Source organism: Camellia sinensis, chromosome 4 (assembly GCF_055761805.1).
Source record: "Camellia sinensis isolate YWXY chromosome 4, ASM5576180v1, whole genome shotgun sequence".
In the NCBI taxonomy this organism is placed as follows: domain Eukaryota; kingdom Viridiplantae; phylum Streptophyta; class Magnoliopsida; order Ericales; family Theaceae; genus Camellia; species Camellia sinensis.
Window position 1 is genome coordinate 38,731,780 of NC_138964.1, and position 72,089 is coordinate 38,803,868.

General features: G+C 33.8%; 2 protein-coding genes across 2 annotated transcripts; both read right to left on the reverse strand.

Annotated features, from left to right (window-relative positions):
• Nucleotides 1–3,760: 3,760 nt before the first annotated feature.
• On the reverse strand, nt 3,761–4,438 carry LOC145823696 (uncharacterized). The gene is made up of 2 exons (XM_082923208.1): nt 4,137–4,438; nt 3,761–3,980 (listed from the first exon to the last, which is right to left on the reverse strand). The coding sequence occupies exons 1-2, from the start codon at nt 4,436–4,438 to the stop codon at nt 3,761–3,763; spliced, it is 522 nt and encodes a 173-aa protein (XP_082779334.1).
• A 5,374-nt stretch (nt 4,439–9,812) lies between these two features.
• Nucleotides 9,813–33,934, reverse strand: LOC145823697 (uncharacterized). The gene is made up of 7 exons (XM_082923210.1): nt 33,902–33,934; nt 12,181–12,204; nt 12,022–12,099; nt 11,843–11,932; nt 10,837–11,015; nt 10,649–10,730; nt 9,813–9,917 (listed from the first exon to the last, which is right to left on the reverse strand). The coding sequence occupies exons 1-7, from the start codon at nt 33,932–33,934 to the stop codon at nt 9,813–9,815; spliced, it is 591 nt and encodes a 196-aa protein (XP_082779336.1).
• Nucleotides 33,935–72,089: the final 38,155 nt, after the last annotated feature.

The following is a 72,089-nucleotide window of genomic DNA, read 5'->3' on the forward strand; positions in this document are numbered from 1 at the left end:
ATTAAATATATAAAATTATGTAAAAAATTTCACCATATAAAAGGTGATTTTGTTTTTGTAAAAAATAAGATACAAAATAGTCATTTTACCTCGTGAATTTAAATACCACCTCTCCCATCACAAGAGAAGGAATGTTTGATGGGCATTGTACAAGCAATTTATAGGTTATTTTAATTTGAGAGTTTTTATATTAGGTTGTTTGTTACAGTTTTTACTTATCAAGCAATAATTTAAATACGTTAAAAAAAAATTCAAAAGTTGAGAGATGAATACTTTTAGTTTCTACTTTATAATTATTAATTTTTAACTTGAAATAATCCCTACCAAACACACATGAGTAATTCTTAAGCTTCGTTTGGCATTGATTGCGGTGGCCAATTTTTTTTGTGTTGGGACTTTTTTAGTTTGGTTTTTTAGCCTCGTTTGGTTTTTTTTTTTTGGGACTTTTTTGACTTTTATGAGAGAAAAAATGTAATGATTATGGTTTAGATGTGATATTTTGTCTTATTAATTTATATAGCTTATTTTGGAGTCTTTTGGGAAGAGGGTAAAAAGCCAGCTCTTAACTTTTTACCCATTTTGGACCACATCACCTTTCACATTTTTTACTCACAAAAAGACAAAATAGATTAAAAAAATAAAAAAGTCAACTTTTTACCAACTTTCTAAAACACTCCTTTATCTTTTTGTACTTTTTTACTCCCAAAATATTTACCAAACGATGACTAATTTGGGGTGTTTTAAATAAGTGCAATTTTTGTCTTTTTAGACTAAAAAGTTGAGAAAAAAAATATAGATGTTTAGGTTAACTTTTTATTTTTTTACGAAAAAATGTGTAATAAAAAACTGTATAAATAAGGTGTATAGGGGAAGAAAGTTGAGTGGGTTGTACGGCTGCCCTGCTAGGGGCAGCGTGTCTTATACAGTAAATTATTGCCTCTTTCGGGGTAAAGTGTTTGGACAGTGATGGTCGATTCGTGGGGGCCACCACGGGTCCCATTTTAATAATCTGAACCGTTTAATATGTACAACTCGTTGAGTATTATATGCCTGTAAAAAATCACGTTGATCAGATATCGATAGGTATATGATCGGATTAGTTTTTTTTTTCAATAGTTAACTATCACACCATCCATTTTGTTTATACAAAACTGATTTGATCATATAGTTGACGATATCCGATCAACGCGATTTTTTACAAGTATATAATACTCAACGAATTATACATATTGACGATTCAGATTATCAAAACGGAACCCTTGGTGAACCCCCAAGGGCCCAACATTACCAACAAATTTTGTAGCTTTACCTATGTAATTTTTTTGTTTGCCCAAAAAGTGTATGACCACAGCTGACAGTGTAATTCAAACATTTTTTTGTCCAAAAATGTATAAAATATATTTTTAATATTTTTTATTTGTGAATAGTAATGACTTTTTTATTTTTTGTGTAACTTTTTAACTTTTTAAATTTTTTAAGACTTATCAAACTTGGTCTTAATCTCACGAGGCTCGCCATTTCTCCAAAGAAGCATGTTTATTGTGGCGTGGCTCACGAAATTGGTAATCCAATCACATGAGTTACGAAGGAAAACCAACTAGGCCACAAAGACTTGATAATCATAATAGGGGCATTTTGATTATTTAGCTACGATGGGTTAAAATATCCTCGAGTTTCTTTATGCACTTTTAAAATTTGTTCCACATCTCACTCCTAAATAATTTGTTCCACAGATGATTCTCCTTGCTTTTTTGGCCCTTCATTTGGAATCAAGCATTCTCGGACACATGGTCGAAACCTAAATTAATTTGTTCCACAGATGATTCTCCTTACTTTTTTGGCCCTTTAGCATTTGGAATGAAGCATTCTTGGACACATGGTGGAAAGGAAAGCCATAGCTGGAATGAAATGTACAACTGATTAGGATGAGCCCACGTGTACGGTGATGGATGTAGGTTACATCATCAACAATGGATATCCTCCATATCATATACATGTACTAGAGTATGTTCGTGCCTAAAGGCACGGTGTAAATAATTTTAAGATTAAAATGTAGTTATAATGTATACGTATTATGTTGAAATTTATAAAGTTTGTGTCATTTTTTGTTAAAGATACTGAAAAAATATATTGAAATATTTTTCTTCTTAAAGAACTTATAGCAATTTTGCTCGTATTACACGCTCTACAAAACTCAAATAAAATAACAACTCTCCCTAATCTTAATACAAATTAAGAAACAAACATATAATATTTAAAGTTATATTGCATATCAAAATATAAAAGGCAGTAAAAAAAAGTGTAAACACTAAATAAAAAACAGAAATAAAGTTATACTATCATACACCAAAATGGTAGGTTAAAATTTTATAAAAAGTGGGTTAAAACTTTACGAAAGATGTATGCTTTACAAAAGATGTGTCACTAAGATGTCATACACCAAAAATTATATTGTCATACACCAAAAATATGTATGCTTTACAAAATATGTGTCAATAGCATATCTTCAAATATGTGTTTGCCCAAACTTCCTCCACATTACTTTCCAAAAAGTCTTTGTATCTACTTTTATGTATCCCCAATGAGGATATGCACAACAATCTGGTAATTTGTGGAAACAAAAAAATATATAAATTAGTACATTTGTTGGAAATATACATGTAAAAATACTTTCAGATTAAAATTACCTTATTACATCCCCATCGAAGCAAGGTAGTCGTATTTCTCCTTTTAAGCTCCATGGATTTTTCGGTCCAATCCTACAAAAGTCCAAATTTCAAATTATTATTAAATTGAAATTTTTTAAAAAGTTATATAATCAACAGAAATAAATCTACGTGGTTATCTTCTAAAAAAACGTCATTTAATCTGCATAGAATACTACAGCAATACTTCAGGATAAACAACATTTGTAGTAGAATCCAAATTATCTTTAGGGAGGAGAATACTTATACGATCAAAGGATGTACATCTAGACAATGCCACATATAATTGCCCATGGCTAAACACTGGTATACGCAAATCAACCCCAACAAATTTCACAGATTGTCCTTGAGATTTATTAATGGTCAAGGCATATGCCAATCGGACTGGAAATTGACGTCTTGTCACTTGGAAAGGCATTTCTGAAGAAGATGGTGTCAAAGATATCCTTGGTATAAATGCCAAATTGCCAAACTTTTCTCCAGTTAAAATTTGAGCTTCAATTATGTGAGTGCCGCACCTAATAACCATCAATCTTGTACCATTACATAGTCCATCTTTCGGTGCAATGTTTCTCAACAATATTATAGGACAACCCACTTTCAACTCTAACTTAAAAGTTGGCAACCCAAGAGGATCCAATGAATTTAAATATTCATTAGGATATCTATTTGTAATGGTAAAATCAATTTCATTATCTTCGGACATTTTATCTGCTGCAAGATAAGTATATAATCTCCCTGGAAAGATATTCAACACAGTAGTATTAATGTCACTAACATCATCGTTACGCGCAGACAGAATTGTGCGTTCAGTTAAAAATGTAGGGTTGACGTCTCTATCATATTCAATTGTGGATAAACTGTAGAGAGTAATTCATTCAAATTTTGACATTTGTGTATTGTTGATGGAAGGTTAACGATTTCTTGAGGATTGGTCCCAATCTAAAAAAAATAAGTGTAAATACAATTTATTAATTTAAAATAATCTATATAATACAGGTTAAAGTAGTGTTACCTCCATCAAGAAATTTGCAAAATTAGCATTTTCATGGCCTTCATGATTCAAGCGCATATTCAAATCCAAAGTCAAGATACATATGCTTCCATAGAACAGAGTGTCTTAATGATGCATTCACAATTTGCTCACGAACTCCTTTGGGTATAACTGGTAAGATTTGTCGAAAGTCTCCTCTAAGAACAACAGTAATACCCCCAAATGGCTTTTCACTATCACAAATATCCCGCAATGTACGATCAACCGCCTCAACACAATGTCTATGTTGCATAGGAACTTCATCCCAAATTATGAGTTTTGTTTCTCAAAATAACTCAGCTTGTAATGATTGTTTGCTAAACCCACAAAGTGAATTTTCCAATACATCTAACGGAATGGAAAATGTTGAATGTGTAGTGCGACCTCCTACCAGTAACAGTGATGCAATTCCAGACGAAGCCACAGTAACAACGATATGCCCAAGGCTACGACATTTTAATGCAATCGTATTGTACAGAAATGTTTTCCCTGTTCCTGCACCCCCATTCAGAAAGAAAACAGTTCCTTTATTTTGGAAAACTGAAGAAGTGATTGTATTATAAGCATTCCACTGTCCATTATTGAGACAATCAATAGTAATTTGTAGATCTTCATGTTGTGCCTTACTCTGCAGCTGTTGATGTTCAACTATCAATCGATTACCAACTACTGCACTCCAATTTGCGGTAGGTTGTGGCATGGGTGGGAAGTCAATTAAACTTTTGCATGATTCATGAAGCAATTGATTCAAAAGATGGAGACCATAATCTTCAATTTGAGCCTCAGTTGGTTTAGAAATGACAAACAATGTACAAATCTTATGTGCAAGATCATCACATATATGCGTTGAAAATTGATTCCATAATGCACATGGATTTAGTGGAGAACACTGGGTGAGAATAATACTAAACAATCTCCTCAATTGATATCCAGTTTTTATGACTGCAGCCTCTTTCAAGTATTGTATCCATTCTTCATCATCTTCTAAAAGCCCCCTTGCAACACATGCTAATTTAAATGTATCATGCACAACATTGTCGACCGTACGTAAAGACTGAAACGACTTTGGTCCTTTGACAACGGTTAGTAACAAACGTAGATAAAATCTTTCGCCACAATTAGGGCTAGCAAAGTACATTCTACCAATTGCATATCCCCTTTCTCTTGATTTCCATCTCTTTTCTGACTTGAGCCAAACAAAATGTTGTGGAAATTCTTGATAAGTGAATGGACATTCATCTTCATTGGCAGCACAATATAGAAAGAAGCCGGTAAGAGTTGACATTTGTTGACCAGCTCTAGATTGAATTGTTTGTAATGATTCTTTTGGGTTAAAAACCACACGATGCATTCCAGGTAAATGAAGTGCCAATCGTACAACTGTTGGCATCTCTGCATGCAAAGGATGACCAAATATTCGCCAAGCAGCTTCTGGAGGTCCAATATACCTTGCATCGAGATATTGTTGAATCTCATTTATCATTCCTAACACCATCGTTGTACGATCATAACCCTTATAAATGTACTTATGTATATACTTGACACATCTCATTCCGGCACAAACTTCCACATTTATATGACAGTTGAAAAGTTTTGAAAGATATGCATTGTATGGTACGACATCCCTGTTATCAACTTCTTGCCCTCTCACAGTATGTACTTGACCATTATTGCGACGACGATAGATAGGGTATCCATCTTGATCCATAGTTGTTGTTTCTGTGAAAGCTCGAGGGTATCTCTTAGTGCATCTACCATTTTCCATACATGGTGCTTGCGGATTTCGAGCACCACATGGTCCATGTACCATACAACATTTGATAGTTTCAAAAAGCATAAGATCATCTTTTGGGTCTGGAAATTCTGCATAGACCAATTGTAATAACCCTCACCACTGATTACCGTTAAACATTGATTACTGATAACTGAACTGATCATGACTGATAATTGGACTGATTAAAAATACTGAATTGACTGACTGAAGTTGGAAACCGAATTGACTGAGTATATGTTAGTTAATTGCATTCTATCTGTTTGACTGTATGGTTATCTGTTCATGCTTATGTGTTTAAACTGCTAATTGAAGGCCTTATCGGCGGCCGAATCAGAAACCGATTAGTGTTCTATGATCGTCTGAATTAATGTGATTTTATAGTATAATTATCTGAAAACTGATTAGGTATGATTAAATTAGATTAAAATAAGCTAATTAAAGAGTTGGACTTATTTACCGAATCGCCACCCTTAGTGGCCCACTCAATACACACACTTGAAACTTGTATACACTCCACGTATTTGATTAAACCAACATTTCTTCTCACATTTTGAGCCTCAACCGACCCTAGAGAGAGAGAGACTTGAGGAGTTGGTTTTCATCTTGAATTGTTTGGAATTGCTTGAGGATTGAAGTGTTGATTGCTACTTTGAGCTCCTAGACCTTGAACACAAGACTAAGGTAGGACATCCATCTCCTTGTTGTTGTCTTAGAATTCATTCTTGCACAATTCATGCTTCAATTGTAGAGCTAAGCCATGTTTTGGTGCATACATGTTGTTACAGAGTGTAATTCATGCATGCATGTTGTTAATGTAGAAGTTTGAGTTGAATTCATGGTGAAATGTTGCATGCATGTTCATGATTTTGTAATGGTTCATGTTTTCAACTTGTTTTTGGATCAATTGGCTCCTTAGAGCATTAAATTGAAGCTTTGGAATGATTTGAATTCATGCATGTTTGCATGTTCTTCATATTCTTGAAAATGGGTTTGAATGTGGTTTTAATTGACTCACCTTTGGGGCTTGAATTCATAAATTGAGCTTTGAAACTTGTTATACATTGAATTTAGTTATGTTTTCCAGAATTTGGGCCCAAGAGGTCGAGTTTGGAGTGGTAGAATGCTTGGTTTGAGCTTGGGAGGCAGATCTAGAAATTCCAGATTTGGCTTCCTCGCTCGAGCGAAGGATTCCCCGCTCGAGCGAGCACCTTTGTCCAGGAATCCGCTCGAGCGACCATCGAGCGACCATCGCGCGTAAAATCACAGCATCCAGTATTTTTACTGTTTCGACAGACCGCTCGAGCGAAGGATTACTCGCTCGAGCGAAGCCTTTGATTTTGGAAGCTCGCTCGAGCGAAGAAAGTCCTGCTCGAGCGAGGCTCCTATTTTCAGCAAGTTTGCAAAATGTTTTCTAAGTGTATTTTTGCATCCTCATCCCATCCTAGGCATTCTTAGGCCTAGTTTAAGGCATCTTAATGAGGATATAGATGTAGAACACACCAAGGAAAATTAGGGATTAAGTTATGAGATTTCCCAACTGTGTAGCTTAGTGTGTTCAACCTGTTAACTGTGTAGGGTTGGCGACTGGGGAGACACGCTCTAGCATACTGTAGCCCGAACTCTGTGAGTAACGATTGTGTAAAGATATGTTCACAAATGATTATCTTCTGAATACTGAACTGAACTGTTTACTGAACTGATATTACTGAATGAATGTATGTCCTTTATTTCTGAACTGTACTGTGGCATCCTTAGTACCTACGGTTTACTGTTACTGTTACTGTTACAGAGATCTCTGTCGGTTCCCTCGTGGAGCCACTACTGTTTACTGACTGATGGCCATCATTACTGTTCGGTCTTTTAAGACCTACTGTTACTGTTATGCTAATGGATGTACCACATATGACTGTTTACTGTACTGAACAACTGAAATACTGATTAAATTGAACTGTTTTCATTTCTGTAAGGACATTCATTCTAAACCCCTTTACGCATTATGTTATTCACTGGGCTTTAGCTCACTGCTCATATATATATGTAGGTGTTCAGGCACCAGACCGCAGCTAGGAGCGTCAGGCTTACTCCAGTTTTGTCAAGCCAGCCTTTGTGCCTCACTGCGAGGTTCCGAGCCTATCTGCTAAGGCTTAGGGGTGTTTTAAGAATTCCCCCTTTCGTACTGTTTCACTGTTTTGTATAGACTGACTGTTCACTGTACTGCTACCTAGGGTTGAGTCCCTAGTTTGAATGAATGTAAATATTGTACATACTGTTCTGTACTGTTTATGTATGAATGCATGAAAAATCTTTTTGGCATACAGACTGTCACAGCTCATTGGACATTGTTTAATTACTGTATTGGCTTCCGCCAGGCCCTGTACTCTGTTTTACTGTATTACTGTTCTGCAGGCCTTCGGTAATCTCAGATTACTGGCCGGTTACGGTGCTAAACATATAGGGCCGGGTTTGGGTCGTGACACCAATTTGTCTACTTGAGCACATGTCCGAATTTTGTCTGGACTCTTGAGAAATAAAAGTGCATGCATATGAGGGAGGCCTCGTTTTTGAAATTCAATTGTAAAAACATGTGCAACTTTATTTCCAAACACTTTATTTGTTTCTATCTCCTTCATCAAACATTTTCTCTTCAACTCAAAAACACGGGCAATTAAATCAGGACGATCAATAGGTTTTTGATATGGTAATAATGCTGAAGTAATTTCTGGCCAATTGGGATTTGCAGTCATGGTAAGAAAAATATCTGGGTGTTGGTTGTATCGTGTGATAGCCATTGAATCTTGAAAGATTTCAAACATATGTCTAGGACTACCAGTAAATGAAGATGGCAAAACAAACCTTTGACCAATTTGTCCAGGTCGCACATAATCTGGATCCATATCTGACAACCCTTGGTAAAGCTCAGCCCGAAGTTTCCCTTGATTAAGCTTGTAGTATGTCAATCGATTTTGCTCAGTTGCAGCCCAAGCATCTACCAAAAACTCTTGAAATAGTTTCCCACCTCGCAAAATTGTTGAATACTCTGTGGGTCGTTCAAACAAACAATAACTACAAAAATTCATTTGAGTAAGTCGATCAGTTGAAGGTCGATCATACTGAACATTCCACAATTTCAACTCAGGTTCCTATCCAAGCTTACCATATGGAAATAATAGAACATAATGTAATGGCAAGTATGCTGGGTGACATTCATTAATTTGCATCAACTCATTATTTCCTCGGAAATGTAAAATAATATCTCTCATTCCATTTACCTCTGTTCCATCACCTGGTATTACAATTGCAATCTCATCTGTAGTTGGTAGGTTATACCGACGTCGATCAGTTGTTGAACTGTAATGAAGATGAGCACGTAGATTGTGTCCTGCCGAGTCTAATTGATGTAAAATGGCATGAGCTTGGCGATATTTATCTACAAATGCATTGACTTGCAACAAACTATCCTAAATAGTTTTGAGAACATCCCTTCTCAAGTTAGGATTTCTACGATTACGAATTTCTAAAGCTGAATAAGGGTCATAGATATACAGCTGAGCATAACTCGTATCCTGCCCTGGTTGTGGTTGTAGTGATCCTGTTCGATGTCGCAATTCCCCATGAATTGTGAAGATGTAGGGCCCCTTCCACTGAGTACTCTAGGATCCAATGTAGCACCAAGACTCGTAAAAACATTGGCTGCATTGTACACTCGAGTATAACTTCGAAAGGATTTTGATTGATCATTATTCCCATCATACGATGCCTGAAGTGGTGGAGGGGGTGTAATAAGTAAAGGTAGCCTAATCTTTCCTTCCAAACAGCAAGTTCCGAATAAGGGACGCTTTATAGATGATTTTGTCAATTTTTTATCCATCCAATGTAAGGCTGAACAATAAGGACATAATACATCCATCTTGCCAAGATAATGGCGGCAAGAATCTTTGTGTGCCCGGGCCTCAATTGATATACTCGTAGGCAAATCTTCTAATTCATCATCAGTACATTGATCTTGTTGAAAAAATCGATTTATTGGAGTAGACCTACGAATATTTGTGTATAAATAAGATTTTGTAAAACAAAACGGTATGAGTAAAAGTATGTATTTCAAAATTAGACATAGTAGTTTACCGATTCCTTTGTGAATTTGAAGATGTGCTTGGCATAGAAAACGAACATGTAGAATGAGGGGTAACCATTGTTCGTTTTTGTGCCGACTGAGAATCTTCAGTTATTATTTCCCACTCCAAGTGAGTGCGATCGCGACGAATTGGTGTTAAAGAATGTTGTCTTAGTTGAACACATTCTTCTAATCCCTCTTGCTCTCGTTGCAAGCATTGAAATTCAATTTTTTCACGCTCTCGCCGTGCCGTTGGGCCAATGTAGCTTTTGATATTGCATTATCATTTTGTGCCTAAAAAGAAAATATTTTATCATTGAAGCAAAAGATGTGAATATTTTGTGCTTAAAATGAAAATATCTTCTTATTTCTTCCCTTTCTCTTAATTTTGTTTTCTATTTTATTTGTTTTATACCTTTAATAGTGTTATCTTTATTTCTTTTTTTCTTATTTCTTCCCTTTCTATTTTCTTATTTCTTCCCTTTCCCTTTCCCTTTCCCTTTCTTTGTTTTCTATTTTATATATTAAATAAGAATTAAAAACCTATCTTATTTAGTTTCTTCGTTCTTTATATATTTTTTCTTTATTTCTTCGTTTCTTTTTTCCTATTTTCTTTATATAAGTAGCAACTTATGGATGGTACATTATAAATGCACATGTATCCATGCAAAATAAGAATAAATAAATTTGAAAAACACATACAAATAATAGCAAGTTACAGGAAAACATATTACAATCATTCTACAAAAACAACATAATACAATAAATTCATTTTATACACTCATATATTTTAACTATTCAAAATTTTGATTAGTTTTGCATCATATTTTTAAAAAAGAATATATACCACATGACATGCATTTGTCATTCTCTTGCCGGAAGGAGCCATCTTTTCTTTTCCTTTAGACATTGGGTTGACATTTTCTTTATCTTTTGCCTAACAAATATAAATAAAATATTAAAAAGATTAAAAAAATCTTATATAAATAAAATACATATAATGTTTGACTTGATTTTGTACATACCGCACGAACACAGATAACATTAAGGTCGTGCTCATCACGGATGACCACACCAACATTTCTACATGGAGTTGTAGGAGGAGGCCTACAGAAATAGATTGTGAACAAATTAAAATCTATATAATAAAGTGGTAATAGTAAGAGTAAAAAATTCAAGATTGTCTTGGGTAAAAAATTTTTTTTATTTTTACCAATTTGGTGTTAAAGAAGGTTGTCTTGGGTTAATACATTCCTTCGATCTTTCTCTTTCTCGTTCTCGTCGCAGGCGTTGTCCCAATTGGTATGCAGAACATGGCTTTTGATTTTTTTCACGTTCTCGCCGTGCACGTTGGGCCAATGCAGCTTTTGATAACACATTATCATTGTGTGCCTAAAATGAGAATATTATATAAGAAGGTGCATAAAATGTGAAGATTAACTAACTTGCTTCCCTTTCATCATATATTTTTTCTTCCTTTTAACTAACTTTTCCTCTTCACTCGGTTAAGTTGTTAGTCATATAAGAACCAATGCATGTATTTATGAAATTTAAAAAGGAAGGGAAAAATAATTTGAAAACACATTAAGCACACAAAACTGTAATCTCACTATGCACGCACTTATTGGTTTTAAGACAATACCCATCTCTTTACAAAATGTACGTTGAAAAGGTAAATATTAGATCATTGGGTACATAAAATGTGAATATTAGCGTGTAATGTCTTGTACTTTCATTTTCTCTCTTTTTGTTATTTCTGTTATATTAAAATACATTTTTGTCTTTTTCTTCTTTCCTTAAGAACTTCTTATAAGAAAAATAAAAATTAAAAAAAATTATATTATGTAGTTTCCTTTTCATCACATATTTGTTCTTTCTTCTTATTTTCCTTTTTCGTTTTCTTCTATTATATTTTTATTATGCTATGTTGTAGATGCAACATATTGTACAAATGCAACATATTTTTATCATACAAATAGACAAACATATTAAAAATTCAAATTAATGTTCATACAAATGCATTAGCATGTTGTACAAATGCTTACTTTAACATGTTTCAGAAAAACATTTCACATTCAATAAAAAGAATTGAATAAATTTTTGAAAAAGAAACTTTTGAAAAATGTACATAAAAAATAGTATACGACACTACGCAATTCCTAAAAAAATCTATATAATATTCGAAAAAGAAACTTTTAAAAATTGTTGAGAAACCATACCATGGGATGTGCATTTTCCTTTCCTTTGCCATAAAGAATAGCTTTTTTTGTTTCCTTTGATATTACTTTGTCTTTTTCCTTTGCCTTTGCCTGTAAAAAATAAGTAGAATATATTTATAAATTATTTTTAAAATGATAAGAAAATACATGTCCAATGTTGAAGTGACTTTTATGCTTACCTCATGAATGCGAATAGTATTAAGGTCACGCTCATCGCGAATAACAACATTAACATTTCTTTCTTGAAGAAATCGAACCTATACATACAAAAACTTTAGAGTAATAAATAAAACTTTATACACATAAATAAGAAAATTAGTAAAGGGAGGAGATATTACGGTTCGGTGTAAGTCCCCATCCACCTATAAAGCATGAGGAAAAAAAATAATTAGAATAGTGATGCTGTCCATAACTGTTGCACTTAAATTTATTAGAGAGGTACTTAAATTTATATGAAGAGAAAAAAGAAGAAAAAAAACTTACTTGATCAAAAATAGTGATATTGTTCATAACTGTTGTACTTCAACCTAAAAATTTTAGACACAAAGAAACAAAAAATTAGCAATAATAAAAGTTAACATGGATTTCATTGGCAATGAAATGTTATTTCCAAATATGTTGCTACCAAATCGAATAATAAAATTCAAAATTTTATTTAAATAAATAACTGCCATGAATAGAAAATACTTAATGGGTTATAATCAAGAGAAAAAAAAAAAATATAAACTTCTAAGAAAAAGTAAAAGGTCAACAGATACCAGAGGCACGTGCCTTCTCTATTTAGAAGGGTACAATTTTTTTTAAATTTTTTTTTATAACAAAATATTAAATACATTTGTTTGGGTTAAGTTAAATACTCGGTGAATTTGATTCAAAACAAAAATCCTTATGTTAAATACTTGCGTTAAGTTAAATACTTGTAAGTTTAATACATTTTTTTTTCATGAAGACAACTAAAATAATACGCACACACATAAGGATTGACCAGAATTATATTCCCTTAAAAAGGTGCAAAAAAAAAAAAAAAACATAGAATGTTAAATGAAAAATAAAATATTACACATAGAATATTCTATGTTGTGTTCATGAAGAATATTATGTTGAGTTTATACCAACATAGAATACTATACTCCCTTAAAACGGTGCAAAAAAAAAAAAAAAAACATAAACTCTCTCGCCATATTACACATAAATGTTAAAATGCCAAGTCTTTCAAATTTTTCTTTTAATTAGGAACTCTAGATATTCACAAAATAATTAAATGAAAAATATTTATCATCTATACATTAGAATCACACAGCAAATAAATATTACATTTGAATGGTACAACTAAATAAATATATTACACAGCAAATAAAATGTTAAATAAAATTTTCTGAGTGTCAGTTTAATTTTTTTGTTGCAGGAAGATCAACTAAATAAATCACCCTTACTTTCTTTTTAAATAGCTCCAAACAAACAGTCCCTTCCCCCTCCTCCTCTCTCTCTCTCTACATTCTTTGCGAAACCGATAATCAAACTCACATTTTCTGAGTCAAACCAGCATTTAGAATATATGTTTTTTAAAAGTCACATTAAAATGATAAATTAAAACTAGAGCACAATAAAATGGTTTAAATTTGAACTTTTCTCTTTGTTAACTGACTTCAATTTTATAAAGATGAAATTAAAATCAAAATCACACAACAAATATATTACATTTGAATGGTACAACTAAATAAATATATTACACAGCAAATAAAATGTTAAATAATTTTTTTTGAGTGTGAGTTTAATTTTTTAGTTGCAGGAAGATCAACTAAATAAATCACCCTTAATTTTTTTTTAAATAGCTCCAAACAAACAGTTCCTTGCCGTAATAACCTATCTCTATATCTATCTCTCTCCCTCTCTATTTCTCTCTCTCTCTCTCTCCCTACATTCTTTGAGAAACCCATAATCAAACTCACATTTTCTGAATCAACCTAGCATTTAGAATAGATGTTTTTTAACAATCACATTAAAATGATAAATTAAAACTCGAGCACAATAATTGTCCGAATTTGAACTTTTCTCTTTCTTAACTGACTTCAATTTTATAGAGATGAAATTAAAACCAAAATTAAAACCCATTATAATCATAAATATTTTGAAGTTCACCATTTATGACTTGGAAACTCCAAACATAAATTTATGCAAAAAAAAAAAAAAAAAAATCACCACATAAGAAAGCCATTTTATAAGCAATAAAGTAATACACACATATGCATTAACCAGAATTTTTGAAATGCAACACATTCAATTATACTCCCTTAAAAAGGTGGAAAAAAAAAAAAGAAAGATAAACTCTCTTGCCATATTACACATAAATGTTAAAATGCCAAGTCTTTTTAGAATGGTACAATTTTTTTCTTTTTACATTTGAATGGTACAATTTTTTTTTTATAACAAAATATTAAATACTTGTAAGTTTAATACATTTTTTTTTCATGAACACAACTAAAATAATACACACATATATACATTGACCAATTTTTTTTGAAATACAACATAGAATACTATACTCCCTTAAAACGGTGCCAAAAAAAAAAAAAAAAAACATAAACTCTCTTGCCATATTACACATAAATATTAAAATGCCAAGTCTTTCAAATTTTTCTTTTAATTAGGAACTTTAGATATTAAAAAAAAAATATATGTAAAAAACAGTCTCTTTCTTTTTATAATCACACAACAAATATACTACATTTGAATGGTACAAATTTCTGATTAATAGTTCAAATAATTGACAGTAATTCTTTGATGAAAAAATAATTTCTGCTTAATGTTTTTTTTTGATTAAAAAAATTGGCAATAATTCTAATTAAAAATTGACAGAAATTTGGTGATGAGAGACATTTCCTCAATGTTTAATAGTTTTGAGAGAAATTTGGTTCACAATAATTCTGCTCAATGTTTAATCAAAATTGTCTTTTTGGACTAAAAAGTTGAGGAAAAAAATATAGATGCTTGGGTTAACATTTTGTTTTTTTACGAAAAATTGTGTAATAAAAACTGTATAAATAAGGTGTATAGGGAAAGAAAGTTGAGTAGGTTGTACGGCAGCGTGTCTTACACAGCAAATTATTGCTTCATTCGGGACAAAGTGTTTGGACAGTGATGGTCGGTTCGTGGGGGCCACTACGGGTCCCATTTTAATAATCTGAACCGTTTAATATGTACAACTCGTTGAGTATTATATGCCTGTAAAAAATCACGTTGATCGGATATCGATATGTATATGATCGGATTAATTTTTTTTTTTCAATAGTTAACTATCACACCATCCATTTTATTTGTACAAAATTGATTTGATCATATAGTTAACGATATCCGATCAACGTGATTTTTTATAGGCATATAATACTCAACGAATTATACATATTGACGGTTCAGATTATCAAAACGGAACCCTTAGTGGGCCCCCAAGAGCCCAACATTACCAACAAATTTTGTAGCTTTACCTATGTAATTTTTTTGTTTGCCCAAAAAGTGTATGACCACAGCTGACACTGTAATTCAAACATTTTTTTTTCCAAAAATGTATAAAATATATTTTTAATATTTTTTATTTATAAATAATAAAGAATTTTTTATTTTTTGTGTAACTTTTTAACTTTTTAAATTTTTTTAGACTTGTCAAACTAGGCTTTAATCTCTCGAGGCTCGCCATTTCTCCAAAGAAGCATGTTTATTGTGGCGTGGCTCACGAAATTGGTAATCCAATCACATGAGTTACGAAGGAAAACCAACTAGGCCACAAAGACTTGATAATCATAATAGGGGCATTTTGATTATTTAGCTGCGATGGGTTAAACTATCCTCGAGTTTCTTTATGCACTTTTAAAATTTGTTCCACATCTCACTCCTAAATAATTTGTTCCACAGATGATTCTCCTTACTTTTTTGGCCCTTCATTTGGAATCAATCATTCTTGGGCACATGGTCGAAACCTAAATTAATTTGTTCCACGGATGATTCTCCTTACTTTTTTGGCCCTTTAACATTTGGAATCAAGCATTCTTGGACACATGGTGGAAAGGAAAGCCATAGCTGGAATGAAATGTACAACTGATTAGGATGAGCCCACGTGTACGGTGATGGATGTAGGTTACATCATCAACAATGGATATCCTCCATATCATATACATGTATATATGGTACTATTTGGAGAACAGCAAGCCACAGAATGTCTGCGGAAAAGTCAGAAATCAGAGAAAGGAGCAATTGCATTTTTTCAGGCAAAATATTGGATAAATTACAATTTGCTCTTTATTTTTATTTTTATTTTTATTTTAATCTTTAAAATTTATTTTTTTACCTTGACTTTTTAATTTTTAATTTTTTTTTCATTTTATTTTTAAAATTAATTTCTGTTCAAAATTAGATAAAAAAATAACACAATAACAGTCACATGAAATAAAAATATTTTATTATATATTACTCACATTTCTAACATAAATTTAAATTTTAATATAATAATATATTATTTGTGTTACATGAAAGTTATTGTAATATTTTCTATCTAATTTTAATATAAGTTAATTTAAGGGGGATGCACCAAATTAATGTTTCGAACATTAGATTTCGAACATCAGATTAATGTTTCAAACATTAGATTGATGTGCAAATGGGACTAAATGGAGCATAAGAAAACTTTTAGGACTAAATGGTTCAACTTTTCAGAAACTAGGACTTATGGGTAAATTTTCCATAATTTAAAGAGTAAAATGAAAAAAATTTAAAATTTGAAGACCAAATAAAAAGAAACAAACTTGAAGAGTCAGAGGGAAAAAATGAACAAATACAAAGGGACAAACGGTAATTTATCCCAAAATATATTTATATGCATGCATTATTCATATACAAATAGAGAGAGAGAGAGAGTATGTGAAGCACAAGAAGGGCATGCACCAAGTTCTACATGGTGAGGGTTTTTTAGGAACAGCAATGGTAGGTATATCAAGGAAATTATTAAATTTTTTATCGAATACACGCATTGGTGGAAGGTCCATATGCATATAAATCTCACATTTATGTAAGTGTTTGATAAAAATTTAATAATTTTCTTAAGGTCTAACATTTTTCTTTTAGAAACCAAATTTTCCATTCTCAAAAATAAAAACTTTGTTATAAAAAATAGATAAATTAAACCGACATTACTTTGGAGTAGGAGAAAATATAAAAAAAATTATATAATTTTGACATAATTATATTAAAATTTTAATTTACATAATATTTAGTTTCATTTTTATTAATAATTAATTAGTTATATAAATTAAAAAATAATAATGTCATAATTTTTTTATTTAAATGTATATATTTTTTATCTTATTTTCTGTTGTGATTTCACATTGCTTACATTATTTTCCATCACTTTTATCTTATTAGAAAGTAAGTTAACGAAGTTATATCAAAATTATAAAATTACTTGCATTTTCACTGTACCTCTATGGAGATCAGTATAATTTATCTTAAAAAATATTGGAAGATTTCTATCCTTGCGATTAATAAATGATTGATACAAAAAATTAAAAAAATGTCGTTAATATATACACTTTTAAGAGTAAAATAATTTTGTATAAAAAAATATTTATTTGAAATAAAAATTTTGATCCCAAAAGAATAATAATTCATCACTAAATATTAATTTCGTCTCTTAAAATACAATATAACTAAAATATTTCGCTGCTAAAACATGATTTCGTCCCTAAATTTTTAGGAGTAATACCCTAGTGGAATTCAGGGGAAAAAGAAAAAAAAAAATTATAATTCTAATTATTAATATGTATAAAATTTCACACTAATTTATAATTATTTTTTCAAAATCTCACTGGTATGATATTTTTTAAAATTTTTATGATAAAACCTTAAGATGTGATTATCATATAGTAGTCCCTCACACATGGGATTGATGCGTGTGATTCTTCACAACTCTAAAAACTTTGCCAAAGAAAGGAGGGTTGAGACAGAGAAAGTCTAAAAGAAGAGTAGAACCCAGCCCAGTAGTATAATAAGAGAAAAAAATGATTCAGGTAGCAGAGCAGAGAGATCTGAACTGAGTGAGTGAACAATAAAAGTGCAAAGATATCAATCCTTTTCATTCCAGATCTCTAAAGAACACTGCTTTGCTTTTGTGGGTTGTGGGCTCTGTATATAAACCCTGCAACTACACATGGCTGTACTACATACTGATCAGTTCTTTTCTTTATAGAGAGAGAGAGAGAGAGAGAGAGAGTGTGAGAAAAAATTAGGGTAAATTACAGATACATTGTTTCCTGTAAATTGAAAATTATAAATATTTTATTATGATAATTTTTTATTTAGCAGAATTAATTAAAAAAATAAAATTTATACCGGTTCTTTTATATAATAATAAAATTATACGAATTATAATTAAAATATATTTTTAACATCATTAAAGTTGTTAATTGATTTGATAATTTATTAAAAAAATAGGCCATTTGTTATGAATGTAATTTGTTATGAAATGAGCCACTCCTATTTTAAACAACTTTAAAGGGTGCATTTATAATTTATTCTAAAATTTTTAATTGGTCACAACTTTTGAAACTTTATTTGTATTTCACTAAGAAGTTAAGGGTTGTGTGGATAGGTATCAATATGGATGATATTAATTAATATTAGACTGTATTAATTAGTATATCAGTGAATATGGGCATTAAATTTTTTAGTACATCTTGATTGGCATTTAAAACTCTAGTGGTCAAACAACTCGCCCTCTTAATCTTATGGTCTTCGACGTAATATATATATATATATATATATAGGTAAAGTGTGTGGAAGAGAGTAAAAAAACCTAGCAAATGATATGTAAAGGTAAATGAGACCTACCTTTCAGTTTTCTTGAAAGAGCAATGAAATTATGCAAAGAAGCCAAAGTCTGCACTTTGTTCACACTCACAGATAGATGGAGTGTTGCTTTTGTGGGAAGAGTTTCTAAGCATTGTTTGTGAGAGAGAGAGAGAGATAGTGCCGATGACTAAGGTGTCGTTTGGGAAGTGGGTTGATTTTTTAGATTTTTGGCTTTTTTAGCCTGAGTTAAAAAGTTTGGTTTGAGAAATGTTTTTTGGCTTTTTGATTTTTTTGACTTTTTTTGTGAGAGAAGAGTGTAATAATTATGAGTTGGATGTGATGTTTGGTTGTGGTTAAAATAGTTTATTTTATCTTTTATGACTAAAATAGCCCCAAACCTATCCAAACCCACTTGCCAAACCATGCCTAATAAGTTTGGAAAGTTGGAAGAGAGTATGAAAAAGGATTAACGAACTGAATCTAAAAAAAGAAAAGGATTAATGAACAATTAATAATGATACTAAAATTTTGGAAAAACAAATGTTTATTCGTAGTGGTTATTTTCTTAATTTTTTTTTTATAATTTTTATAATTAGATATCTGGATTATGAGATTCTGAAATTAATAACCGAACATCTAAACAAATTATTAGTGACTCAACCTCAAAATTTTAGATTTTGTTTTAAAATTTTTACCGCTCGACCAACTCTAAGATTTATTTATGTCTCTTTACAGTCACCATTGGATATTTCCAAAAATAAAAATTTCATTTTAGTATAACAGTGAAACTGTGCAAGATCGTGTATGCACGTATCACCTGTGTTTGATATAAATATTTTTTGTGTATCAAAATTACACAAAATAATTATTTTTTTATTGTCTCACTTAATTGCAATTTTCTCAACGATATCATAGCTTTTGTTTTAGGGTAATGTTAGAAATATCAAATTTTCTACTAAATAAATAATCAAATGCTTCACATGAATGTGTGGTCTGTAATTTTGTGAACCCAACATCTATATAAAATATTTTGTCATTTATTTGATAAAAAATTTAGAATATATAATATTTTCCTTTGTTTTATCTCAGAAAGCTACTAATCTCTCTATCTTTCTCTTTAAAGCTGGTTTGGGAAAAGTATAATGCAAGGTAGGAAGCTTTTAGAGGATGCAGGGTCCACTATAACTTTATGTACAGATTTCAGATTTGTATATTTTTGGCAGTGTAATAAATTAACGTGTTTGATATTAAAAATGAATAAATTGTGGTAAATAGTATAACCTTTTTCGGCCTAATATTACTAAGAGTGCCACTACAATGCAATTAATTTTTCAAGGAATTCAATTATACTGGGTGTAGATTTTAAGTTTAGTTAAAGTATTTGTGATAGCGAAAAAAATAAAAAGGCAAAAGTAGAAAAATATTTTTTTTCCACTCTTTTCTTTTTTCTTTTTCCAATTTTTTTCGTCTACAATTTCAAGATCGAAATAGAGTGTTAAGCATCTCCAAGGGAATAATTAAACAAGACTTGTTAGGCATTTTAGTCAATATAAGTCTAATTTTGAGCTCCAATGAGCTAGTTATTGGGTTAACTACTTTACCATCTTATTTTTTTGGTGGCTACAATTAAAGAGCCCCCGAGGCTCTCCAAACAATTATGTATGTATATATTTTAGATTTTTGTATATTTATGTCTTGAATTTGGGGTTTTATATATTTTATATATATATATATATATATATATATATGTGTGTGCGTGTGTGTAGCAATTTTATTTGTTCTTTTAATTCTGTTTGATGAATTACGGAATAACTTATTTTGTATTTTTTTCTCCTCATTCTACAGGTTTTGTATGTCTGTATAGGCAAATTTATTATTATTGCAAATTTATATTAGTAAAATATCAACAATTAATATTTTTTTATTTTAAAAATTAATTGAGTTAGTTTAAATGATTAGCTAAAAAAAAGAGTGTGGTTGGAGAACACAATAGCTAAAGTAATTAGATAAAATAAAGAGCGTACTTTTTTTTGTACTTCAGCTAGTGAAAAGTAGTGAGTGTGGTTGGAGTTGCTCTCCTAAAACTTCAAATTTAGTCAAGACCATTATTTAACTCCAAATTATGTAGATTACGGCCAACTTTGGACCACTATTGACTATATCATCTATCAGCCTTAATTATTAAATTTTAAATCAAGAATACCATATGAAAAAGTTTATTGTTCTCGAAAAAAGTGTACCCACGAGGCCCATCATAAATAAATTCTAACTTTAGATTGCAATTATTGGGTGATTTTTTTGATTCCATAGATCGGTTAATATCATATTATAGTTCTAACCTAGGTGTAGGGGATATATTGCTAAGCTAAAAATTCAATCAATAACTAAGCATTCGAGAATTCTAACTACTAAACAACCAAACTTCTCCGGTTAGTCCTGATCATAATTCACCCATGCTATTAAGGACTTGCATCTTGGGCTCAACCAAGCTTCTCCGATTAGGCCTAATTTGAGCCATGATTCACCCATGCTATTGTCGACTTACATCTTGGGCTCATTAGACACAATTGGAAAAGGGCAATGTTAGCTAATTAATTCAGCAATAATAATGTTACAGCCGCAATTAAATTTGAGTACCACATTTTAAATATATTTAACGTGTTATTACTGCATTAGTATATAACATAAAAACTTAGATACATTAAACTGATGCATTAATACATTTGTTAACATTTAAAATTTGATAAATATAACAATATTAAGTAATCAACAATTATGCTTACTAACTCAGTGTTCATCGTTATTTAAGAAGCCAAGGCCTCCACATCATATGTAATTCTTTGAAAACCAGTGATAGTTTTTACATATGCAAGAGTTAAAGAACTTAAAATTTTTTAGTAAAAATTTGAAAAATTATTATTAAAGAGTCAATTTTTTTTTTTTATATTTTCACAGGTCTTTTTTAAAAATTTAAAAATTTAATTAAAATAATTAATTTTTAAGATAATCCTAAATAGGCAAAAAAGAAAGGGGATATTAGAATGAGAACTTTATGTATTGGAGGTAGAGAAAGTGTTGTTTTAGATTAGAAAGTAAAAAAAGAAAAGAAAAGAAAAGAAAAAAGATATGGCAAATTGGACCAAAGAGCAATAGGCAGAGGGGCATTTGTTAATTGTGAGAGATGATAGATAACTTTTTCTTGGGCCAACCCCCTTCCCACTCTGCAAATAGTCAATTTTAAAAGCAGCCGTTATTTCTGACGTCTGATATCAGTGTTTTTAGCGATCGGAAAATGAGATGTGGTAGTATATTTTACCCACTGTTGTGTGTTGTGGGTTTTTTTTTTTTTTTTTGGCCTTTTCTACTTCATTAATGGTGGATTAGAGCTACCAAATTAGAGGTCTCTAACATGACTGTTTAGTAATCATTCAACATTGAAACTCTATTAAAAATAAAATAAAATGATACTATATATATATATTAATCGATATATTAATTAATATATTAATAAATGATATGATATAATTTTAGAGATTTTAAATTTTTATTGTTTATATAATAGGTATGGTTATAGTATTGAAGTGCTAATGTCATACTATATGTTGTACATTAATTAGTATATCAATTGGTGCGTGTAGGCACCATTGTAAAAAAAAAACCATGAAACTGAAAAAAATAAATAATAATAATAAAACAATAGTAAATTATTTAGATATAAATTTTTTTAGTAAAATTAAAATGGCTGAAATTAATGTAAATAGTGAGGAACACTCAAATAAATAACTATATATATGTCAAAACTATATGATAATATTATTATTTTTTTTTATTCGTATGATTAACAAATTATTAAAAATGACCAACTTAAGACCATCTCCAACCCTTCACCAAACCTAGCATCAAATTTGAAATTTGGTGAAAAAAGCACTGTTTGGAGCTCTAACGGTTTTACCAAATTGATATTAAATCGAAAATTCACCAAACGTTTCACCAAAAGGAGGACAGGCTCCGCATTTCACCAAAACACTGTGCATGACCGTTGGGGGAGACCAACTAGTCGACCGGCCGGTTGACCAACCGGTCGATCACCAAAAGGTTCAAACAGTTCCAAAAACAGTTCAAATAGTTGAAAAAAAAAAAAATTTTTTTGCCTTACCGGTCGACCACTAAAAGGTTCAAACAGTTCTAAAAAAAAAAAAAATTTTTTTTGGCTTAACCGGTCGGCCACCTGGTCGACCAACCGGTTATCCCGGTACAAATTTGATGAAACTTTGATGAAAATCAACCGTTGGAGCACTCGATATTAGATTGAGAAAAAGTCATTTTTTTACTCAGATTTGATGAAAATTTTGGTTCAGGGTTGGAGATGCTCTAACATATGAATAAAAACTTTAAGGAAGTCAATGTATTTATGTTAAAAATATGAAATTATATATATATATATATATATATATATATATATTTTTCAAATCACAAGAGAAATGATTGTGGTTTATCCTAAGAATAATAATAAGGGAAAATTACAAAAGAAAAAAAAAATAGAGTTTGACTTTTATAAATAAACATTCAGTTTTTGATTTTGTCAGCATAAATCTTAAACTTTTGATTTATTTTTAAACTACATCATTTGTCTATTTTGTAACCAAATAGATTGAAAAGAGGTATTTTAGACATTATTTAATATAGATGTACATAAAATATCTAAAATATCATTTTTTACTAAGTTTAATGACTAAAATACATGCGTTAGTTTTACTTAGCATAAATAGATAAATATATTAAATTGAAAACAAATCAAAAGTTTAGGATTTAAATTGATAAAATTAAAAATTCACGGTTCATTTGTTTAAAGGGTTATATTCTGGTTTTTTTTTTTCCTAATTTTTTCTAATAATAATAAACAACAAATCTACAAACACATTATTGAACAAAGAAAATAATTGGATGAATGAAATTTTTGAGAAGTGAATTTCACCAATAAATTTTATAAAATATTATTTATTTACATATTTTTTGTATTTTGATTTTTATAATAAAGTAAAGAAAAGTGAGTAGGAAAAGATGATTTTGTTATGATGAGACCACATTGTATGGGGAAGGTGGAAGGGGTCCATGACTCCATGTTATTTGTTGCGCCTTTCCTTTTCTTTTCTCTTTTTGTTTGTCACGTGATGTGGTCTTCTTCTTGTTGTGTGAGTGCTAGCCATATGCTTGAATAAAAATGGACCACGTTATGTATGGACTATGTGTATTTGGATGGGTATATATTAATGCACTCAATGATGGATCTAGGGGGTAAAAAATTTAAAAAATATCATATATTATATTAAAAATTTTAAAATAATTTAAAATTGTAAGAGTTTGCACTCTTAAATTTTTTTAGATTATTTCAAAATTATGTAGAGTAGTCCCTTCAATGTTTTAAATTATAGAGTAGTCTCCTAAAGTCTCAATCCTGGATCCGTCCCTGAATACACTAATGCTATCATTCTAAAATATTTAGGGGTTGTTTGGGATATTCTAAATAAGTGTATTTTTTGACTTTTTATAAAATATGAATTGAGTTTGAAGTGATGTGGTAGAGAGGTGATGTGACTTAAATAGGATAATGACTTTTTAACTTTTTGATTTTTTTAGGACATGTCTTAAAAAGAATTTTGGTTTAAGTTTTTTGAATTAAGTTTTTTGAAAATTGAATTTTTTGGTTTTCATGTTTTTTTGTTTTTACTGAATATTTTTAAAATTTTAAACATTTTTTTTTACTTTTTTAGATGTACATTACTTAGATGTATCTAAAAAGTAAAAAATTTGTGAAAAAATATTTTAAAAAATTAATAAATACGTAAAAATACAAAATATGTACGGAATTCTCGTATTTTTTTTTGTATTTTTGGTATTTAGTGAATTTTTAAATGGTTTCTTTCACAATTTTTTTTACTTTTTAGATATATTTATGTTAGGTATGTCTAAAAAGTAAAAAAAATTGCTTAAAATATTAAAAAAATTCAATAAAAATAAAAAAATACGGAAAACAAGAAAGTATAATTTTCTGAAAAGAGTTTTTGGAAAACTCTCAGCAAGCATGCTAGTTCTAGAATTGTTACATTTGAGATATAATACGTGTTTTATGAAGTTGATATGCATAATGAATCTAACATAGATTAATATTTTTGAGTAAAATTTGATATAAAAATTTTGAGTACATAATATATATGGTCATGTATGTACAACATATTTTTAGGTGTTATTCTATACATATTTTAGACCATATGTACGTTTGTTGAGTGTGCTATGATAATCAACAAATTAGTGAAGGGGAAAAAAATTGAAAAGTTATTAAAATCTAAAATTTAAAATTATTGTATAAAATCTAAAATTTAGAAATTGAAAAAAAATGTGACAGCTCGCACCAAGAGATTATTTGGGATGACCTAAATAAGTGTACTTTTTGTCTTTTTACAAAAAGATGTGCAGAAAAGTAGAGAGATGATGTGATGGAAAAAAGATAAAAAAATAAAAAGTGTGTACTTATTTAGGATAGCCAAACTTGACTTAAGAAATGTGTGCTCTTTATATAATATATTAGAAGGTGTGGATATCCTATCCATATGGATGTGCTTGAATCAACTACCATATATAGATATGTAATATAATTGAATTCAACAGCTATAATTGTCCTTGCAATTTCAGATGGAAATTTTTGAAAAATAAAAATTTTGACATTTTATGTCAACACCAACTTAAGCTTTTGTTTTATATAATAGAAGAAGATATAGAATACATATACAAGTTATGATCCAAATTATGCAAAATTACAAACAATTCTAGTATTTGGTTATAGGTTATTGTTGGATGGGGCTCAAAAATAATCAAAATAATTAAAAGTGACGGTTTATTATGACGGTTGGCTTAGGCTAAATGTAAAAATTAAAAAAAATTACAAATCGGTTCGATCCAAATCAAATTATATAATTTAGTATGATTTTTTATAATAATTGGTCTAGTCCTAATTCACAAATTAGGTGAACCACAGGAGACCATTCGCAAATTCAAAATCATAGTTTTGATTTGGAATCAAACCGAATCCAACTATTTGTTTATACTCTTGTTGGAATTTTAGGTTTGTAACTTTTGATGGCATAATAGTACTAGTTGTTAATTATTGAACAATATTGAATAATGGTTGCACAATGGTAGGTTTAATGTTGGGAAAAATCTCAAGATTTCATGGAACAGATTGGGTGATGGTATTCTTTGTTTCAAACCGAACCAAATCAAGATTAAAAGATTCGTTTTGATTCCAAAATTTATGGAATTGTAACTAGCATAATTGGTGCATGATTTCTTCAAAATTGAACCAGACTCACCCTTAATTTGCATATTTATGTTTAGACAAGGGTTTCCTCTGACTCACTATGGAAGCGCTCTGACATCCTAAGCGATATGACATTCTATAATTGGTCACTTGTTACACAAATCAAAATTTTTTCAATTTCTTAATAGCTTTTTGGTGGTCAACGAAAACATGTATTTAATAATTCTAAATTATTTTTGGTAACTTATATAATTTTTTTATTAATTTAAAATTTTGTCTAAAATTATAAGTTTCTAAAATTATTTTATTATACTTGGATTTCTAAAATCCTTAATGCATTTATCTTTACTCCAGTTGAAAATTTGCATGGTGGATTTTCTATTATTATGAAACTCAATTTTCAAAATTGTTTTTACTCTGTTTAAGTTTCTTTTTTTAATTTTTTAATTTTAATTTTAATTTTTTTTAATTCTTTTTTTGGTCTCTAGATTATGAAACCAATTTAAATATAATAAGGTTATTTTGTTTCAATATATCATAGTTTACAATAGTTAGCATCTTGTAATTCTCTACTTATTAAGTTATTATTTTGGCTGTGAAACAAAGACTGGGTACTAGATAGCCTCTTGATTCTAATGTAATTTTTTTTTTAATAATAAATAAATAAATTCCAATGTAATATTTTTCATTGTAATCATTGGAAAAATTATTTTTCTTTAATAATTGAATTATTGTGGTTGCAAGAATGTGATGGTAGAGGATTTTAAGAAGATAAAAAATTGAATTAATTAAGTATTTTGGATGACTTATTTCAACTGAAATTATCTCCATTTTTTTTATTATCATTTATTATTTATTTAGATAGAGTTTATTTATTTATTTATTTTTACAGGATCAAATTTGGCTACAATTGTACTCCACAATTAGTACTAGTTAATTGACTAAATATAATGAAATTCTATTAAAAAATAAAAGAATGTATTTTAGAAAAAGATTTAAATTAAAAAAGAATACATAAGTTATCTAAAAATATTTAGGATTCCTAACACATATTTTCTAACATTAATATTAAGGTTAATCACAAAAAAGTCGCTAAAAATTAAATACTTTTTTTATTTGAGTAACAAGTGGCCAATTATAAATTCTCATTACTTGGGATGTAAAAACTCCTACATAAAGGATTGGAGGAAAACCTTTTTCTTTAGGACAAATTACATATACCTCCTTGAGGTTTGGTTAAATTATAAATATCCCCTTAGGTTTGAGAAATTACAAATTTCTCCTAAATGTTATATTTGCATAACAAATTAGGGGGTAATTTGTTATGAAATTTAAACCTCAGGGGGTAAATTATTATGAAAATACAAACCTTAGGGGCGGGATGTAATTTCCGAAACCTCAAGGAGGTATCTGTAATTTAACCAAACCTCAAGAGAGGTATATGTAATTTGTCCTTTTCTTTATGTTTATGATTGATTATGCTCCAAATAGTCCTATATTAATCTAAAGTGGTGTTGATTACTATTTTTTTTTTATTTTTTTGTTTTATAAAAAAATAATTATAAATATGGAAAATATTACGTCACACAGACCAGTATGATTATTATTATTATTATTTTTTCATTTGTGGGTTGGTGGTATTGGGCTCCAAAGCAGCCCACTAGCAAGAATATAATAGTGTGGATTCACAAAAATGCTTTTAGAAAACAGGCTCTGCTTTCGGGCTTGTCTGGACTTTGCCAAATTCAGACAATGACTTGGGCCCAAAGTATAATAACTTGTTTAATGCACAATTTTATTTAAGAGAGAGAGAGAGAAAAAAAAACTCTTATTAAATTGTACCTTCTTTAAATTTGAAAGTCAATGACAACTTTTGAGTTTTTTGTTTTTAGTAAACTCCTTTTTTTTCTTCATATTTTAGTTATTTAAGAGAAAAAAAAATTAGATGCACCTATCCTAGTTATATTTAAAAAATAAAATATTTATGAATAGATCTTAAAAACGTTCACTAAAGACAAAAAAAAAAATAAAAAATAAAAACAAAAAAATGGTAGATTTACTTTTTTTTTATTTGTTTTGTTTTTAGTGAACTATTTTTAGAATCTTTCATAAATATTTTACCTTTCAAGAGTATCTAAAAGTTAAAAAAAACTGTAAAAAATTAACTAAAGAAAATACGAAAATTTTAAAAAATTTAGAAATAAGACAAGTTTTTTAAGCAGGGAAGGATGACGTAAAGTGATTTAAAATATATATTTCTTTTATTTTTGATTTTTTTAATTTAAGTATTTCTTATTTTACAAGAATTATTTTCTTTTTTATATATTTTTAATTAGAAAAAATTAGTTTAGTATACACACTTATTTAATCCTTACAGATAAATAAATTTTTGATGAATTATTAATAATTGCATAGAGTTTTTCACTATACAAAGTTGTCTGTAGGTGTTCTTGTTACTTATCTTCGTTCGATACATACTTCATCAGTTAGTAAGAAAGGTTTGTAAAATTGATTAATCTATATAATATTTGCAAAAATGAAAAAACTGCTTACTACGAATCTCAAATGATCAAATATTATTGATGTTTGATGTTTGGTTTGCAGCATTAATCCCCTTGTGATCCCACTTATCTACTGGTATTAAAATAATTAATCATGTTTCTCGTTTCTTCAATGGCTTTACATGACAAAGAAAGGGAGCGCTTATCCATGTTGGAGATGGACGAATATAAAGTTGACACATCATTATGTACAAATTTTATGTAGGGTTTATTGGTGATGAATTCATTTCTATGAAGGAATATGACATTAGGTTTAAGGATTAATTTTTTATCATGATGAAGACATGATTAATGAAATTATTTGGTGAGAAAGACAAACTATTATTTTGAATTACTCTATTTATTTATTTCATTTTTACGCAATTGCTGCTAGATCATTGCCGGACAACCATCGATGCTAGAAAAGTTGTCGAAAAGTCGCTGGCGGTGGTGATATGGAAAGATTAGATAAATTAGATGGACAATAGAGGAATAACACTGATATGTGACAGATATATAACTGGGACAAATAGACAGATATGTAAAGGTAATATGGTCTTTGAAATTAGTTCGTCATTTTCGCCGAAAAAGAATAGAGTTAAGGACTATTAGACCAAAAGTTTTAAAATTGGACTTATAGCCTTAGTATCCTTTAATATATAACTTTTCTATTTATATATCATTACTCGTTTCACTATTTGATATGTAAAACAATAATAACTTTTTGTAATTTTGTGAACAATTTGAGTAAAATAGTAATTTCAATGATAGATTCGACTACTTTGTCATGTATGACTATAATTATTTTTTGTAATAAGTTTTGTGGTTGGTTTTGTGTAACTAGACTTTTTGCATTTGTGCATGACTGTTGCTAATGGATACCTTATTTTTTAAGCACATTTTGTTGAATGTATCAACAGATATGATTCTTCCTAAAAGTTGTATTTCATGTGAACATGTAAAATATGAGCACAAGAATCATGTTATGGTTCTTAACCTTTGTTTAATTGTGTTTCAAGTCATGCTATTCTCAAACTCTAATGTCAAAGAAAAACATTCTTCCTTTCCATATAAAAGTTAAAGTTATCTTTTAATTATTTTTATTTTATAAAAAAATAATTATAAATATGGAAAATATTGTATGATTATTATTATTATTTTTTGTCATTTGTGGGTTGGTGGTATTGGGCTCCAAAGCAGCTCACTAGCAAGAATATAGTGTGGATTCACAAAAATGCTTTTAGAAAACGGGCTCTGCTTTCGGGCTTATCTGGACTTTGCCAAATTCGGATAATGAATTGGGCCCAAAGTATAATAATTTCTTTAATGCACAATTTTATTAGAAAAAGAGAGAGAGAGAAAAAAAAAAAAAAATTCTTATGAAATTGTACCTTCTTTAAATTTGAAACTCAATGACAACTTTTGAGTTTTTTTGTTTTTAGTAAACTTCTTTTTTTCTTCATATTTTAGTAATTTTTAAAAAAAAAAAAAATTTAGATGCATCTATTCTAGTTATATTTAAAAAATAAAATATTTGTGAATAGATCTTAAAAAAGTTTCACTAAAGACAAAAAATATAAAATAAAAACAAAAAAAAATGGTACATTTATTTTTTTTTTCTTGTTTTTTTTATTGGACTATTCTTAGAATCTTTCATAAATATTTTACTTTTCAAGAGTATCTAAAAGTTAAAAAAAATTGCAAAAAATTAACTAAAGAAAATACGAAAATTTTAAAAAATTTAGAAATAAGACAAGTTTTTTAAGCAGGGGAGGATGACGTAAAGTGATTTAAAATATATATTTTTTATTTTTGTTTTTTTAATTTAAGTATTTCTTATTTTACAAGAATCATTTTCTTTTTTATATATTTTTAATTAGAAAAAATTAGTTTAGTATACACACTTATTTAATCCTTATGGATAAATAAATTTTTGATGAATTATTAATAATTGCATAGAGTTTTTCACTATACAAAGTTGTCCGTAGTTGTTCTTGTTATTTACCTTCGTTCGATACATACTTCATTAGTTAGTAAGAAAGGTTTGTAAAATTGATTAATCTATATAATATTTGCAAAAATGAAAAAACTGATTATTACGAATCTCAAATGATCAAATATTATTGATGTTTGATGTTTGGTTTGCAGCATTAATCCCATTGTGATCCCACTTATCTACTGGTATTAAAATAATTAATCATGTTTCTCGTTTCTTCAATGACTTTACATGACAAAGAAAGGGAGTGGGAGTGCTCATCAATGTTGGAGATGGACGAATATAAAGTTGACACATCATTATTTACAAATTTTATGTAGGATTTATTGGTGATGAATTCATTTCTATGAAGGAATATGATATTAGGTTTAAGGATTGATTTTTTATTAAGATGAAGACATGATTAATGAAATTATTTGGGAAGGACAAACTATTATTTTGAATGACTATATTTATTTATTTATTTTTTATGCAATTGCTGCTAGATCATTGCTAGACAGCCATCGACACCAGAATAGTCGTCGAAAAGTCACTGGTGGTGGTGATATGGAAAGATATATAAATTAGATGGACAAATTGGTGACATGTGGACAATAGAGGAATAACACGTGGACAGATATGTGATAGATAGATAACTGGACAAATAGACAGTTATGTAAAGGTAATATGATCTTTGAAATTAGTTTGTCATTTTTGCCAAAAAAAGAACAGAGTTGAGGACTATTGCACCAAAAATTTTAAAATTGGACTTATAGCCTAAGTATCCTTTTATGTATAACTTTTCTATTTATATATCTTTACTCGTTTCACTATTTGATATGTAAAACCATAATAACTTTCTGTAATTTTGTGAAAAATTTGAGTAAAACAGTCATTTCAATAATGGATTCGACTACTTTGTCATGTATGATTATAATTGTGTGAGTGATTTTCCGACCATACGGCCAACTTAGTAACCAGCTAGAGAGTACTGGCAGAATAGATGACACTTGGCTGACTTGAAACAGAAAGAGAAGATTCCGGCGGTGGTTTGTCCACCCGGGGGCACTCCGACGATCAAGTCAGTATATCTCTCAAAGATAATCAATAGCGCTAAATTCACTGTTCTCAATATAAATTGCGTACCTTAGACCCATGAGGGTGCCTCATTTTTATAGTTACCTCAATCCTTGTCCCAACGGAAGCCTAGCTTCAATGGATTCCTGTTGAGTGCTTACTTTGGACTCTCCAAGAGATAAAGATAAACTCCTTAAGAGTATTATCCTTATCCATCCTGAAGTCCTTCCATCATTCTAGGACTCTTATGCCTTATCCGCCTATCTCGGATTCCGATATCTTCGGAGACAACCTCGGCCCTGCCGAGATTACCTCAGCGTTACGACTAGGACACGTGGAACCTCGGCTGACACGTCGGCGTCACCTTGGCCATGTGTTGGTACTCAGAAAATATATCCCCACAACTGCCCCCTAGGTTCTATTACCTCGGCAATCTGAGGTGATGGAACCTATATTAGTACTTGTAAAACATACATCGGCCTAAGTGTCTTAGCCGAGATCATTATTTCGGCCGACATGTCTTCTTTAAAGATCAAGACTTCCAAATGCTCTTTCATGCGTATGAGCTGTCGCGCATAACAACTCAACCGTTTTCAGCCACGCGTCTTTCTCCTACTAGATCGTACCTGATACGCATCTATAAATCAAATCCTTCTCACGTGCGCTATCTGGCGCATACCTTCTTTTAGGCACATTTATGACCCTTTTGCCGCCGTTTCTATTTTGGTAAAACTTGTTTCTTTCCCCCGTCTTTTCACTTCTCATCATTTCAGAAGCTCTCTTTTTCTCTAGTTTTTCCATCTCCTTCATTGTTCCAAGCTTTCAAGCTTCTGCTACCACCGTTGTCCTCCTCTTTCGGCGAGACACTTGTCATTCTTCTCCGCTGCTGCCGTTCGTCTGACCTCGGCGAACTTAACACCGGCTTCCCTTTTCCTGGTAAGTTATCGTGCCTCTTGGTTTCAATTACTTGTTGCTTTTCAAAAAGTTCCACTTCATTTATCTGTTGCCGTTGCTGTTTTTGTTCAAGTATTTGATTTATGAATCATGTATTCGAGCATGTTGATACTACGCCTTTGTTTCTGCCCAATTTATGCCTTGATCTCACACAGTTCACACATTTGTTGATTGTTGCCACTATTCTTGGCCTTATTCCCTTGGCTTTTTACAATGTTCTTGATAGTTCATCTTGGCTCTTGATTCTGAAGCACATTCTTGCTTTTCTGTTTTCCAGATTCGTGCCTTTGATCTTTGTTCCCATAGATCTAGGTTTGGGATTTGTTTGTAGAACCCAAAACAATTGCTAAGGAAAATTGAAATAATTCCCCATAGACTCCGTGTATTTTTAAGCTTTAGCCGAGGTCCTTAAAACCCTTCAAAAACTCTCCCTTCTGAAATCCAATACCTTCAGTTAAGCCGACATCATGGGTATGTGGAAACATAGGGTAGACACCCCGGCCAAATTAGAGCACTTTAGGCAGGAGTTCGAAATCCCGGCCGACGTTCATCTAAGGTTGGCTGGGGAGGATGACTCTATCATGCCCGATGTAAATCTCATGCCTTTCCCAGTAGTGGCATTCATTGAGTGTGGACTTAGGTTTCCACTTGACTCTTTTTTCCGTGAAATCCTTCATTTCTATAGGTTGAACCCAATGCAGCTTGCCATCAATTCTTACCGAGTTATTAATGGTACCATAGCCTTAGCCAAACAAGAGAATGCTAGGATTACTCTTACCGATTTTCAGTACTGTTATACCATGTGTCGCCTGAAATCGAAAAAAGGCCACATCCATTACCTTAAGCCGAGGTCTACTGAATACAAAATTGTTGCCGACTTCCTTGACTCCAACAAGGGAGCGGGGGATGATTACTTCATCGTCTTGGGTAACTGGGAGTTTCAGTCAAACGATGACCTCCATCTTTATCCCCTAAGTCAAACAGTTTTCAAGGAAGGAGCTGGTAAGGGCCACCATTCACGAATTTTCTTGCTTTCTTGCATAAAGTTTTTAACATTCTGCTCTAATGCCTATGCTTTTTTCTTTTTTGCAGTTCTTCCTCAGCCTCCAAAGGGCTTCCGTCAATCTTTCTTTCCTAGCAAAGACTTGAAAAAGCTATTGAATTTGCCAGTCCACAAGCGGAAGGCCCCTCTGCTTCTTAACTTCATCCCCACTTACAAGTCAGCTCTTCCTGACGTCCCAAAAAAGAAGAAGAAAAGCCTTTCTCCACCTTTTGCCACAACTCCACAAGTTGCGTCCACATCTCGGACAGACCAAGGATCAACCTCTGATCCAGCTGAGCAGCCGTCAACTTCGGCTCCATACCTGATCCCACCATCTCAACGAAAGCGTCGGCATCGACTTGTTCTTGCTGCCGAGATGGGTCTCCAGAAAGCAAAAGATCTCTTAGCCAGCATCCCATCAACTATTGACGCTCTACCAGCGCACTCTCAGCCCCCTTCGAAGCCGAAAAGAATAAAGAAGACTCAGCCAAAAGCGAAAGTGACTCATGTTGATACTAAAGATACTTTGCCAATTTTGAAATTGGCTGAGAGTGAGAAGACCACATCTGCGGCCGAAAAGAGGCGTGCCGAGGCCCAACCGTCTGAATCCCCAAAATCAAAGAAGCCGAGGTCATCCGATACAACCACATCGGGGTCTCGAAAGCAAGATTCCCCCTAGGCCCCCTAAATCACTCTGGAAGATAAACCAGTTATGACCAGTGATAGTGCTGATGATATTAATATCGGCGTTGCCCTTAGTACCGCCTTGTTTCTTCCCGGCGATCTCGACCGAAACGCCGAGTTGAGTGAATATGAGAACTACGCTCTGATGCTTCAGCGCTCTGTTCAAGTAAGTGTCTTTATTTGATCGTTTTCCTATTTTTCTTTCTTTTTTATACTTTAGAAAATTTGTAATAACTTCTACTTTGCTTTACTTTCGGGCCATCCAGCATGTTCATTCCTTCTCAATACAATCCTTCAAGAACCAGGAGAAGCTGGCCGAGAAGAAGAGAGAGGTCTCCAGTCTTCAAAAGACCAATAAAAACTTGCAGTCAAAGATGAAGACCCTAGAGGATCAGACCGAGGTCGCTATCAAAGCCAAGGACGATGCCGAAAAAAAGGTTGGTGCTGCTGAGGCGATAAACAAAGTCCTTCAAGCCCAGCTGAAAGAGGCCGAGGACAGGATGGCCGAAGCCCAAAAGGAGCTTCAAGATGCCCTGGCCACTAAAGAGGCTGAAGTCAAGGCTGCCGACGAGAAGGGTTACAATGAGGGGATGGCCGATGCCACGGTGGCCTATGAAAAGCAAGTGAAGCAGGCATGCAACAAGGGTTTCACCCTTGGTTGGATGACTCTTCTAAAAAAACTTGAAGTCCTCGAGGACTCGCCCCTCAGGAATGCCGACGCCATTCCTTTTCCATTCCCTCAAACTCTAAGTCAATCCGACGACGAATCTGAGTCTGAGGAGGAGACCTTGGTGAGGAAACCAAAGGAGGCTACTGGGACCAAGTCCCCTTCTCTGAATGAGCAAGTCCTGGACTTGACTCAAGATGAGGAGGGTGAGGAGGTTCCCAAAGATGCTGTAGCTGAGAAGGCATCAGCCAACGTGCCCCTCGCCAACAAGAGCCTTGATGAAACCTTTCAAGAAATTGATGCCGAGCTTGCAGCGAAAAAGGCTACCGAGGTGTCCTCCCAATAGTCGTCTGAACTTCAAACCCAGCCAACTGTTGTTGTTGAAGAGTCTTTACTTTGATGTCTTTCTTTCCTTGCATTTTGTACTTTTGTTTTTCTTTTTTTGGGAACAACTTGTAAGTTTTGGCTGACGTGCCTTCTTTTGAATATTAATACAACTTTCCTTTACTAAATACTTGTATGTTTGCCTTGTATGCTTCCATACTTAGAATATTTTGCATATCTTTAATATATACTTCAATCCTTGTGCAGCCTTCTTGGGGTGACATACCTCGGTTATACAAACTGATGATTTATCTCTGCAAGTATCTAAGTACCCCTCTTGGCACAACCTTGGTCCTAACTTGTAAATTTCTTCACAGATTTCAACAAGCGTTAGGCATAGCCTCAGTTTTAACTTCAACTTGTAAATTGTTCAAATTTCGACAAGTGTAAAACATGATCTGGGTTTATCTTCAACTTGTAAACTTTTCTCAAGTTTCAACAAGTGTTAAACATCATCTCAGTTTAATTTCAACTTGTAAACTTTTCTCAGGTTTCAACAAGTGTTAAACATCATTTCGGTTTAACTTTAACTTGTAAACTTTTCTCAAGTTTCAACAAGTGTTAAACATCATATCGGTTTAACTTCAACTTGAAGAATTTTCTCAAGTTTCAACAAGTGTTAAACATCATATCGGTTTAACTTCAACTTGCAAACTTTTCTCAAGTTTCAACAAGTATTAAACATCATGTCGGTTTAACTTCAACTTGTAAACTTTGCTCAAGTTTCAACAAGTGTTAAACATCATCTCGGTTTAACCTCAACTTGTAAACTTTTCTCAAGTTTCAATAAGTGTTAAACATCATATCGGTTTAACTCCAACTTGTAAACTTTTCTTAAGTTTCAACAAGTGTTAAACATAACTTCTGTTAAACATCATATCGGTTTAACTTCAATTTGTAAACTTTTCTCAAGTTTCAACAAGTGTTAAACATAACTTCTGTTCTCTCTGCCCCCTGATGTGAACCTAAGTTCCACTTGGATTCTCATTAAACATGTATTCCAAAAACAACGTTGTGTATCCTTATCAACCACAAGTGTATAGACATTTATAAACAAGCTAAAACTTTATTTATTTACTTAAGCAAAATGCCAAAAAATTCTAATGATAGAAAAATTTCAAGTTGCAAGTGTTCCAGGGCCTTGGCAACTTTTTGCCCTCATTATCTTCAAGCCGATATGCCCCGTTGCCCAGTACCAAGACGATTCTGTAGGGTCCTTTCCAATTTGGGCCAAGCTTCCCCTCTCTGGGATCCTTCTTGTTGCCGACGACTTTCCTGAGGATGAGGTCACCGATTTGAAACTCCCTTGGATTGACCTTTTTATTATAAGCTCTGGCAAGCTGTTGTTGGTATGCTGCCAGCTGAATTGTAGCTCTCTCCCTTCTTTCTTCTAGTAGGTTCAGATCTCGGGCTAAGAGTACATCATTAGTCCCGTTATCTACTCCCTGGGTTCTGATCCCAGGGATGCCGACCTCCAGTGGAATAACAGCTTCTATGCCATAAGCCATGACAAAGGGGGATTCCCCCGTTGATCTTCTTGGTGTAGTCCGATATGCCCAGAGCACACTTGGTAGTTCATCCACCCACTTTCCCTTTGCTACCTGTAGTCTCTTCTTTATCCCCTCCAAGATAACTTTGTTGGATGCTTTTACTTGTCCGTTGCTTTGGGAAAAGCTTGCGGTTGAAAAATAGTTCTTAATCTTGAACTTTGCACAGAAGTTCTTAATTAGCTTGTTGTCGAATTGTGTTCCGTTGTCGACAACTATTGCTCTTGGAATTCCAAATCTGGTGATGATGTTCCTCCATATGAAGTTCTTTACGTCCACATCTCGGATCTTTGCTAGGGGCTCAGCTTCTATCCACTTGGTGAAGTAATCCGTTGCTACCAGCAGGTATTTTCTTTGTCCATTTGGTTGGGGCAGTTTCCTAACGAAATCTATCCCCCATTGGGAAAATGACCAAGGACTGGATACTGGGTTCAGGTCTGCTGCTGGCTGGTGTATCAGAGATGCAAATCTTTGGCATTTTTCACACTTCTTCACATAGGCTTCTGCATCTTTCTGCATGTAGGGCCACCAATACCCCTAGGTAATGGCCCTATGGGCAAGTGATCTGCCCCCAACGTGGCTTCCACAAATTCCTTCATGAATTTCATATAAAAAATCTTCAACTTGTAAAGGATGTACACACCTCAAGAGGGGTCCAGTGAAGGATCTTCTGTAGAGGTGTCCCTCTGCTGTCAAACTGAATCTTGCCGACTTCAATCTGATCTTGTGTGCCTCATTGTGGTCATCTGGCAGCTTTCATTCTTTTAAGAATGCAACAATTGCATCCATCCAGCTTAGTTCCATGTTCACACACATTGCTTTACGCTCTGTGGTCAGTGGTTCGATGCTCGAGCCCGACAAATAGTCAATCATTATTGTCCTTGCTTTTCCAGGTTGTACTACACTAGCTAGGTTGGCCAACGCGTCGGCGTGGCTGTTATCATCTCGGCTGACCTGAAGTAGTCGACAGTTCTGAAACAAGGTTGCCAACCTAATGACTTCTTTTGTGTAGGCCGACATCCTTTCATCTCGGGCTACAAACTCGCTTGTTGTTTGGTTGACTATGAGCTGGGAGTCACAAAAGACAATTACCTCATCTGCTTCTGCTGCTACTGCCAGCTTCAGTCCTGCAATCAATGTTTCATACTCTGCTTCATTGTTTGAGGCCTTGAACCCCAATCGGATGGACTGTTCCAATATCTCTCCATCTGGAGATACCAATACTACTCCTGCCCCCGCTCCTTGTCGGTTTGAACTCCCATCGACAAACAGTCGGAAGGAGTCGCCGATGTAAATGCTGCAGGGTCTGATTTTTTCTTCCTTCCTTTGTTCTGTTGCCTTTGGCTGGGCTCCCTCTTCCTTGTTCGAACATCGTTCACCGCGGCTCAATGGAGCTCGATGTATGATGGATTCTGGCGTAAACTCGGCCACAAAGTCGGCCAAAACTTGGCCTTTGATTGCTGTTCTGGGTTTGAACTCCAGGTCGTACTGTCCCAAGGCTACTGCCCATTTGGCTATTCTGCCTGTCAGATCTCCTTGCTGTAGCAAGGACTTCAAGGGGTGTTCAGTTAGCACCACGATTTTATAGGCTTGGAAGTAATGGTTCAGCTTCTTTGAAGCCATTACTAATGCCAGCGCCAACTTTTCTAGGGGTAAATACCTGGTTTCTGCATCAGCTAGGGTTTTGCTTACATAGTAAATAGCCCTTTGTTTCCTTTTTTCTTCTCGGACTACCACTGCACTTATCACATGTTCTGAAACTGCTAAGTATAAAAATAGCTCCTCTCCAGGTTCTGGATTTGAAAGAACTGGGGCTATGGTCAGATACTTCTTTAGGTTGGCCAAGGCGGCTTCCCATTCTTCGGTCCATAGGAAGTCTGTGGCTTTCTTTACTAAGTTAAAGAAAGGTTTGCATTTGTTTGAGCTTCTGTTGATGAACCTATTCAGGGCTGCAGCCCTTCCAGTTAGTATTTGCACTTGCTTTGCCGACGTCGGGCTCTTCAACTCCAGTATGGCCTTGATCTGATCTGGGCTGGCCTCAATGTCCCTTCTGGTCACTAGGTATCCTAAGAACTTACTAGATCCAACTCCAAATGCGCACTTCGATGCATTGAGTCGGAGCCGATATGTTTTAAGGATTTCAAAGATGGTTTTGAGGTCGGCCAGATGACCTTCAGGTTCCTTGGTCTTCACGACCATGTTGATGATGTAAACTTCTACCGTTCGGCCGATCAGGTGTTTGAACATCTTGGTTACCAACCTTTGGTAACTTACTCCTGCGTTTTTCAACCCAAAAGGCATCACTCTGTAGCAATACAGTCGTTTTGAGGTGATGAACGCAGTCTTCTCTTCATCCGTGGGGTACATAGCTATCTGGTGATACCCCCTGTAGGCATACAGGAAGCTTATCCTTTCATGCCCTGAAGTGGCATCCACTAGCTGATCAATCTTGGGTAGAGGGAAGCTGTCTTTGGGACAGGCCTTGTTTAGGCTGGTAAAGTCCACATAGACCCTCAATTTACCATTCTTCTTCTTCACCACTATCGTGTTCGATAGCCATGTCGGGTAATTTACCTCACGAATGGCCCTAGCTTTCAGTAGTCTGTCTACTTCCTCCTCCACTGCTTCGACGTGCATCAACGTCGGTCTTCTTGCTCGTTGGATTACTGGTTTGGCCGACCTGTCAACGTTCAGTTTATGGCAAGTGACCTCGGGGTCAATGCCAGACATTTCGTAAGGCGTCCAAGCGAACACCTCAATATTTGCTCTAAAAAAACTTCCAACTCCTTTTCCTCTTCTTTGGCTAAGCCAGAGCCGAGAAGAAAGAAGCGTTCTTTATCTCCCTCCTGGATGAGGATTTTCTTCAGTGCTTCTTCACTCTTCTCGGCTGGCTCCTTGCCGACATCCTCTAGGACCTCCACGTTCTCGTCTTCGATCTGTGCCTTCTCTGGTTCTCGAATGCTGCAGGTGGATTTCATTGCTGCCATGGAGCAATTCTTTGCCTGCAGCTAGTCTCCTCTGACCTCCTCAATCCCATGCTCTGTTGGGAACCGCAATAGTTGATGCAATGTTGAGGGAACAACCCCCATTGCATGCAACCATAGCCTTCTCAAAATGATATTGTAAGGGGAGGGTATGCCGATTACGGTGAACTTTGTTGTTATCTTCTTGGTGCTTGCCTGTACCTCCAAGCTGGTTGTTCGCAGTGGCCATGTCGGCGTTCCATTGAACCTGACCATTGGGCTATTGGATTGCTCCATATCGTCTGGGTGAAGGCCGAGCTCCTTGTAACATCGGACGTACATGATGTCACAAGAGCCGCCTTGGTTAATCAGGATGCGCTTTACTTGGCATTCCCCAACCTGGAGGGATGCTACCAAGGCATCATTATGCGGATGCTGCACCATCTCGAGGTCGGTTGCAGAAAAGGACACTACTGGTCCTTGGCACTCTTCTGCCCGATGTCTTTTCTTCCCGACTTGGTAGACATGCTGCAAGTGCTTCACCTTCTGGGTCTCCCCCCTAATTTCGTTCTCGTTGACCTCCGAGTGAATTACATTAACTACCCGAGGTCCTCCTGCCTGAGGTTGCTGCACTGGGGGAGGCAGAGCTGCTAGTGCCTGAGGCAGCCTTGCCTGTTCTTCCCTTGTTTTGTCCTCATCGATGAGGTCTCTCAGATGTCCTTGTCTCACCAGGTCTTCCAAGTATGTTTTGAGGGCTCTGCAGCCCTGAGTCATGTGCCCATCTTCATTGTGGTAAGCATAATGCCTGCCAAGGTTTCTTCCCATAAATTCTCCTAGTGCCCTTGCTGGTGTTCTTAAATAGGGCTGATTCCGAATTTGATCCAGGACTTTGTGAATTGGGATTCGGAACACAGTTGTCACGGCCTGTGTAGCCCTTAGTTCTTTCTCTTGCTTGGTCAATCCGTTGTTACCTCGGCCTCGCTTTGGCGAGCCATTTCCTTTCTCTTGCTTTGTCTCTTTATTCCCCGATGTATCTTCCTCAGCTCTGGCATACTTCTCGATCCTTGCCATGAGTTCTTCCATGCTTTTTGGCAATGTTTTTGCCAAAGATTTTCGTAGTGGACAGTCGTCTTTTAGGCCGTTTTTGAAAGATACGACCGCTACCTCTTGATTACATTATGGTATTCGGTTGAACACCTCATAGTATCTTTTAGCATAGGCCCTAAGGCCTTCATCCTTACTGATCTTCAGAGCCATCAATGCGTCCACCCTCAATGGCTGCAGCTTGTTTGTCACGAATTTGGCCACAAACATCTCGGCCAGGCCTTCCCAAGTCTTCACACTTCCTTTTGGTAGTTTGTGGAACCAATCTGATGCAATCTCCCCGAAGGATGAGGGGAACACTTTGCAGAGCAACGACTCGTTCCCACTATACAATGCCATTGAATTTAAGTATAACCCAACGTGGAAGTTGGGTCTGACTTACCATCGTATATTTGGAACCTCGACATACTGAATCTCTTCGGCGTCTTAAACTTGTCCAACTCCACCGAGACTGGTGTCCTCAGCTTGTCTGGGGAGGTTACCTCGACGTTGGCATCCTGTTGCTTCCTCTTGAGATAATCTCTTAAGTCCTTCTTTGTCCGCGCAGGAGTTCGGCTATCTCCTGCTTTTAATCTTTTTGGTGCACTACCTTCGGCTTCGTGGTGAGTCCTCTTCGACCTTTCTCCATTAGTTGTGTCGTAGCACAGCGCCTGCCCCTGAACATGCCGATGTTCTTTGGGGTTTGCCTCCTTTGTGCGATGCGTCCTCCGTGATTCTTCCTTTCTTGACTCTCCTCGTCTGACCTCCCTGGAGGGTCGGTGAGAGTGTATTTCGCTCCTGGTGTGCTGAGGGGCTACGGGGATTGTTTTCTACCCTCCCTTCTGGGCATTGGCCGCTGGAATCGGCGTGTCCTGCAGCAGGAATGGTGGCTGCATGACATTATTTTGCATCATGAAATTGACGACCGACTGCAGGTTCGCCAATTTGTTCGCTATCTCTTTTACTTCTTCGTCCCTCCACAGGCATCTATCCTTCCATACCTGGAGGTCATCCTCATTGTAGTACCCATTTTGATCTGGCTTCTTTGGTACGTCGCCATCCTGGTCGACGTCTTTCTTGCTGTGATTCTGGTTATGAGTTTCTGTGTTGCGGTTGTCTCCTTCAACGTCAAGGTCGATAGGTCTGCCACTCCTAGCAGGAGTGTCGTCCCCAATCTTTTCCTTCTGTCTGTTGCTAGCTATCTATTCTTCTTTCTTTCCACAGACGGAGCCAAATTGTGTGTGTCAATTTCCGACCACACAACCAAAAAGGGAACTCAGCTGGAGAGCACTGGTAGAATAGATTAAGCCCAAACAACCTGTCACAAAAAGACAAGAATCTCGCGGTGGTTCATCCACCCGGGGGCACTCTGACGATCAAGTCAGTATATCTCTCAAAGATAATCAATAGTGCTAAATTCACCGTTCTCAATATAAATTGCGTACCTTAGACTCATGAGGGTGCCTCCTTTTTATAGTTACCTCAATCCTTGTCCCAACGGAAGCCTAATTTCAATGAATTCCTGTTGAGTGCTTACTTTGGACTCTCCAAGAAATAAAGATAAACTCCCTAAGAGTATTATCCTTATCCATGCTGAAGTCCTTCCATCATTCTAGGACTCTTATGCCTTATCCGCCTATCTCGGATTCTGATATCTTCGGAGACAATCTCGGCCCTGCCGAGATTACCTCGGCGTTACGACCAGGACACGTGGAACTTCAGCTGACACGTCGGCGTTATCTTGACCACGTGTTGATACTCAAAAAATATATCCCCACAATAATCATTTTTTGTAATAAGTTTTGTGGTCAGTTTTGTGTATCTAGACTTTTTGCATTTGTGCATGACTGCTACTAATAGATACCTTCTTTTTTAAGCACATATTTGTTGAATGTATCAAAAGATATGATTCTTCCTAAAAGTTGTATTTCATGTGAACATGTAAAATATGAGCACAAGAATCACGTTATGGTTCTCAACCTTTGTTTAATTGTGTTTAAATGTCATGCTATTCTCAAACTCTAATGTCAAAGAAAAACATTCTTTTCTTTTTCTTGAGTTTCTTTCTTATTTATTTATGATGATTCCCCTCTTATGAAAAAGAAAACAAAAGCAAATCAAATAGCAGGAACACAATTATCCCACAATTTGCTTCAATTATAAACAAGAACAATTGTACAAATTGTGATTTAAAAAAACTATGCAAATCAAGACTTAATTTTAATTGTTCATAGCCAAATTTTATACTTGAAAGATTTATATAAGATCATAAAGTACGTAATACATAGCTCATGGATGATTCATTGATATGTAGAAAGCGATAGATTAACGAACCTAAGAAAATTTTGTATTTATTTTAATTACTTCCAAAATAATTTCATTTAACGCGTAATTAACCTCATAAAAAGTTGCTCCATGAAGGAATTCAAGTTGGCAAGTTCGATACGAAATATTAGTGAAGGAAATGGACAGAAGGGAAATTCTATACTCAAATTGCTCTTCTATAAGAATCAACTTTTCTTGCGTGTAAGCAATTTCAAAAGAGAAGATTAGTTTGCCACAAGGTTTGGATTCCAAAAATTCAGGTGAATCAATCTAGAAGATGAAGTATTAGTAGAATCTAATGCCTCAAAACTTAGAACATTTTCATATCGAAATTAAAGGAAAGTAATCCCCAATAATATTAAAGTTAGCAGCCATAGGTAGTATTATCCTTTGTATCTTCACTAGTGACGACTTTATAATTTTTCTTCACTAGGGTCATAAAAAACTTAAACAAGTTTTATAAAAAAAAATTAAAAATTCAGTCTTTTATTTTCAATAATTGATAGATACAATTTAAAATTATTTGAATCACTAACAAACATAGGGTTTAGTACATTCACGAGAATGTTTTTTTTTTTTTTTTTTTTCTTCTTCTTTTTAATGCATAAACTTTCACATTGCCCTCAACAAGTTTATATATTTTGAAATCATTGCATAATAGTTTCATTATCAATACTACCAAATATTTCATTTTCAATTATATGCGATTAAAAACAATCATTCATCCACTGATCTCTTATTCAATTGGGCAATTTATTCTTTGTGAATTTCATTGCTAAAATAGTGTTTTTGTCCATTATAGTCCCTATTTGTAAAAGTAATAAAATAGATATTCTGTACTCAAATCGCTCATATTCTCTATTGGTAAAAAATTAACATAAATTTTGTTTTGACTCTTTGCATTAAGTTCAATTTTTATAAATAAATGAGGTCAATTTTAACAAATAAATATAAATATTTTTTAATAGTCTTCTAAAATTTAATGGCGTCAATTCATACCATGTCATTATAAACAGAATCGCCATGCATCGAAAGAGATGGAGAGAAGAATGGAACAGTTTCAGTGGCACCATTATTTAAAGATGCTGTTATCCATTGTCTTGTCGCATTTTTAGTAGATATATTGGTCCCTTAATAACATGAATACTGTATCTTTAAAGAGTACTTGTATCATATATTTGATGCATAAAGACCACATAAATGAGAATAAGAACAATATGCATCCCCAATGAAACAATACAAGAATTCCACAGTGGAATCTTAATTTCATGAATCAATTTGATGTAGTAACCAGCAAATCTTAATTCTCCAACCTTATTTCTTCTTAATAGATTTTTTTTTGAAGAATTTAAACACGTTTTGGATGAAAGAATTTATACGAGTTTTGGGTGCAAATTGGGAGTTTTGTTATTGTTCGTTAATTTCTTGTCAACCAAATGTGCATGTTTGTTGCATCAAATTGAATTTAAGCTATGTGGCTTCCGCAATTGACGCCTATTCATGCTTTTCTTTTGTAATGTTTTATTTATTTAATAAAATATTACTTCTTTTACCGATCCAAAACAAAAACAGAAAACAAAAAACAAATGAAGATTTGACTTGAAAGACAATGTTAAAACACCGATAAAGCTTGTTCCTTGTAAAACTCACTTGGATTTTTCTTTCCTTTATGATTTTTTGTTTTGTTCTTCTAAATTTCCTTTGCATTGACAGCAATGACACAATGCAGCCATTCCACTGTTAAGAGTTTAGACACTAAATCAATTAATTTCACACGAATATATTGACAATTAAAATCACCATAAATAAAAAATTAATAAACGTAAAAAGCCTCAAGGGGTTGGCCTAGTGACTTGAGTGTTCGGATCAAACACACCCAGAAAAAACAATTATCTCACACACATAGAGAACACAATATTTACATGGTTCGGCCCAATGCCTACATTTACGGACAGAAATGAGAATTTTCACTAAAATGGAGCAAAATACAAATACAGAGGAGGAGATGAAACTCACTCAACTGACAGCTCTCACTCTCCAATTTCTGATATAAAACATCCTCTCCCTCCCGTCTCTATTTATACACAAAAGGAGTAGGTGGGAAAGCCTTCATTCTTGACTTGGGTAGCCTCCATTCTTGACCCTTGCTATGGTTGGTGGCTGCTAAGCTTGACTTGGTTGGTTGCCTTCCCACGTTTTTCATGCATGTGGGTTGGAACAATAATTCTCCCCCTCCATACCCATATGCATGACTGACTTCTCACTTGAAGTCCAACCCGGCAATGTCTCTGCAAATTTCGAGTTTGTCTCTCGAGACCACCTTTGTAAGCATGTCAGCTGGATTCTTATCTGTGTGGATCTTGATCAGTTCCAATAACTGCTTGTCCATCACTTCGCGTATCCAATGATACCGAACATCAATGTGCTTTGTGCGAGAATGGTACATCGAATTCTTGCTCAGGTCTATGGCACTCTGACTATTACAATGTACCGTGAACTTTTCTTGCTTTAATCCCAACTCTTGGAGAAACCGTTTCAACCACAACATTTATTTCCCGGCTTCCGCCGCGGCAATATACTCTGCCTCGGTCGTGGATAAAGCAACACACTTCTGCAGCTTGGACTGCCAAGACACAGCTCCCCCTGCGAAAGTGAACAGCAATCCTGATGTAGATTTCCTACCATCAAGATCGCCTGCCATATCTGAATCAGTATAGCCTTCCAAGACTGGTTTAGCATCTCTAAAGCACAAACACATTTTTGCTGTACCCTTGAGGTACCTCAGAATCCACTTGACTGCTTCCCAATGCTCTTTTCCTGGATTGGAAAGGAATCTGCTTACAACTCCAACCGCATGAGCAATATCTGGTCGGGTGGACACCATTGCATACATCAAACTCCCTACAGCGGATGAGTAGGGAATCGCCTCCATCTCTTGTCTTTCCTTCGTAGAGGAGGGACAAGAATTCTTGCTCAGCTTGAAATGATTAGCCAGCGGAGTACTGACTGGTTTGGCATCTTTCATGTTGAACTTCTCAATCACTCGTTCAACGTACTTCTTCTGTGACAGCCACAACTTCTTGGCTTTTCTGTCACGCACAATATTCATGCCCAAAATTTGCTGTGCAGGGCCTAGGTCCTTCATGTCAAAGGACTGTAATAACTCCTTCTTCAGTGATCTGATTGTTGTGGCATCTTGTCCAACGATCAACATGTCATCAACATAGAGCAGAAGTATGATAAAGTTTCCACCGGGAAATTTCCTGACATAAACACACTGGTCTGCAGCAGTTCTCTTGTACTCATGACCTACCATGAATGAGTCAAACTTCTTGTACCACTGTCTCGGCGCTTGTTTGAGGCCGTAGAGACTCTTCTTCAATCTGCAGACTAAGTTTTCTTTCCCTTTGACTTCAAAACCTTCTGGCTACTCCATGTAAATTTCTTCCTTCAGATCACCATGGAGAAATGCTGTCTTCACATCCATTTGTTCAAGTTCCAAATTCAAACTAGCTGCTAGTCCCAAAACTACTCGAATGGATGTCATTTTCACAACTGGCGAGAAGATTTCATCAAAATCAATACCTTTCTTCTGCCCAAAACCTTTGACAACCAATCGAGCCTTATACTTGACTAGCTTTCCGCTGCCATCTTTCTTCAACTTGAACACCCATTTGTTCTGCAATGCTTTTCGACCCTGGGGAAGTTTCACCAAATCATAAGTCTGATTCTTCTGCAAGGATTGCATCTCTTCTTGCATAGCTTGCTGCCAGTTACTCTTCTCCTTATGATTTTGAGTTTCTTGAAAACTTTCTGGCTCCCCCTCATCGGTAAGCAAAATATACTCAGAAGTAGGGTATTTGGTTGACGGCTTAAATTCTCTTGTTGATCTTCGTAACTGTGGACCAACAGTCTCTGGTAGAGGGGGTTGTGGCTCTCCCTGCTCAACACCCTCTGCTTCTGGATCTTCTTCTTCTAGAAATCCATCCTGCAACTCTGCATCATTGACTGCATGCTGCGGTTACTCTTCTTCATCAGTGGCATGCTGTGATGGTGCAGGGTTTGGAATAATTTCTGAAACATCATCAACTTTGGGTTTGGCTGGTTGCCCAAAGTCTTCAAAGGTCTAGCCTTCTTGAAACACCACATCTCGGCTTCGAATGACCTTTTTGTGTTTCGGATCCCACAATCTGTATCCAAATTCTTCATCTCCATAGCCAATAAAGATGCATGGAGTGGCTTTGTTATCCAGCTTCTGTCTGTGCTCCTTGGATACATGTGCAAATGCTTTGCACCCAAACACTCTCAAGTGAGAGTAAGAGATCTCCCTTCCAGACCATACTTCTTCTGGAATCTGAAAATTCAGTGGAACTGATGGCGATCTGTTGATCAAATAGCAAGCAACAAGAACAGCTTCTCCCCAAAATGACTTTAGTAGCTTTGTCATTTTGAGCATACATCTGACCTTCTCCACAATGGTTCGGTTCATTCTCTCGGCTACACCATTGTGTTGTGGGGTTCCAGGAACAGTCTTCTCATGCCGGATGCCGTGAGTAGCACAGTAGGCTTTAAATTCCTTTGACGTGTACTCGTCTCCATTGTCTGTTCGGAGACATTTCAGCTTCTTTCTAGTCTCCCTTTCCACTATAGCATGGAATGTCTGAAAATGCTGGAACACCTCAGCTTTGGTCTTTAAGACATAAACCCATACCTTCCATGATGCATCATCAATGAACGTCAGAAAGTATTTTCTACCACCCAAAGATTCCACTTCAATGGGACCGCAAACATCAGAGTATACTCTGCTCAACAACTCTGATTGTCTTCTGGATGATGAATGGAAAGCGACTCTATGATGCTTCCCAAACAAGCAGTTGTCACAAGGATTTAATTTTGCATCTTTGGCAAAGGGAATAAGTGACTTCTTTGCCAAAATCTGTAACCCTTTCTCACTCATGTGACCCAGCCTTTTGTGCCACAAATTTGGTGACGTCTCATCTTCTGCTGCGTTGAGGCTATTTGAATTCACCTCCACATGAGTCTTGTATAGTGTGCCAATTGCCTGTTCTTTGGCTACCACGAGAGATCCCTTTTTCAACTTCCATATGCCTTTGCCAAAGTAGTTCTCATAGCCTTGTCGATCTAAGGCTATCCCTGAAATAAGATTCAGGCGTAAATCGGGAACATGCCTGACATCTTTCAACACCATCGTGCACCCAACTTTGGTTTGATATGAACATCACCAATTCCCACAATTTTTGAAAAACTGGAGTTACCCATTTTCACTGTATCAAAATCTCCAGCTTGGTACGTACTGAAGAACTCCTTCTGGGATGTAGCGTGGTAGGAAGCTGCTGTATCTACCACCCACTCGGTGTCGTTGTCTGACATATGGAGGCATTCTTCTTCTTCAACAGAGAATAATGCAATATCCTCTGAGATAGTAACTGCAGTGGTCCCATCTTCGGTCTTTGGCTGTCTATTGCCTTGTTGTTGTTCTCCCTTCAAGGCATAGCAATACTTCTTTATGTGACCCTCCTGGCCACAATGGTAACATTTGAACTTTGGCCGGCTCGTACCTTCTCTGGATTTCCCTCTGTCTTGAGATCTTCCTTTGCTGTGTCCTTTACTTTTGCTTCTTCTCTTGCCCCTGCCTCTACCTCTGCTTTTATTTTCTGTGACGAGGGCATGGGATTGATCTCCACCCATTTCTTTCTTTCTTGCCTCTTCACTAAATAAAGCATCTGTAACCATGCTCATGGTCAGTTTCCCTTCTGGGGCAGAGTTGCTGAGGGATACCACCAATGTCTCCCAACTGTCTGGCAAAGAACTGAGCAGCAATAGGGCCTGCATCTCATCATCTAACTCCATTTTGACAGTTGTTAGTTGGTTCACCAAATTTTGAAACTCACTGGTGTGTTCAGCAACAGAGATACCGCCTTTCAACTTCAAATTCACAAGTCTTCTCATCAGGAGGGCTTTGTTCCGAGCAGTCTTCGACTGGTACATGCCTTCTAACTTTGTCCAGAGAGCATAGGCATCAGTCTCCTGGGCGACATGGTGGAAGACACTGTGATCAATCCATTGTCTGATCTGGCCAATGGTCTTTCGGTTCTTCCGCTTCCAGTCTTCGTTTTTTTCCGTTGGTGATTTAACTCCATTAAGCTCAATGGGGTCAAACAAATCTCGGCAATACAAGACATCTTCCATTATGGGCTTCCAAATGGCATAATTGGAAGCATTTAACTTTATCATGGAACCTGAAGTCGACGTTGATTCCTCCATCATACAAAAATGATATTTGGCTGAAAAACAAGTTTTGCTGTGGAGTTCGGACTGGTCAAATTAGCCGGAAAAACACTTCGGATTGTCAAAAGAAAGACGGAAAATTTTTGAAAGCTTATTTGCAAAATCTGACCGTACGGATGTGTCCGAAATATTCCAAATAGTTTGAAAACACTATTGGCTCACCCAAATCGGACCTCAAATGGGTTAGAAAAAGCCAAAACAATTTTAACGGTTCAGATCGGCAGAGTCTGGTGCGCCTGAGAAGCACCAGATTATTCCTTCGGTTCTGCTGATGTCAGCCTGACGTCAGCGGCTCGGTCAACGCTCTGACTCGGCTTGGTCAACTTGGCTCCGGCTCGGGCGGCTTGGTGCGCGCGCGTGCGGCGCGTGTCTGCACGTTAACTCACGCGTCTTCTTCTTCTGAAAGCGCGTGCGGCGCGTGCAGCGCGTGGTCGCGCGTGGGAACGGCGTCACAGGCGCGTGTGGCGCGTAAGAGGCCTTTCGATCTCTGTTTTTAACGCGGTTTTCACCTTTGTGCTCGTCTCGTTGAGTACTTCAATGTGGTGTGATCAAAAGTAGATTTCTACCACTTTGATTTCTGGGTAAGTTTTTGGAACAACACTCTGTTTTTCCGAAAAACGTACAACACCGGCTTTGATACCACTTGTTAGGATCAAACACACCCAGAAAAAACAATTATCTCACACACACAGAGAACACAATATTTATGTGGTTCGGCCCAATGCCTACATCCACGGACAAAAATGAGAATTTTCACTAAAATGGAGCAAAATACAAATACAGAGGAGGAGATGAAACTCACTCAACTCACAGCTCTCACTCTCCAATTTCTGATATAAAACATCCTCTCCCTCCCGTCTCTATTTATACACAAAAGGAGTAGGTGGGAGAGCCTTCATTCTTGACTTGGGTAGCCTCCATTCTTGACCCTTGCTATGGTTGGTGGCTGCCAAGCTTGACTTGGTTGGTTGCCTTCCCACGTTTTTCATGCATGTGGGTTGGTGGCTGCCAAGCTTGACTTGGTTGGTTGCCTTCCCACGTTTTTCATGCATGTGGGTTGGAACAATATTGAGGTCTAAGGTTTAGGGTATATTCCTCTAGGTTTTAGGATACTGTGGACTGCAGGAAAACCTATTTCGAAAGGTTTGTTCGGGCTGTAGAGATTAGTCTAGTGCACGAAAGTTGGCTCAAGATACTGTGCATAATAATATAAAAAAAAGACAAAAAAATAATAATAAAAATAAGAAACAAAAAATAGCATGTAAAATTGATGAGAGGCACCACATGCAGTTGTCCTAAAACAGAACATACAACTCAAAATTTTACAGAGTATCTAATATGTAAAAGGGTCATTAGCAAATGAGAGTGTGAAGTCTTTGTCAAATTATCCAAAAATATATATGAAAGTATAGCAAGTTGTTAAAATTATCCAAAAATATATATGAAAGTATAGGGGAAGGAAAAATATCCAGCCCCTATGGATATTTATTACCATATTTAACAAAACTAAAAGGATTTGAAAAAAAGGCATGGCGAGTTGTTAAATATTTTGCTCTTTATACATCTCTTCCACAACTTCGCCTTATGGTGATAATAGCAAGAAAATTTTATTTGTACATTCAAATCATATCATAAAGTCTTTGTTTGTTGGGTATAGCTAGAGGCGGGAATGGGCGAGTTTAGGCCGGATCAAAACAGATTATCCATTTAAAGCAGCTCAATTCAAACCCACCTATTTAATAAATGGGTTTAAATGGATTGGGTTGAATTGGATATGAGTTGGACAAATGAACCCAAATAACTCATTTGCTTCATTTTTTAAAATTCTTTTTTTCTTTTTTATTTTTTTAAAATTTATTTTTATTTAAAAAAAAAACTCTTTGTATTTTTTTTTAAAATTTATTTTTATTTTTTCAAAATAAATTATATTTTATTTTTGAGCTGTTGCAGATAATCCCCATGAGATTTGAAAATATGCATATATCTCCCCTATAGTTTTGAACTGATCTACAACTATTATCTTTTTTATCCAAACAAATGGCAAGCGGGCTGCACACGCTCCATTTGCATGTATTGGTCCGTTTGACAAGGGAGCTTCTATTTACACACACTAAACCCCCTTTATACACACACTTAATGAAGGGAGTGTGTAAAAAGTGTAGTGAGGGGGGATGTGTAGAAAATGTACATTGTGTGTGTAAATAGAAGCTCCCGTTTGACAACTTTCCCTCAAAAAATGATTTAACCAAAAGACCAAACTGACCCTACCTTTTACTATATAAGACAATACTATAAAATGGATGTTATACTCCACCCAAATTGGAGGGAAAATGGAACCATCCTAAAACAATTGGGTGTGTTTGGTAACGTTTACGTTTTCAGTTTATATTTACAAAAATTTTATAAACTGATTTTTTTTTATTTTTTGTTTATTTTTAGAAAAACATAAACTACAAACGCGTTTGGTAATTGACAAAATGTTTAAAAAATTTTTAAAATATAAAAAAGAGTGAGAAATGGCAAGTGGTGGCAAGTGGCGGCGGAAGACGGTGGTGGAAAGTGGTGACGGTGGGTGGTGGCGGGTGGGTGGTGGTGGTGGGTGGGTGAGTGACGGTGGCGGGTAGTGGGTGGTAGTGAGTGGGAGGTGGTGGTGGTGGTGGCGGGTGGTGGGTGAGTGGGTGACGGTAGTGGGTGGTGGGTGGTAGCGAGTGGGTGGTGGTGGTGGTGGTGGTGGCGAGTGGGTGGCGGATGGCTGGTGGTAGTGGGTGGTGGCAAGTAGGTGGGTGACGGTGGCGGGTGATGGGTGGTGGCGGGTGGTGGGTGGTGATGGTAGCGGCGGGTGGTAGGTGGTGGTAGCAAGTGGGTGGCGGATGGCGGGTGGTGGTGGTGGGTGGGTGACAGTGGCGGGTGGTAGGTGGTAGCGAGTTGGTGGTGGTGGTGGTGGTGGTGGTGGTGGTGGGTGGTGGGTGGCAGTGGCAGGTGGTGGTGGTGGTGGTGGTGGGTGGGTGGGTGACGGTGGTGGGTGGTAAGTGGTAGCAAGTGGGTGGTAATGGTGGTGGTGGTGAGTGGTGGGTGGTGGTGGTAGGTGGGTGGCGGGTGGGTGGTGGGTGATGGTGGTGGTGGTGGTGGTGGCGGGTGGGTGGCAGGTGGCTGGTGGTGGCAGGTGGTGAATGGTGTTGGCAGGTGGATGGTGAGTGGTGGTGGCAAGTAAGTGGCGGGTGGTGGTGGCAGGCAGTGAATGGTAGTGGCAGGTGGTGGGTGGTGGCGGGTGGATGACAGGTGGGTGGTGGTGGTGGCGGCGGCGGCGGCGAGGGGTGGGTGGTGGTGGCGAGTGGGTGGTAGGTGGCTGGTGGCTGGTGGTGACGGGTGGTGGCTGGTGGTAGCAGATGAGTGGTGAGTGGTGGTGGAGGGTGGGTGGTGGGTGGTGGTAGCGGAAGACGGTGGTGGAAAATGGTGGCGGGTGGTGGCTAATGTTGGGTGATAAAAAAAAAAAATTGAAAACTCAAAATGGAAACACATTTTTTGTGTTTTCATTTTTTGGCTAAATTTATAAACTGAGACCATTAATTTATAAATCAAAAATTTTACCAAACAAGTTTTTATTTGAGTTTTTTAAATTTTTCTAAATATAAATAGAAAACTGAAAACGTAAGTGTTACCAAACGGCACCTTAGTACTCCCTCTCCCTTTTATATTTATTTTTTTAATTATATTTTTATTTCTTATTTATTTTATATTTTATTTAATCAAATATTTATTTGTTTAGTTTGTCTTTCACTCTATACTGTCTTTTTCATTTTTTAATTTTATTTTTTAATTTTTCTTAAACTTTATTATACAATTTATTAGGAATATTAAAACAGCAATGATTGAGGGCCACAATTTTTGTGGCTCAAATAGCTCGAAATTGTTAAAACGACGTCGTTTTGAGTACAAAACAACTTCAAAATTGTCAAAACGACGTCGTTTTGATAATTTTGAGCCATTTGAGCAACAAAAATTGTGGCCCTCAAACATTTTCCATATTAAAATGTCTTCTGCAAGTAATATTAGAAAGGAAACACTTGATTATATTTTATTAAACTTTATTGTACAATTATTTTCTATTATATTTTTATCTCTTATTTATTTTATTTTTTTATTTTTATTTAATAAAATATTTATTTGATTAATTTGCCTTCCACCCTATAGCGTTTTTATTTTATTTTATTTTATTGTTTATTGTTTAATTTTCTTTAAACTTTATTATATAATTTGTTAAGAATATTGAAATGTCTTCTGCAAACAACATTGGAGGGGAAACACTTAATTATATTGTATTAAACTTTATTATACAATTTGTTTATATTCTTTAACAAATTAGTCTTAATTTTTTAGAAAAATAGAAAGACATAATTCAATCAAATATGATGAATTGGATTTCTCATGACATAATTTTTTCAAACTATTTTTAATGCTAAAATATATGTGACTATTTTTTTTTTTTTTGGTTTTTTTAGTAGACTTTTTTTTTGGTATTAATTTGTATTATTTTTATTGTATGATTTAAGTTAATAAAAATACAAAATAATATTTTTATGGTTTAATTATTTTTATCTGTATGGTTTATTAGTGTTTTTTGTTTATACAATTTAAGTTAACATTTGTGCAGTTTGATTATTATTATTATTATTATTATTATTATTATTATTATTATTATTATTATTATTATTATTATTATTAATTTTGTGCAATTTGAGTTAATATTTTTTATTAGTCTTTACGTTTTTAGTAAATAAAAAATAATATTTTTCTGTTAAAAAATAATTATAAATAATTGTTGTTTACATTAATTTCAAATCATATAAATTATTTTAATTATGTAAGTTTTAATATATTTATTGAATTATTAATTTAAATTTTTATTAAATATGTTAAATAATAATCTTATTTTAAAGATTTTGTTGATATTTTTTTTGAATAATATTAATTTTATAAAAGTTGAATTTATATATTAAAAATTACATGTATTTTATTAAAATAAAATTGAATATTTGTTTTGTTTTTTAATTAAAAAAGTGAGGTGAGTGATGTGGTGTGATATGTGCCGTGGAGAGAGAGAGAGAGAGAGAGAGAGAGTGCATGTGTGTGATGTGTGTTGGGGGGGGGGGGGTTGTTTGGGGGGAGTGTGTAAGTGTGTGTAAGAGTAAATTAGTCTTTTTAACATAAATTTTAATGACATGACGATTGCAAATTAGTTCAAAATAATAAGGGAGGTGTTTGCATGTTTCAAAACATTAGAGAGTTATCTGCAATAGCCCAAAATCATAGGGGATTAAGTTTTTTTTGCCCTTTTTTATATTTATTTTTATAAAAAAATTATTTTTTATAATTATTAAAAAAAATTATTTCTTATTTTTAATTCATTTTTAATTTTTTAGGCGGGCTTAAATAAGAATCCACGTTCAACTCATGTTTAATCCAATTTTAATTGGATTGACAATGAGCAACCCATTTAAGCCCATTTATTAATTTGGGCAAATTTATATGAATTTTAAATAGGTATAATTAAACGAGTTTATGTGTTTGGCCTGAGTTTGTCATCGCTATGTATAGCATATTCCATACAAGAATTCCATAGTTAATTTCATTAATTAAAAAAAGTGGGGTGAGTGATGTGATTTGATATGTACTATGTAGAGCGAGAAAGAAAAAGAGGAGAGAAGGAAAGTGCATGTGTGTGATGTATGCGGGGCAGGAGGTGAATGTGTCAGTGTGTGTAAGGGTAAATTAGTCTTTTTGACATAAACATTAACGGTGTGACGATTGCAGATTAGTCTAAAATCATGGGAGAGGTATTTGCATATTTCCAAACCTTAGGGGGGTCATTTGCAACAACTCAAAATCACAGTGATTAAGGCTTTTTTTGCCATTTTTTAAATTTATTTTTATAAAAACATATTTTTTAAATTTAATTTTTTAGGCTAGTTTAAAGGGTATCAATGTCTAACCCAATTATAATTGGGTTGACAATGAGCAACCCATTTATTAATTTGAAAAGATTTATATGAATTTTAAATGAACATAATTAAGGGAGTTCATGTGTTTGAATTGAGTACGTATAGCATATACCATACGAGAATTGCACAGCTAATTTCATGAATCAATTTGATGCAGTAACCATCAAATGTTATTCCTCCGTGCTTGTTTTGTACATATTTCGCATTACACTTGGAGATTTCAATTGGAGGACTTAACAAGTGAATGTTACAGCACTTTAGGCTCCGTTTAATTGTCTCAATTAGATATAAGGGTTTGAGAAGAATATATAATATCTAAGAATATATGATGAGAAATAATATATTATAAGATATGTGATAGATTATATATATTGTGTGGTCACTTATATTATGTTTGATTGAGATATGATAGATGATGGAATAAGAAGACAGTAGTTATTTTTTACCTTTGAATGAAAGATGAGCTATATCTGATGATGAAAAATATACAATACCGTTGCATATCCTCCTTTTGCATCATATACTATCTAAACTCACTAGATTGAGAGCAACCAAATATGGGATATAGAGAGACAAAAAAATATGTGAGACTCACCTCAATTTGTATCCGGCCCCACCCTTATATCCCACCTTTATATAATGTATGCAAACAAACAGGGCCTTAAGGTTTGTTTAACTAAGACACAAATGGGGAAACTATTAGAATTCTTGGTTGAATAATGTAAATTGATGTTTCATGCAAGAATCAACAGCAATGTCACAAAGTAGCCATTCCGTTGTTAGGGATTTGGACACTAAAATAATTAATTCACACAAATATATCAACAATTAAAATCATCATAAATCAAGAAATGTATAATTAATGAGAGGCACCTCAAATTGCAATCTAAAGTTGTATTGGTCAATTTTTTTTTTTTTTTTTTTTTTTTTTGGGTGCAAGTACTAAGAACAAAATATCACTGTAAAATACAACCGATAATCTCAGAGTATTTGCCACGTTGCTCAATTGATGACAGGCAAGGGGTGTCAAATCTTTCTCAAAATGTCCAAAAACATATATGAAAATATTGAGGGATCACATCATATATTAACATATTCAACAAGCAAGAAGGAATTGGTATTTGACCAAATATGACAAAAAAGGCATTACTAGCTAGTTATTCACAATGTTGGCCTTGATGCACATCTTCTTCAACTAGGCCTTATGGGGGACAATAGCAGAAAGTTTAATTTCTAAATACACATCATATTCATAAAACACTTTCTTGGTATCATGCTGAGTTATAGCATATTCCATACAAGAATGAAGAATTCCATTGCGAGGAATATTAATTCTGTAAGTCAATTTGATGTAGTAACCATCAAATGTTCCATCTTATTTTGTATAGAATTCACAGTACAAAAATTTTCTTTGTATATATAACATCATGTGTGCGTGCGCCTGAACTTTTCACACCACAACAAATGGCATTTTTGGTGACTAAATTTAGTCGCCAAAAGTTAGTTTTTAGTCGCCGAAACTTTTATCGACTAGATTTTTTGATTGCCAGATTAGTCGTTGAATAAATGTCGGGAAATGTAATTGGCGACTGAAAAAGGTTTAGTTGCCGAAAGTATTCAATTGGCGCCTAATTTTTTAGTCTCCAAAAGCTTTCAAATAAAATTAATAGCGCATTTTCAGCGACTAAAACTTGTAGTCACCAAAAGCTTCCAAATAAAATTAATAGCTTATTTTCAGCGACTAAAGCTTTTAGTTGCCAAAAACTTCAATTATTTTAAATATTTAGTCGTGATTTTCTTTTTTCATTTTCTTTTTTTAGCTACTAAAAGTTTTAGTCGCCTAAAGTTTGATTTTTTTTGGCTGCCAAATATTCAGTCACCAAATTTTATTTTTCTTTTAATTTTTTTTTTTAGCTAGTATAGTCTTAGTCGCCTAAAAATGATTTAGTCACCGAAAATGAATATTTGCCTACCAAAACTTTGGTTGCCAAAGATTTATAGCAAACGTTATGCTAGCTTCTTGGCGACTAAATTTATTTTAGTAGGTAAAAACTAGTATACCACGGTTGAAACAAACTTTAGTAGCCTCAAACATGAACTATGCTGACTAAAACAATTGTTAATTGCTATTGTGGCGTATTTAGAGACTAATTTTTTTTTAATCGCCAATAATTAATATACAACTACTAAAAAAATTTAGTAGCTAAAACCGTTTTCAATGCAGACCAATGTAATGTTTAGTTACCTATTCTACAACTTTTGGCGACTAAATTTCCTTTAGTCGCCAAATTTGATCGCCAAAAATGTAAATTTTTGTAGTGTCATGACACTGAGATCATTTGATAGAGAGCGATGATTCATAAGATTGGAATAGTTTCTTTGTAAAACACCAACAAATATTGAGTGTGATTCGCAGTAAATAAAAAATTACAAATTAAATTTAGAGTTTCATTCTATCAATTTTTAAGAGTTTCTTTGTTAATTATTTGTTATATTTAATCTTCATGATTGTGATTCATTAAATTTCATTCTACTATTATATATTAATAAATTAATTAATAATAATAATAAAAAAGAGATTCAACCCTAAACCTTCCAATGTTTGCTCACACTGAAAGGTTAAAGAATGGTGGATAATTGAAATCTATAGCATATATTAAGGAAAATGAGATTTGTAATGAGGAGAGTCTTGTGAAACTCAAAATTCTCATACTATTTTTCTAGGGTAAATTACACTGACACCCCTCTAGGTTTGGTCCAATTACATCCCACCCCTTGACGTTCTGGACATTACATTCCCACCCCTAGGGTTAATAGTCTCATTTCACAAACTCCTTGCTTATATAAAAAGTAATAACCCCAAGTAGAAAAAGAGAGCAAATTACATTAAAAAAAAAAAGAGTAAAGCAAAGGAATAAATGAGAGAGCGCATGAGTTCAATATCTTCATTCTGTCTAAATAATTATAATGACAGGAGTGGGAATTACATTGACACCCCTTTAGATTTGGTCTAATAACATCCCATCCCCTGACATTCTGGAAATTACATTCCAATCACTATGGTTAATAGTCTCATTTTACAAACTCCCTCCTATGCAAAAGGTAACAACTCTAAGTAAAAAAACAGAGCAAATTACATTTAAAAAAAAAAAGTGAAGCAAAAGAAAGGAAAAAGAAAAAATCGGAAGTAAAGCAAAGCAATAAAAGAGAGAGCGTATGAGTTCAATATCTTCATTCTGTCTACATAATTACAATGACAGGGAGGTTAGTGTAATTTCCCAAACGTTAGGGGTGATATTTATTAAATCCAAACCTCAAGGGGTGTAAGTGTAATTTAACCATTTTTCTAAAATTCTTATTTTTTGAATAATTAAATTCTATTGGCTAACTTTTTTGAATTATTAATTTTTTAGGTGAATTACAAATACACCCTCTGAGAGTTGCTTAAAATATGAATTGCCCCCTGTGGTTTTGAAAATTACAAATACCTCATTGTCAGAATTTTTTATTTAACAAAATTAATTGAAAAAGTGAAATTTCTAACTGTCCACCTATATAATAATAAAATTATCTGAATTATTAATTGAAATAAATTTTAACATTATTAAAAACTATTAATTAACTTGATGATTTATTAATAAAAGGACCTATTTGTTATGAAATTAGAAAGCTTAGGGGACACAATGTAATTTCTAAAATCACAGGGGGGTAATTTGTAATTTAAGTAAACCTCAGGGGGTGTGTTTGTAATTTACCCTATTATTATTATTATTATTATTATTATTATTATTATTATTATTATTATTATTATTATTATGTCTTGATTTACATATTTCAAAAGGAAAGTTAATTAGTCCATTTATAAATTTAAATTTACAAATTTGAAAAGGAAAGTTAACTAATCAGTTTCAAAATACAAAAAAAAATCTTTTAGCTTTTATTGAATCGTTTTAAAAAAATCTTATTATGTCTTAATCTACACATTTCATGAGGAAAGTTAATTAATCCATTCATAAATTTAAATTTAGAAATTTGAAAAAAGAAAGTTAACTAATCAGTTTTAAAATTTTTAAAAAAACTTATAGCATTTATTGGATCATTTCAAAAAGAAAGTTAATTAATCCATTTAAAAATTTAAATTTAGAAATTTGAAACGGATCAAATTTAAAATTAAGATTTTTATACCACTAAAATGTAATCTTTCATAGTTTATTTATTTTGATTTTTAATTTTTTAGATATTTAAAAAATCTTTTATTGGCTAACTTTTATTCTCTTATAATGTAATTGATGATTTATTTTACGAACTTACTTCTTCTACCAAATATTATATAAGTTTTATTTAGATAGTGTATATCAATACAATAACGGATCTAAAATTCCTTTCAAACATTGATGATGTGTTTGGTTCATGATTTTTGATAAAAATTTTGAAAGAGAAATTGAAAAGGTGTGTGAAATTAGATAAATTATTATTATTTTTCATTTATATTTCACATTTCGTTTTCCTTTCTCATCTCAAATTCTTACGCAAATTTATGAATGAAACATAACATAAAGTTGGGTACATATTATTCATACTGAAATTTTGAATTAATATTACTATTTAAAATTGCATACTATATGAAAAATCTAGAAATCCGCTAGATATTGATTTGTGATTATGTATCAATTTTAAGCAATAAAACAATCCCAATCGAACAATCAAGACAAATCGACACAATGATTTTAACGTGGAAAAATCACAATTGGAGTACCTCCAACTGTGATAAAAAACCACGGGCAACAGTCACAAAACAATCCACTAAGAAGATATAAAAGAATTACACAGGTATACTCTCAATTACCTAGCGAATCCACGCCCGAATTGAACCAACCCCTATGTGCCTCTTCCAACCCCGTCTTCACCTCGGAATTGTCTTGACGATGAGCCACTCCAGAATCCTCAGGCTCGAATTCTTCAGAATCCACCGAAGAACAACTTTCTCTTTTGTATAGAACAAACAAATAATCCTTTGATGTATACTCTTTAAACCATGAGTTGAATACTCAATCAAAATATCAAAGAAAACTAGCAAAATATCCTCGGTTGAGTACTAGGTGAGCGTTTTTTGCTTTAGCATATTGCATGTATGTTTGTGTTGCCATACCAAGCATATTTACCATGTGGCTAAGTGCTTATTTAATATACCTCTTGAATGCCTGTGGATGGAGGCTATGTGGCCTAAATTGGAGTGATTTGATTAATGTAAATATGAGCTTACTTGTTCTTTTCCAAGTAGTATATTCAAAACTCTTTTCAAACAAATATAAAATCAAAGCATTCCAAAATGGGTGACTTAGTGTATATTTGTGTGCCTCACACAATAATGTTTAGCATTAATAAATCAGAACAAGAGCATATACTGTATATAAAAATTACATCATGATTAGTAGAGGCCGATCTTTGATCGGGTGAGTGGGGTGCTCAATTCATGACCTTCCCCTCTCATACCTAAGTTCTCGAGCCGAGAGACTTTGGTTATGATGGACAAGTGGCCTTTGGTACGAGTCATGGGTTTCTTAAATTTCCCAAAATATTTAGGTGACGACTCTGAATTCTGACAATGCAGTTGATTTTTGACATCTCTGATGATAAATGGATTTTCTAAGATTTGCTAGATTTGGACTCTCATCTGTTTAGATCTATTTCACATTGCACTTGTGAAACCAGATTCAGAACCACGGAAGTCCGAACTGTAGGGCTATCGTATCCGAGGAGACTAAACACCTCCGAGAAGCACGAAAAGCCAGCTACAGGTATACTAACCGCTCGAGCGGTTACGCTGGAGACAACTAGTCACACAGGCTCAGCTCCTAAGGCACTCTCAGCACATCAACCTTATTTTTATATGTAACCATTCAAGTAAGTATTTTCATTTAGCCTCTTACATTTATATTCCATTTACTTAAGTTTGCAATGTAAATAAGGAAATACCCCTCATTTGATTCAAAGAAAAATAAATAAAAAAAAAATCAAAATCCAATTAAATCAAAAGCGGTTCTCCCAGTTTTAGTACAAAAAATAATTTTCTAACTGAAATTTTGAAACTTGACATTGAAGCAAAGTGATTAGTACCTCATAGAAAAATCCCATAAAATCAATTTAGACTATTTAATAAATAAGGAACAATTACGGCCAAAAATTATTTCGAAAATCGTAAGTTTTGAAAAATCAAATTCTTACACTTTGAAAATTTTCCAACTAAGCCCAAATTTTCTTTTTTGACAATTTTTTTTTTTAATACAACCATCTTTATACAAAAAAAAAAAAGGGCCGGCTCTCTACCCGAGCGATTAAAATGGTCCAAACCACTGAAAACAGTTAAAGTCACTCAGGACGACCAGATGTCCCAACCAAAAATAAAAGGGTCGGGTTTTCTGACCCAGGCCACTACAATTTGAGTTGTACATTTATTCCAAAACTTTTCAAAAATGCATAAATTCAAAGCATACCAAAATAAATAACATGATCTATACTTGTTTGCTTCACATAGTATTGTTAGCATTATTAATAATTGAAATATGAGCATATATTGTTTATAAAACTCGTATCATGATTTAGTAGATGTCGATCTTTTGATCAGGTGTGCAGAGGTGCTCAATTTATGACTTTCTCCCCTCATATCTAAGGTTCTGAACTGAGGAATCTTTGATTATGACAAACTGTGACCTTTGGCATGAGTCACAGATTTTATAATTTCCTCAAAAGATTAGGTAACAACTCTAAGATTTGGTGATATAGTCCATTTTTGACATATTTTGTAATAAATTAATTTTCTATAAAAGTTACTGAATTTGAACTCTTATTTTCTATTTCACATTGAACTAATAATATCAAATTATAAATCGAGAGCCTAAACTGTTGAGAACTCCTACAGCATTATATATGAAAAATCTAGAAATCCCCTAGATGTTGATTTGTGATTATGTATCAATTTTAAGTAGAATATAACAATCTCAATCAAACAATCAAGACAAAGAGACACAACGATTTAACGTGGAAAAAACCACAATTGGACACCTCCAACTGTGATAAAAAAACCACGGGCAACAGCCACAAGAACAATCCACTAAGAAAATTTAAAGGAATTACACAGGTATACTCTCAATTACCTAGCGAATCCACAACGCCTAATTGAACCAACCTCTATGTGCCTCTTCCAACCCCATCTTCACCACGGAATTGTCTTTCTGATGAGCCACTCCGGATTCCACCAAAGCTTCAGGCTCGAATTCTTCAGAATCCACAACTGAAGAATAACTCTCTCTTTTGTGTATAACAAACAAACCTTTGATGTACTCTCTTTAAATCATGAGTTGAAGACTCAATAAAAACATCAAAGAAAACAAACAAAATATTCCCAGATATAAACTTTAAGAACCAAAAAGAAGATCTGGAGGACTTCAATCAATCACCTAGTTTTGGGAGAAAACCAAGTATTTATAGAGAACTAAAAGTAATCCTAGATTTGGAAGAAAACAAACTTCTTGAGAAATCCGGATTCTGAGGTTCGCTCGAGCGAAGCTTTTCTGGCTCGAGCGAGCAGTGTATTTTTCATGATTTCTACTAGTGCCTTGGCTCGAGCGACGGATCCTTGGCTCGAGCGAGGAATACACTCTTTCAGGTTTTTGTATGGACGCAATCCTTGGCTCGAGCGCGCATTCCTTGGCTCGAGCGAGCAAGCCCTAGCTCGAGCGAGAATTCCTTGGCTCGAGCGAGCAACGACGGACATGCAATTTTGAATGCAATTTTGCATTTTGCTTCGGCCGCGAGCTGACCGGGCAGCTCGACCCCCGTAATAATCAGCGAAGTGGCAATCTTGAAAGCATTAACATCACAAACTTCTTTGCATGGTTCGATTCGGGTTTGGATTCACATCTAATAAACTCATAGCCTCACTGAAATAAAAGTGCGAAAATAAATACATCTGAAAGGAATTTTGTCAAACGGGATTGCCAAAAATAAAAACCTAACAATATATATACATTTCCTCTATTTAAATGAATATACACACAGAAGTTTATTGCTTCACAACTCTCACTGCTTCCAACAGAGAGTTCAATGAACAAAACCCAAAACAATAATGCAGGCATGGCTTGGAGCAATGTATTGCGGCAGACTCCACCTGGGTTTGTCTCCCCAAAATATTTTATTTTGTATTATTCAACTCATCAGTTGGTACAATAAAATTTATAACATCCTAAAATGTTATAGCATAAATCATAAAATAAAATAATTTATCTCATCACAAAATATAATATTTTTATATATCACAAGATTTAATATTTTACTCATTCCAAAATATATAATTTTTTTCATCTTATAATACACATCATAATTTCACATTTCAATCGTTCATTATGATACAGGTTAATAAATAATAACAATTCTAAGGTGACTCTTACCATTCACATAAATAAAAAAGACCTTGCTGTTAAACCTGAGTTATATACGAACCCAATTAAATTGATTTTAAGTCATGGGTCTTTGAATTAAATTCTCACTCATAAGTCAAACATGACCTAATTATATATTAAAATAAACCCAATAAATTTTATCTGAAGTCATGGTCTAAACATCTAAAACTCAATATCAAAATTCTGCATTAATATTAACTGGACACCAATTAGTCCGCAAATTTTTTTATAAAATACTCATCATTTAATTTTGAAATTTTTATCCAACATGTTACACACATATGGAAACAACATACAAAAATTTTATAATTTTTTGAGATAAGGAACTATTTAAAATAAAAATGCAAAATTGGATCATTTTCACACATAATTGTACACGACAGTCCAATTTGAATATTGCTCAATTAATTTATACACGAACTTTTTTTATAAAAAACAATTATGGGTCATTACACTAAAAAATTAGACCTATTTTCTAAATTAATAATGTGACATTTTATTAAAATATTTAAATTAAATCTCATTTATTTATTTTTTAATTATCAATTAATTATTTTATTAACACTTTACTAAATTTAGAAAGTTAATTTAAACAATAGACTTTTATATCATTGTTCATAAAGAATTATGACAAACTCAGATCTTATACAATATGGTGAGCACGATTTGATTGCAGCTATAATTGTGATAGAAAGTTTTTGAAAGTTTCAACACATACAATCTTTATTAGCTGTCGAAACAGCAGCAAATAATGACAAATGTCTCTTTGGCACATATAGCTAGAGCAATCAGAAAAACATATATTATTGATTAATCTTTGCTGACTCCATTTTTTAATTATCATAAAAAAACAATATTATTGATTAATAAACAATATTATTTACAACTTTTGATGACGTTCCACGTCCGTTGTTATGTTAATTAATTATTTTTCAATATTCAAACGTGATTAATTAAATTATGCACATGTTTCTCAGAACCTTTTAATATTAAAAAATAAAAATAATAAATTATTCATAAGTTACTCTCTATTCTGTTGTTGACATCAATAATCGTTAACATTTCAAACGTGTGAGTAAATCACAAATATTTTGAGTGAAGACGACAGGTGCAATACTGTAATATTTCGAAATAAACACAATATGTTCTTTTTATAACAATTAATAAACAATAATATAAATGAAATAATAAATTTTTATTAATCAAAGTTTGACATATAAAAGGGGATACATGTTTATACATTCATAAAGAGTATATCTTGAGTTTACAACATGTGCTACATGAGAGTGAAAAAAAATGAAAGTTAAATAGATAATCATATATCTTAATAGCTTATATCTTTCCAAGTCAATACTTGTGTAGATCAAAAGTGAGTCTTAAGCTTAATACAGATAAAACCCTAGGCTTGTACAAAATTAGATATAAAATAACAATAATGAGCCTTCAGCTCTACAGTCATCCCAAACTAAGTCCTTGGTGGAGGTATATCATCAGTACCTGAAATATTTTTCCCACATAGGCTGAACCAAAACCCAATAGAAATAATCCAGCACAGTATATGAATTTTAATGAAATTATAAGGTGAATGCGTATATAATATTCGTGTCAAAACATTTTACATTTCTTTTCCAAAACCATGTAAGGCCAAATAAATATCATACTTCATAAGTCATTTCCTTAACAATAGAAAATGGGGCAGTGAATCAAACTCTAGGACTTTCAAAACAGTACAACCTTTCCCAAAAATTTCATTAAGAGAAAACCGTAAACCGGGACCCATGTAAACGTAGGGTATACAAGCACTACTATTGCCATTTCATGAAAATTACATCTGCGGGATCGGCACCCATGTGTACGCGCGGGTTTCGGGATTCTCACATTGGACACACATGCCAACTTATTTGATGTAACAACAATTGCTTTCCAGATTCACTCACATTCACCAAACAATATACATGTGCAATGTACACATGTGAAATAATGATCGATGTAAATGAATGAGAAAATAGTTTCAATTCTCCTAATTCATATGCAATTTCTACAACAATCATAACTATCCTCCACCGATAGCCCAAAACAGATATTTCTAAACAGATAATTTATATTCCTTAAAGATAAACTTTCCAAATTTCAATAGATGAGTGATAATTCATATCTGACTCTACCATCCATATCAATATCCATCCAATTTCACATTTTTAACATCAATTCCATTTATTTATATAAAATAAACATTTGAGACATTTAGGGCAAAACCCCATTTCCTCCCAAAACATATTCCGAGTTTCTAAATTAATAATTTTACCACAACTCAACCTCTTTTCCACTCTCACAACCATTTTCAAAACATCTATTCAAAACCCTCTCTTTTGATTTTAAACCAAAACCCTAAATTTGTTCAAAATCCCCAAAAATCATAAGACTATTTCATGAAAACAAATAGCTAAGTTAAAAATCATAAAAGAGTGTAGAAAATCCCTACGTTAAAGCTAGAAGACCAAGGAGAGAGTGGATGAACCTCAAAGGAGCCGAAATGCACTTTTGTTCAGATGAAAAGAGAGCCCATAGAGTGTTCTACCTATTTAAAAGAGGGAGTAGGGTGAATAAATCACTAGATCTTGGTGTTTTTATAGAGAGAAGGTAAGTTTTAGAGAGAGGGTGTCTAGATCTAGGATTTTTGAAATGTTTAGAGAGAGTAAGAAATGAAAAAGTGATGTAAAAAGTAAATTTTATGGACTTTTATATACGCAGACCGCTCGAGCGCTAGAAGTGATGCTTGAGTATACAGACACAAAAGACGTGACCACTCGAGTGCACGAAGTTGTTGCTCGAGCGTAAAATACAAACTTCTAGTAGTTTTATAGACAAAAAACCAATGCTCGAGCGTAATAACAATAGCTCGAGCCAAGACCGCTTGAGTGTGAAAAGCTTCACTCGAGCGTAAAATACCACTTCCTAGTAGTTTTACAGACCTGCAAAAGTATTGAGAGTTTACAAAGACCGCTCGAGCGCAAGAAGTGACGCTTGAGTGTAGGAACAAAATTCTAGGCGTCAACAACTTGAAAAATAAGCTACCAACCTATTCCTAACGCAACCAATACAACCTTATAGCCAAACTCAAAGAGATATAATGGAAACAAGACATAAATAACTATAAAAGACATCCAAAGTATACAATGGGTTGAGTCTAAGCCAAAAACGCTATTAATACTCCAAGTAGTAATGTTAAACCATGTAATAAAGGGTTGACATTGTGATTATAGTGAGATTGGTTGATAAAATTATTAGTATATTGGTATGATGTTAGAGATATACAGATCGTTGGGTTTATAGGGCAACCCACCCGAACTACTAGAAATAAATCACATAATAATGACACACAGGATTTATGTGGTTCGGTTTCAATGCCTACCTCAATGGACAACACAAGAGAATTTTCACTAACAAAAAATAGAGATTACACTAGAGAATGAGACCTCTCTCACTCAATTCACACACTCTCTATTATCTTACACTCTCTGCTCGCTTCTCACCTTTACAAAGATACACACTCACTTGTGTATTTCTGTTACCCTATTCTCCTTGTGTTTTACATGCCTCTTGCAAACTAACACAATATATAGAGGAAGTGGGAGAGGATGGTCCATATAGAGATGGCAAATGGACAGGTCTGGGCAGGTCAAAACGATTTATACATTTAAAGCAACCCTAACCAAATCCGCCCATTTAATAAATGGGCTTAAGCAGGTTAGGTTGAATTGAATACGAGTTGGATAAATGAACTCAATCAACCCATTTACTTCATCTATTTTTTTTCTTCTTTTTTTAAAAATATTTTTAATATATATATATATTTATTTTTCTTAATTTATTTTTTACTTTTTATCATTTAAAATATTATTTTTCATTTTTTTAAAATTTATTTTATTTTATTTTTTTATTTATAACAACGATGGCAGTGAAAGAGCAGAGGTGGTGATAGTGGAATGGCGGCAGTGGAAGAGGTGGTGGTGGTAGTGGTAGTGGTAGTGGTTGTAATGGAAGATGAGGTGGTGGAGTGGCAATGGTGAAGGAGGTTGTAACACCCCCAAAAGACATAATATGAAAACACCCATCAAAACACAATTATCTTCAGAAGATCCTCTTCCTCATTGAACTATGATTTTTCCTTTACAGTTCTATATTTAACATAATAATTACACTTACAGATATAACATAGCTCAATAAGCTAGAGGACAAAATACATAGCCTCTAAGGCTTACAACAATTCAAGGCAATGCATTGTTACAACAAAACTGGACTCATGGTCCTAACAAAGAAGCTCGAAACTTCCATATTTACACATCCCTGAGCATCGACGCTCCAATCTAGAACAAAAGAGTATGCTTCAACTTACTGAGATGGTGGTATATCACTAATTCCTGAAATGTTAGATAGGGATGAGCAATATGCCCAGTAAAGACACATTTAACAAAATATGTAATCATTTAAACATCCGAGTGGCATCATCATAACTCAATTAAAATTTTAAAGTTTATGTCCACAAGTTACATGGTTAATAAAACAATTACAATTTTTATTCCATAGCAATTGAAAACCTTTCTCAATACATTAGGTAACTATGCCATGAATCCCTCGTAGGAACCCCGTACTACATACATATATATAGGTTTAAAACCAAAACTATTCTCCGTATGTGGTGGGCACCTAAAACCATTCGTTTTTTCACTTTTCCCAACTATTATATGGCAAGACTAGTGGACACCCAAAAATATTTTTCCACATTTGTCTGGCGATAAGCTCAAGACAGGGCACTTGGGCACCTTAACTCTCCACGCGGGTACCAACACGACGCATTGTTCCCAAAAACTGACTCTCTACCCGGACTCGTACTTTATTTACCTTCCCATTTTTACCACATTCCAGGTAATCAAGTGTTCTATAAAACATGAGATGAATAGTGAAAATAGCATACATGGGCTATCAATTTTCAAGTCTACAATCTCAACTCAAAACACATTAATAATATATTCCAAACTCTAATTATCTACATAATCCAAGATTTGAAATTCAATTCCATCCAAGCATCATATTTCCCCAAATCAAAATTAGGATTTTAACAAATTTGGGGCTTTTACCCTCTCTTTATATATGTGATAGTTCTCAACACCAATAATCGTAATTCATAAGGATTTATTTGAAATTTTAATAAATGTTGGTTAAAATTCCCTTTTGTGTTAAACATAAAACTTGATTTTGGCTCAATTGACAAATAAAGTATTTTAGTCACAACAATACTACATAATCATCCTCAAAATAAAGAGATACTAAGTTAAAAGTAACTCTACCTCAAGGAAGAGCAAGAAGACTAGACTATTTTGAAAAATCCTTCGTAGAATCCACTTCCAATCTGTAGAAAGGAAGATCCATAGGTAGTCTCCACCTCTAGCAAGTGATTTTGGCTTGAAACTTAGTGAAATGAAAGATATGTCGAGAGAGAAATGTAGGGTTTTCAGACTTAGAGAGAGAGAGAGAGAGGAAGGAAGAGAGAAAAGAAAAGTAAAAGAAACGATCTAAAAAGTGTCTTTTTAAAATGTTGAATTCGCGTAGATTGCGCGAGCGGCCTTTTCATCGCTCAAGTAGTGAATGATACCTCTCAATGTCTCTGTCTGTAGAATGAGATACTGGGAGCTTGCGGTCTTCGCTCGAGCGACCACTTGTTCGCTTGAGCGGTCCCTAAGCCTGTAAAACAAATTACTGGGAGCACCTGATCTCCGCTTGAGCTGTCTTTCACAGCTCGAGCGGTCACCTGAAACAAATTGTCATAGAGGTGGTAGTGGTGATAGTGTGTCGGTGCTAGTAGTGGTGGTGGAATGACAGCGATGGAGAAGATGGTGAGGGAGGTAGTGGTGGTGGTGCTGAAGAGGAGGTAGAGCCAAACGAAAAATGTCAAAAATAATTTTTAAAAAAATTACACACGCTTGTATATAGTCACGTATTAAAAAAAATTAAAAAAAACTAAATAGCCCAAACACATACATAGCAAAATACATATATATATTGTTTCCATATGTGTAGATATATAGACACATGCAAATAGCTAGAAACGGTTGAAAAAAGAGTCAAGAATCCAAGTTAGAGATAGAAAGAGATTTAAAAGGTGCAACATATATATGTAGTTGTTTGGTTTCAATTTTATAATTAGCTTTTCAACTGTTTTTAAAAAAAGTAAAATTAATCTCATAAAAATGAACACTGAAAAAATATTATTTCCAATAAATTCGTATTTAGTTTTTTTTTTTTAAAATAAATAAATAAAATAAACAAACAAATTTTAAAAACTACACCAAACTGTTGGAGTTTATTATAAATATTAAATATACTGAAATATTATCAATTTCATAACATTTTAATTTTGTGGAGTGCTTTTGTTATTACGACAATATCATTATATATAAATAATATGTAATTAGTGACGAAAAGTAGCAGCGGATGAATTGCTGAGGAGCTTTTTCAAAGAGGCTGGCAGAGTTTGAACCTTGGGTGTTGCGGGTTTGTGCAAAATTTTTGCATTTACCTATTCACAACCCGCCATTAATCCATTTATGACCCGTCTACGAAGTAGGTTAATGTTTAGTCCAATAACATCCCGCGTTGCACCCATAAAATTCCAGAGAGGGTTCGGGTTACAATTGCCAATTCTAGTTCATACCTCTCCCACGTGGAGATATGACTTGCCACCTCTCTACGCGTGGCTTGTTTCCCTAACTTCTCTCCTACTAATTAATGGCTACTCATCGTATATGCCGACCAATGTCAACAATGGTTGTAACACCACAAAATAATAATGACAACCCATCTCATGAAAATCAAAAAAAAATGTACCATGTGAAATAATAATATTTCATTTATATTCGTTTATCGTATAAAAGATGACATATGCGAGTATACGTTTATAAATCCTAAATTTTGAATTTATAGCATATGCCACATATGAGTGAATTGAAATAAAATGCTATATAGATAAGTTAATGCCCTAATGGCTACATCTTTCCAAGACAATACTTGAATACAACAAAAGTGAGCTTAACTCAATATAGTTGAAGCCTAAGACTTATACAAAAATAATTACAAGAAGAAACTAAATGAGCCTTCAGCTTCACGGTCCTCCTAAGTTAAGTCCTTGGTGGAGGCATAACATCAGCACTTGAAAGTTCTTTCCATATAGGGTGAACTAAAACCCAGTAGAGATATTTTAACACAATATATAAATCTTAATGAAATCATAAGGTGAATGTATATGCATGCCATTTGTCAAACGTTTGACATTTCTATCTCCAAAACAATGCAATGTTAGGATTATATAATAATTTATGAAAAATGTCCTTTTTATATCAGAAAATAGGGCAGTGGATACAAAACACAGGGAATCTCTAGGTACGTTCTGACAGTAGGCTATACAAGCAGTACTAGAGCCATTTACTGGTACTAATCGGAAGGATCGGTACCTAACCACGCGGGTTTTTGGACTTTCATCAAGGACACACATGCCAACAATATAAACCACAACCACACCTCCTAATTAAATTCACCAAGGTATGCACTGCTTTTTCTCAAAACAATCCATTTTCAATAATTAAGTATAAGAGAATGGTCAATGCAAGATGCATGAGTAATTAGTTTCAATTCGCCTAATTCTCATGTAATTTTTACAACAATCAAAGCTATCATCCACCGATAACCCAAAACAGATATTTCTATTCAACAGATAATTTTCAAAAAAAGATATAATCTCATCATTTTCAAAATGGGAGCGATATTACTTATCCAACTCCACCTCATTATCAACATATACATGTCCTTTCATCATTTCAAAACCTAACATCTTTTCCTTTTTCTTTCGTAAACCAAATATCAATATTTTTTGAACAAAACCTCATTTCTTTTCAAAATCACATTGAAGAAGTCCCTACCTCAAGAGTAGAAGGGGAAGAGAGCAAGAGTGAAACTTTGGTGGAGCTGAAAATGATAATCTCTCTGATTAGATTGAAGCTCTTGACATGCTCTAACCTTTTCAACAAAGAGCAATG

Coding starts and splice junctions, on each gene's coding strand:
- LOC145823697 (XM_082923210.1), bottom strand. CDS start 33,934: ATGCCGACGCTTTCGTTGAGATGGTGGGATCAG. Junction 11,933..12,021: donor ATACTATTCGCATTCATGAG/GTAAGCATAAAA, acceptor TATTTTTTACAG/GCAAAGGCAAAGGAAAAAGA. Junction 11,016..11,842: donor AGGAAAATGCACATCCCATG/GTATGGTTTCTC, acceptor TTCTCATTTTAG/GCACACAATGATAATGTGTT.
- LOC145823696 (XM_082923208.1), bottom strand. CDS start 4,438: ATGCCACAACCTACCGCAAATTGGAGTGCAGTAGTTGGTAATCGATTG. Junction 3,981..4,136: donor TCGTCTGGAATTGCATCACT/GTTACTGGTAGG, acceptor TATGCAACATAG/ACATTGTGTTGAGGCGGTTG.